This window comes from Arachis hypogaea, chromosome 7 (assembly GCF_003086295.3).
Source record: "Arachis hypogaea cultivar Tifrunner chromosome 7, arahy.Tifrunner.gnm2.J5K5, whole genome shotgun sequence".
NCBI classification, from domain to species: Eukaryota; Viridiplantae; Streptophyta; class Magnoliopsida; order Fabales; family Fabaceae; genus Arachis; species Arachis hypogaea.
The window spans coordinates 15,593,514-15,662,159 of NC_092042.1; the positions used below are offsets into that span (position 1 = coordinate 15,593,514).

The 68,646-nt window shown below is 35.1% G+C and overlaps 4 protein-coding genes and 1 non-coding gene across 7 annotated transcripts; 3 read left to right on the forward strand and 2 right to left on the reverse strand.

Annotated features, from left to right (window-relative positions):
- Window positions 1–26,688: 26,688 nt before the first annotated feature.
- LOC112702615 (helicase SEN1) lies at window positions 26,689–31,025 on the reverse strand. Its single transcript, XM_025753734.3, has 8 exons — window positions 30,847–31,025; window positions 30,585–30,718; window positions 29,892–30,482; window positions 28,237–29,520; window positions 27,798–28,122; window positions 27,439–27,697; window positions 27,120–27,356; window positions 26,689–27,023 (listed from the first exon to the last, which is right to left on the reverse strand). Exons 2-8 carry the CDS (start codon window positions 30,690–30,692, stop codon window positions 26,990–26,992), a joined length of 2,838 nt encoding a protein of 945 aa, XP_025609519.1. The 5' UTR covers window positions 30,693–30,718; window positions 30,847–31,025; the 3' UTR covers window positions 26,689–26,989.
- A 2,037-nt stretch (window positions 31,026–33,062) lies between these two features.
- LOC140174297 (uncharacterized) lies at window positions 33,063–34,715 on the forward strand. The gene is made up of 3 exons (XM_072198719.1): window positions 33,063–33,179; window positions 33,620–34,174; window positions 34,386–34,715. Exons 1-3 carry the CDS (start codon window positions 33,114–33,116, stop codon window positions 34,713–34,715), a joined length of 951 nt encoding a protein of 316 aa, XP_072054820.1. The 5' UTR covers window positions 33,063–33,113.
- LOC112701195 (probable helicase MAGATAMA 3) lies at window positions 34,386–38,238 on the forward strand. The gene is made up of 4 exons (XM_072199221.1): window positions 34,386–35,636; window positions 36,140–36,464; window positions 37,120–37,378; window positions 38,005–38,238. The coding sequence occupies exons 1-4, from the start codon at window positions 34,770–34,772 to the stop codon at window positions 38,114–38,116; spliced, it is 1,563 nt and encodes a 520-aa protein (XP_072055322.1). The 5' UTR covers window positions 34,386–34,769; the 3' UTR covers window positions 38,117–38,238.
- Window positions 38,239–38,385: 147 nt separating this feature from the next.
- Window positions 38,386–38,467, reverse strand: TRNAS-AGA (transfer RNA serine (anticodon AGA)). Its single transcript has one exon. It is a non-coding gene; the product is annotated as a tRNA-Ser (tRNA).
- Window positions 38,468–39,654: 1,187 nt separating this feature from the next.
- LOC112702616 (protein DJ-1 homolog D-like) lies at window positions 39,655–43,010 on the forward strand. Of its 3 annotated transcripts, none has more exons than XM_072199223.1 (5): window positions 39,655–39,833; window positions 40,090–40,206; window positions 41,021–41,461; window positions 41,908–42,270; window positions 42,624–43,010. In XM_072199223.1, exons 1-3 carry the CDS (start codon window positions 39,780–39,782, stop codon window positions 41,330–41,332), a joined length of 483 nt encoding a protein of 160 aa, XP_072055324.1. In that variant the 5' UTR covers window positions 39,655–39,779; the 3' UTR covers window positions 41,333–41,461; window positions 41,908–42,270; window positions 42,624–43,010. The 3 variants fall into 3 exon arrangements, with proteins under 3 accessions (XP_072055324.1, XP_072055325.1, XP_072055323.1); XM_072199224.1 differs by having other exon boundaries at window positions 41,021–41,345; XM_072199222.1 differs by lacking the exons at window positions 39,655–39,833; window positions 40,090–40,206 and having other exon boundaries at window positions 41,323–41,461.
- The last annotated feature ends 25,636 nt before the right edge of the window (window positions 43,011–68,646 follow it).

The window sequence follows — 68,646 nt, forward strand, 5'->3', positions numbered from 1 at the left end:
AGACCACCTGTCCCGAATAGAACCAGTGGAAGGGGCGTCCCTCCCTCTCACTGAAATTTCTGAAACCTTTCCGGATGAGCAATTACTAGCCGTCCAGGAAGTGCCATGGTTTGCAGACATTGCAAACTACAAGGCAGTGAGATTCATACCCAAAGAGTACAGTAAGGTGCAATCAAAGAAATTAATCACAGATGCAAAATACTATCTTTGGGATGAACCATATCTCTTTAAGAGATGTGCAGACGGAGTAATCCGTAGATGTGTGCCTAAAGAAGAAGCACAGAAGATCCTTTGGCATTGCCATGGATCACAGTATGGAGGACATTTTGGAAGTGAACGAACAGCCACAAGAGTCCTCCAGAGTGGCTTCTACTGGCCCACTCTCTACAAAGATTCCCGAGCATTTGTGCTTAACTGTGATAGTTGCCAGAGATCAGGCAACCTGCCTCACAGTTATGCTATGCCTCAACAAGGAATCTTGGAAATTGAGTTGTTTGATGTATGGGGTATTGACTTCATGGGACCTTTCCCACCATCATACTCAAACACCTATATTCTGGTGGCAGTGGATTATGTATCCAAATGGGTGGAGGCGATTGCAACACCCACTAATGACACTAAAACAGTGTTAAAATTCCTCCAGAAACATATCTTCAGCAGATTTGGTATCCCTAGAGTGTTAATCAGTGATGGGGGTACTCATTTCTGTAATAAGCAGCTCTACTCTGCTCTAGTACGTTACGGAGTCAACCACAGGGTGGCTACTCCATATCACCCACAAACTAATGGGCAGGCTGAAGTCTCAAATAGAGAACTTAAAAGAATCCTGGAACGGACTGTAATTAACCGTAGAAAGGATTGGGCAAGAAGCTTGGATGATGCTCTGTGGGCATACAGAACAGCATTCAAGACCCCTATAGGTACCTCTCCATACCAGCTTGTGTATGGAAAGGCATGTCACTTGCCAGTGGAACTGGAACACAAAGCCTATTGGGCAACCAGATTCCTGAACCTTGATGCCAAGTTAGCTGGAGAAAAACGATTACTACAGTTAAATGAGCTAGAGGAATTTAGACTCAATGCTTTCGAAAATGCAAAAATTTACAAAGAGAAAGCAAAAAGATGGCATGATAAGAAATTGTCATCCAGAGTCTTTGAGCCAGGACAGAAAGTTCTGCTATTTAATTCAAGGCTCAAATTATTCCCTGGGAAATTAAAATCCCGGTGGAGAGGTCCATATGTAATCACAAGTGTATCACCATATGGATACATAGAACTTCAGGATAGTGACTCTAACAAAAAGTTCATTGTCAATGGACAAAGAGTTAAACACTATCTTGAAGATAATTTCGAGCAAGAATGCTCAAGACTGAGATTACATTGAATATCAGTGTCAGTCCAGCTAATGACATTAAAGAAGCGCTTGCTGGGAGGCAACCCAGCCATTTACAAAGTTTATTTACTGATTAAATAAATTTTCTTTTCTTTACAGGTTTGAGTCCAAGTATCTTCAAAGGTGAATTAGTAATTGATTGAAGTCCCAAGAGTTACAGAGAAATTTGGAAGCTCACTGGCATGAAAAAGCCAGTAAGAAATACTTTGGGCGTTAAACGCCCAAAAGAAGCACCCACTGGGCGTTCAACGCCAGTAAGGGTAGCCTTCTGGGCGTTAAACGCCAAGAAGAAGCATCTTCTGGGCGTTAAACGCCAGAAAGATGCACCTTCTGGGCGTTTAACGCCAATCTGCTAGCATTCTGGGCGTTTAGAAAAATGCCCAGTAAAGAAGGACCTCCTGGCGTTCAACGCCAGGAAGAAGCACCACATGGGCGTTGAACGCCCAGGAGAAGCAACATTTGGGCGTTAAACGCCCAAACCATGCACCATGTGGGCGTTTAACGCCAGGATGGTGGGAGGAGGTACAATTTCGTTTTTTTTCTTTGTATTTTTTCAAAAATTTTATGTTTCAATTCATGATTTCTTGCATAAAGATATTTTAAATTATCACTTTCAATTCCAAAAGTTTTTATCCTAATTTCTAAAATCCAATGATTGCAAATTTTTTAGATTTATCTTAACCCAAAAGCCAAATGGCTTTCCAATTCAAGCCATCAGCTTTTCAAATTTGTTTCCAACACATCTTTAACTCCTTTTAAAAATCCTTTTTAAAAAAAAAAAACAAAATTAAATTTCAAAATTATCTTTTAAATTATGATTCATATCTTTTCCTTTTTAAAATTATATCTTTTTCCGATCATATCTTTTAAATTATATCTTTTATCTTATCTCTTTCTTAAATTTTTTTTTTTCGAAAATTACCCACCCCCCTCCCTATATCTTGTGTTCGGCGCCCTCCTCATCATCACCATTCCACATTGCTCTCCTCCTATCCCTCTTCTTTCTTCTCTTTTGCTTGGGGACAAGCAAAGCTCTAAGTTTGGTGTGTTTTACCGTGATCACAAAAACTATTGTGTCTCTTGATCATGGCTCCTAAAGGGAAACAAACCGCCCCAAGAGGAAAGAAAGAAAGCATTCCAAAGCCACTTTGGAACCAAGGGAAGTTCTTAACTAAAGAACATTCAGACCATTACTACAAGATAATGAGTCACAGATCTGTGATCCCGGAAGTCAGATTTGATCTGAAAGAAGATGAATATCCGGAGATCCAAGAGCAAATTCGAAACAGGAATTGGGAAATTTTGGCCAATCCTGAAACGAAAGTGGGGAAGAATATGGTTCAGGAATTCTATGCTAATCTATGGCAGACAGAAAGGCAAAGAATCATTGGAGCTGCTATCTTTGACCATAAGACAGTGGTCAGAGGAAAAATCATTCATACCAATGCTGACAGGATTAGGGAGATATTCAAGATCCCTCAACTGAAAGATGACCCAGACTCCTTTAATAGGAGAATGATGAGGGTCAATAAAGGGATGGATAAGATTCTGGAGGACATATGCATCCTTGGAGCCAAGTGGACTACCAGTACAACTGGCATCCCAGTCCAACTCAAAAGAGAAGATCTAAAACCAGTAGCCAGAGGCTGGCTGGACTTTATTTGTCGTTCCATCTTGCCCACCAGCAACCATTCTGAAGTTACCATCAAAAGAGCTGTCATGATTCACTGCATCATGTTGGGAAAAGAAGTGGAAGTCCATCAGCTGATCTCCTGTGAGCTATATAAAATAGCAAACAGGAATTCTAAGGACGCCAAATTGGCTTATCCAAGCCTAGTTTCTATGCTTTGCAAAGAGGCTGGAGTAAAGATGGGAATAACTGAATATATCCCAATTGAAAAGCCCATTACTGGAATATCAATGGTCAGGCAACAGCAACAAGAGGATCCTGTCAGAAGGAGAGCACAAGAAGCCCTCCCAGAACTGCCCCAATATGAATATTGGGAACAACTTGAGGCTTCTGTTTCCAGATTGCAAGAAGCCATGGATCAAATAAAGGAAGAACAGAATAATCAAGGTAGCATGATTTGCAAACTGCTCAAGGAACAAGAGGAGCAAGGGCGTGATCTAAGGGAGCTGAAGCGCAAAAAATTAATCCTTGAACCACACCCCAAAGAGTCAGAGGAGCATCCACTCCTCAAAACAACAGGTTGCTGAGTTCCAATTTCTCTGTTCCAACTTAGTAGAGATTATTCCTTTTATAAATTAACCTTAGAAGATATTTAGTAGTAATTAGGATGTCTATTTTGATTTTATTTCCAATTAAGTTATAATTTATTTTTCTCATCATCATTAGGCATGAATAAAATAATGGACTTTCTTTTAGAATAAAGAAGTAATTTATATTTTTCGAGTTCATCAATAAATAAAATTTTAATTAATTATATGTGGTGGCAATACTTTTTGTTCTCTGAATGAATGCTTGAACAGTGCATAATATGTACTTTGAATTTGATGGATATTGGCTCTTGAAAGGACAAAGAACACGAAAAATATTGTTGAGGATCTGAAAAATCATGAAATTGATTCTTGAAGCAAGAAAAAGCAGTTCAAAAAAAAAAAAAAGTGGCGAAAATTTTTAGCAAAGATCCAAGGCTTTGAGCATGAATGGATAGGAGGGCCCAAGGAAATAAAATCCAGGCCTAAGCGGCTAAAGAAAGCTGTCCCTAACCATGTGCTTGTGTCATGAAGGTCCAAGTGAAAAGCTTGAGACTGAATGGTTAAAGTCGTGATCCAAAGCTAAAGAGTGTGCTTAAGAGCTCTGGACACCACTGACTGGGGACTCTAGCAAAGCTGAGTCACAATCTGAAAAGGTTCACCCAGTTATGTGTCTGTGGCATTTATGTATCCGGTGGTAATACTGGAAGACAAAGTGCTTAGGGCCACAGCCAAGACTCAGAAAATAACTGTGTTCAAGAATCAACATACTACACTAGGAGAGTCAACAATACTATCTGAATTCTGAGTTCCTAAGGATGCCAATTATTCTGAAAATTTAAAGATACAGGGAGATGCCGAAACTGTTCAGAGACAAAAAGCTACAAGCCCCGCTCATCTAATAAGAATCTGAGCTTCATTTAAAACTTGAGAATATTATTACTTCTTTATTTCTGTTAGAACCTATTTTATTCATCTAGTTGCTTGAGGACAAGCAACAGTTTAAGTTTGGTGTTGTGATGAGCGGATATTTTATACGCTTTTTGGGGGTAATTTCATGTAGATTTTAGTATGTTTTAGTTAGTTTTTAGTAAAATAATATTAGTTTTTAGGCAAAAATCATATTTCTGGACTTTACTATGAGTTTGTGTGTTTTTCTGTGATTTCAGGTATTTTCTGGCTGAAATTGAGGGAGCTGAGCAAAAATCTGACTTAGGCTGAAAAAGGACTGCTGATGCTGTTGGATCCTGACCTCCCTGCACTCGAAATGGATTTTCTGGAGCTACAGGAGTCCAATTGGCGCGCTCTCAACGGCGTTGGAAAGTAGACATCCAGGGCTTTCCAGCAATATATAATAGTCCATACTTTGAGCGAGGATAGACGACGTAACTTGGCGTTGAACGCCAAGTTCATGCTGCTGTCTGGAGTTAAACGCCAGAAAAACGTCATGATCCGGAGTTGAACGCCCAAAACACGTCATAACCTGAAGTTTGACGCCAAGAAAGGCCTTTGCACGTAGAAAGCTTTAGTCTCAGCCCCAGCACACACCAAGTGGGCCCCAGAAGTGGATTTCTGCACCAATTATCTTAGTGTAGTCATTTTCTGTAAACCTAGGTTACTAGCTTACTATTTAAACAACTTTTACAGACATATCTTGTACCTCATGACATTTTCAGATCTGAATTACATACTTTGTGACGGCATGAGTCTCTAAACTCCATTATTGGGGGTGAGGAGCTCTGCAGCGTCTCGATGATTTAATACAATTCCTTTGTTTTCCATTCAAACACGCTTGTTCTTATCTAAGATGTTTATTCGCGCTTAACTGTGGAGAAGGTGATGATCCGTGACACTCATCACCTTCCTCAACCCATGAACGTGTGCCTGACAACCACCTCCGTTCTACATCAGATTGAATGAATATCTCTTAGATTCCCCAACAGAATCTTCGTGGTATAAGCCGGATTGATGGCAGCATTCATGAGAATCCGGAAAGTCTAAACCTTGTCTGTGGTATTCCGAGTAGGATTCCGGGATTGAATGACTGTGACGTGCTTCAAACTTTAACCTGCTGGGCGTTAGTGACAGACGCAAAAGAGTGATTCTATTCCAGTAGGAGCGGGAACCAACCGGTGATTAGCCGTACTGTGACAGAGTGCGTGAGCATAGTTTTCACTGCGAGGATGGGAAGTAGCCACTGACAACGGTGACACCCTACATAGAGCTTGCCATGGAAGGAACCTGCGTGTGAGAAGAGGATCTCAAGGAAGAGTTGAAGTCAAAGGACAAAGCATCTCCAAAACTCCAACATATTCCCCAGTACTGCAAATCAAAGTAACATTGTTCCCTCTTTTATCAATTCCAGTAATTTCACTTTTAATCCAAATAATCCTATTGACATCCTAACTAAGATTAATAAAATAAATATTGATTGCTTCAAACCAATAATCTCTGTGGATTCGACCCTTACTCACGTAAGGTATTACTTGGACGACCCAGTACACTTGCTGGTCAGTTGAACGGATTTGTGAGCTTCTCTAATCAGTTAGTTAAATTAGTTCTCCTTGGCACATGCCAAAGGAGCCATTAATTAAAGATCACAATTTCGTCCACCACCTTCTTTGGGCTTCTCTGGTGATTTGGCCAAACTCTTTGAGGAGAGGTCAGATAATCCTGACCTGAAGAGGTCAGTCAACTTGTCATCAATCAGCCCGAGTCATACAGCTCGACTCAGGGCATGAACAGTGCCCCTGCTTGAGCTCGGTCTTTCTTTCGAGGTCGTGTCTTTGCTAGACTTTGATACTTTTTGGGGAAGTCAAGCTTGAGCATTTGTTCTGTCGATCTGTTTTGTAGAGCTTCCATTTAGTGGCTTTGAATGTGGAACATTTTTTCTCACCCCTTTTTAATTGCAACACGCGTTTTGTGCTTCCTTGGGAACGTGCGAGAGTAAAGGTCATTAACTCTTTTGTCGTTTCCTTTGTTTCCCTCTTTTGTATCTAATTTTTGAATTTTCAAAGCTTCTTTCAGTTTTCTCTTCCCTTGCTCGCTGTAACTTCTTTTCTTCTCCTTACCTTTTCCGTTTTTGCATCTTCAAGTTTCCCTTTCCTTTTACTCGAAAGGTGATTTTGCTGGTGTCGTTTCGGTTGCTTGTTTTAATCTTCGATTAGTTTATCGTCTCCTTCTTCTCTGCAGGTTAGTTTTCTTTTCTTCTCTCTCTCTCTCTCTCTCTCTTTTTTACTTTCCACGCCGTTCTTTCCATGTTTGCATTGTTCTGATTTTGAAAAAGTTTTTATCTTGCTTGGGTTTATGTTGGAAAGTTTGAATCTTTCTGGTGTTTGTTGTGTCTGATCATCGTTGTAATGCGTGCTCTGAGGGTTTCTTCGATTTGCATGAATTGCCATTTTGTCTGAGAAGGATTTCGATCTTTTTCTATTTGTAGCTTGAAGTAGTAAACTGTTGATTTTTAAAAAAGGTTGGATCTTTGGTAATTTCTTTTGACGTTGATGGTTTGCTTGTTTTTGTACGGCATGGGTTCCTTTAGGTGTGATAAAATCTTTTTGCAAATAAATTATGGAAAAGATACTAACTTTGATGACTTTTTCGTGAATTGTGAGTTTCTTTGTGGAGTGTTGCTGTCTTTTGAGAGATGTCTGGGCATAGACTGTAGATTTTCCTCTTTTCCTGGGCTCTTATTTTGTTATTGCCTCCAAATGGTGCCCCTGGACCTTGCTGTAGGTCCTGGGGGCTTCCCTTTTTACTTCTTCTGATATTTATATGCTTTTGTCCGAGCTATCTCTATTTTTGTCCGAACTGTTTTCTTGGTTTGCCAGAGCTTGTTTGATTAGTAACCCATTTTTCCTTTTTCTCACTGTAGGACTAGTTGACCCATGTCTTCTCGCAAAAACATTGTCAAGACGTCCACCAAAGTTCCCGATGGCATGTCTGACTGGCTGGACTCCCTTATTTTGATGTGTTTCAGTGGTTAATTTTGAGTACTGCATGCAGCTTAGGAGACATCACAGCATTTGTAGTAGTAGAGATCAAGAGAAGAATTACGAGTTGGTAGCGCTTGACCCTGATGAGAGGGTTTGTTTTCCTTCTTCGATTCAGGGGGAACGTCCCTTCTTTTACACTTATAACTACTTTTTTAGCCAAATGAACATTACCATTCCTTTTACTTTCTTTGAGACCGATTTGTTGTGGTCCTGTAATGTAGCTCCATCCCAACTCCATCCGAACTTGTGGGGTTTCATAAAGATCTTTCAGTTGTTGTGTCAGGAATTAGATGTCCGACCTTCTCAAACTTTCTTTCTTTATCTTTTTGTCTTGACAAAACCTGGGATAGCTAAGAAGAAGGCCTCCTGGATTTCTTTCCGAGCCGCTCAGGGAAAGAAAGTTTTTTCTATGTATGATGAGTCCTTTAGGGATTTTAAGAACTATTTTTTCAAGGTCCGAGTTGTTGAAGGAGCTCGGCCTTCCTTCTTGGAGCAGAATAATAAGCATGCCTTCCCCTTAAGCTGGCAAAAGAATGTCGTAGTGTCTAGATATTCGTGGGACATGTTGGATGAGGTCGAGCAGGCCTTTGTGCATGTGTTGAAGGAGAATTAGGGGAAACCTCCCCATCTCAACACAAAGAAGTTTTTATGGAACCCCTCACTTCTCCGAGCTGAATTGGGTAGTTTGCCAATTTCTTTGCTGGATTTTTCTCTTTGTTTTATTATTTTGTTTTGTCAATCCATCCCTTTCTCATTTGCAATTTTGGTTTTTGCTGTGTTTTCAGAGATGGTAATGACTAATGATTCCATGAAGGCCTTTAAGAAGGCGAGGAAAGCGACCGCGGCCCGGGCTGTGGGGGAAGGTTCTTTTCAGGTTCCCCTTAAGAAGCCGACCTCGGGTGATCCTGGGCTGAGGAAGGTTATCCTTACTCCTTAGGTCTATGGTTAACAAAATTTTAATCCCAATATCAAAATCAAGATTTCTTATGATTTCGTACCACTAACCAGCAAGTGCACTGGGTCGTCCAAGTAATACCTTACGTGAGTAAGGGTTGATCCCACAGAGATTGTTGGTTTGAAGCAAGCTATGTTTATTTTATTATTCTTAGTTAGGATATCAATTATAATTATCAGTTTGAATTATTAGAAAAATAAAAGAGCGTGAAATAATTACTTGTTGTGCAGTAATGGAAAATATGTTGGAGTTTTGGAGATGCTTTGTCCTCTGAATTTCTGTAATGTAATATTCAACTCAATACCATAATGCAAGGTTCCTTCCATGGCAAGCTCTATGTAGGGTGTCGCCGTTGTCAATGGCTACTTCCCATCCTCTCAGTGAAAATGGTCCAAATGCTCTGTCACAGCATGGCTAATCAGCTGTTGGTTCTCGATCATGTCGGAATAGAATCCATTGATTCTTTTGCATTTGTCATCACGCCCAACACTCGCGAGTTTGAAGCTCGTCACAGCCATCCAATCCCAGAATCCTACTCGGAATACCACAGACAAGGTTTAGACTTTCCGGATTCTCATGAATGCTGCCATCAATCTGGCTTATACCACGAAGATTCTAATTAAGGAATCTAAGAGATACTCCTTCAATCTGATGTAGAACGGAGGTGGTTGTCAGATACACGTTCATGGAGTGAGGAAGGTGATGAATGTCACGGATCATCACCTTCTCCATAATTAAGCGCGAAGGAGCATCTTAGATAGGAACATGCATATTTGAATGGAAAAATATAAGCAATTGCATTAATTCATCGAGACGCTGCAGAGCTCCTCACCCCCCAACAATGGAGTTTAGAGACTCATGCCATCAAAGAGTATAAAATTTAGATCTAAAAATGTCATGAAGTCCCAAATAAGTCTCTAAAAGTTGTTTAAATACTAAACTAGTAACCTAGGTTTACAGAGAATGAGTAAACTAAGATAATTGGTGCAGAGATCCACTTCTGGGCCCCACTTGGTGTGTGCTGGGGCTGAGACTTAAGCCTATCACGTGCCTGGGCTGTTTCTAGAGTTGAAAGCCAGGTTGTAACGTGTTTTTGGCGTTGAACTCCAACTTGTAACCTGTTTCTGGCGCTGGACGCTAGACTGCAGCATGGAACTGGCGCTGAACGCCAGTTTACGTCATCTATCTTCACGCAAAGTATGAACTATTATCTATTGCTGGAAAGCCCTGGATTTCTACTTTCCAACCCAATTGAGAACGTGACAAACCCCATTTTGACGGTTTATCTTGTATTGATTTTAAGGGATTTTATAACCTTTTACCCACATTTATTCAATGAAATAGCATGGTTTTATAACTTCTACTTTAATTGTGCTTAAGAGTGAAAACATGCTTTTTAGGTCTTAAAATAGCTAAATCTAATTCACCTTGATTCCATTATATGCCTTGATATGTTTGTTAAGTGATTTAAGGTTTAGGAGGCAAAGATTGGATCAAGGGAATGAAGAAAAAGCATGTAAAGTTGGAGAACTCATGAAGAAATGAAAGAACCGGAAAGCTGTCAAGCCGACCTCTTCGTACTTAAACGACCATAACTTGAGCTACAGAGGTCCAAATGATGCGGTTCCAGTTGGGTTAGAAAGCTAACATCCGGGGCTTCGAAACGATATAAGATTTGCCATAGTTGCTACAAGTATGGTGGCGCGCACGCGCATAGTACGCGCACGCGCCGTTGCTGCCACCTAGTCCACTTGAAGCAAAACGTGGCCAGCGATTTTAGAAGCCTTGTGGGCCCAATCCAACTCATTTCTGATGCTATTTAACCCAAGGAGTGAAGAGGGAAACACATGTTAGTTACCATTAGTCATAGTTTAGTTTTAGAATTAGTAGAACTAGTTTCTAGAGAGAGAAGCTCTCACTTCTCTCTAGAATTAGGATTAGGATTAGGTTTAGTTCTTAGACCTAGATTTAGATTCATCTTCTTCTACTTCTATCTTCTCAATTCCTTGTAGTTACATTCATTCTTCTCCTACTCTTTTGGTGTAATCTCTTTTATGTTGTTCTTATATTTTGTTGTAGATCTAGTATTGTTCCTTCTACTTTCTTTCAATTCAATTCAAGGTAATTCATAATAATTGTGTTTCTTTTGATTGTTGTTGTTAGATTCTCTTCTTGTTGTCAATTTGCTTTGCTTTTCTTTTGTGCCTTCCAAGTGTTTGATGAAATGCTTGGTAGGATTTTAGTGTAGGTTTTGTTCCTCTTGGCCTAGGTAGAGTAATTAGTGACTCTTGAGTTATCTAATTCCTTTGTTGATTGATAATTAGAAGTTGCTAATTGATTTGAATGCCTTTAAAGCTAGTCTTTCCTTTGGGAGTTGATTAGGACTTGAGGAATCAAATTGATTCATCCACTTGACTTTCCTCCATGGTTAGAGGTTGACTAAGTGGGAGCAATGGACAATTTGCCATCACAATTGAGGAGGATAACTAGGATAGGACTTCTAGTTCTCATATCTTGCCAAGAGCTTTGCTAGTTGTTAGTTTATTTTCTTTGCCATTTATTTCTTGTCTAAAATCTTAAAAACCCCAAATATAACTCACAACCAATAACAAGACACTTTATTGTAAATCCTAGGGAGAACGACCCGAGGTTTAAATACTTCGGTTATTAATTTTAGGGGTTTGTACTTGTGACAAACAAATTTTTGTATGAAAGGATTATTGCTTGGTTTAGAAACTATACTTTACAACGAGATTTCATTAGTGAAATTCTAAACCATCAAAAATCCAATCGTCAAAATGGCGCCGTTGCCGGGGAGTTGCAATGGTGTTATGTTATTGGTTATTGTATATATGTGAATATTGTGAATATGTTTGCTTTTTGCTTCTTTGTTAATTTTTAGTTTGTTCTCTTTATTTGTTCCTATTTTTTGTTTTTGCCCTCTCCTATTATCATGAATTCTCACTTTGGCTATGAGTGTAGTTACAACTATGTTGTAGGTAATGAGAGCTTCAATGAGAATGTGTATCAAGAATGGGATAATCAAGGGTGGGAAGAGCCATATGCTTATGATCAATCCTCATGGCAACAACCCCCACCAATACACTATGAAGAAGAGCCATTCTATGATGCATATCAATCCAATGGCTATGGTGATTCACCTTGTGACTTTCAAGAACCACCACCATATGCCTATGAACCATATCCTCAAGATAACTCTCAATCATACTCACAAGCCCCTTCTTACCAACCACCTTCATATGACCCTAATCCATATCCACCCTACCAACAACCATATGAACCATATGAACCACATATAGAGCCACCACCACTCCAACATCAATATTTTCAAGAGCCACCTCCAATAAATGACAATTTTCAACCACAAGATGAATACTACTTTCCACCACAACCTCACATGGAAGAATATTCATTTCCATTGATCCAAGAGTCATATGATCCCTACCATGATATCCAAGCGGAACAAGAGTCAAGGGATCATCTCAAGGAAGCATTGGATCAATTTCAAGCAACCATGGAGTGTGTTGTCCAACAAGTGGAAAGAGTGGAAAACATAGAACTACCACAATTTTACCAAGAAGAACCACCTTCCAATTATGAACCCTTTCCCCAAAATGATGAACCCTTCCACCCATCCCAACCTCTAATGGATGAAACCCTTGGTGTTCTTGTTCAAGGGCAAGAAGAGATGAAAAGGAATGTGCAAAATTTCATGGCCGCCTTGGATGCGGTAACAAATCAATTAGCCTCCCAATGCTTGAACACTCAAGGAACTCCCATGGCTCAAGAAGAGCATAGCATGAAGGAGAGATTGGAAATTCCGGTGGGAAATGAAGGAAGTTGCTTTGTATTGAAACAATTGGAGGAAGCTTTAATTGTTGAAGACAAGGAAGAAGTGGTAGAAGACTTAGGAGATGCGGAGCCTCCATGGGAACATAGAGTTGAAGAAAACCCCCCCCCCCCAAGATGATTGAAATTGATGCTAGGGAGGAAGGTGCACACCTTCCAAGGCATACTCCATATGAAGACTTGGATGTGATAGAGCAAGAATTGAGTTCCCTTGGTGATGAAGATCATGCATCCAATCTTCTTGGTGAAGAATCCTTTGAATTTGAAGAACCTTCTCCCAATGAATTTGAAAGTGATGTGGAGGTAGATTTCTCTCAACCTCCCATTTATGACTTGAGTGATGGAGAAGAGTTAGATGAAGTTGATGAACAAAGGATTGAAAGTGAAAAAGTTTTTGAAAAGGTGGAGGCAATCAAGGAAGAAAACAAGGGAGTGGAGTTTACAAGCACATTGGAAATACCTCTCCCCAAGCCACCACCATCCACTCTCTCATTCAAGTGGGTAAATTCCTTATACTCAAGCTTTATTATTCCCCTTGAATATGGTTTGCTTGAAACGGATGGTCAACTTAGATATATTTGTGGCTTTAAGAGTAAAAAGGAGATAGTTAGTGGTTGGAAATTCCATCCTAGGTTCACCATGGTTACATGTCCAAAGCTTGATAGCAAAGGTTGGTGTATAACTAAAGTACATGGGTCTAGAAGGATGTTTGGTCACTTTGTTGAGAATTCACCTTGCTCACCACCCACATGGATTAATGATAATCAACTTGGAGATGGGTGTGAAGACAAAATATGGGATCCGAGAACACATGAGGATCAACATTGGGAGCCCATGGTTTGTGAAGAACTCCATCAAAGCTTGGAGATATTAATCTTGAATGATGGAGCTTATTGGAAGTCCAAGCATTGGTGGAAGTTTCAAGATGAGTACAAGCACAAGCCACCTTGAGAGGAGCTCCCCATAAGTCCAACTTAAGGACAATAAACAAAAGTGCTAGGTGGGAGGCACCCCACCATGGTAAAAATCTTTTCATTTTCTCTTTTGTAAATATTGGTAAGAATTAGTTTGATTTCATGTTTTAATTGGTTTGTTAAGTTTAGTTAGAAGTATAATATGATAAATAAGGTTCTAGGGCGTTTTGGTAGCTGTTTGGAGGATTGAAAGGCTTGGATTGGTGTAAGAACTTAGAAAAATATTTTTTGAAAAACAGAACACCATCCACGCGTGCGCGCACATAACGCGCACGCGCACCTGAGCATTTTTCGACCATCCACGCGGACGCGCACTGTACGCGTACGCGTGGATGCGAAATTTCACCTCCAGCCAAAAACCCGAGAGTTGGGCCTGCACCGTGCAAACATTGGGCCTGAGGCACAAGTCTATGCACGCGTGCGCGCACCTGGCGCGTACGCGCACATCATCTTAAATTCGCAATGCACGCGCACGCGCACTGTGCGCGCGCGCGTCGATTGCACGATCCACACTCCTGGTACTTTTACCCAAGAGTCATGCCAGACTTGGACCGACATTATGCCTCCGGCCTAACTCGATGCACGCGTGCGCGCACCTGGCGCGTACGCGTCCTTCAACCAATATGCCCATCGACGCGTAAACGTGCATGACGCGCACGCGTCGGTAAAAAAAAAAAAGAGTTTTTTTCTCCTCTTCCATTTTCTTTTGCTTATCACATTCGCATACTTCTACTCTTCCCATTTTCATTTAGTTTTTGTAGCATGTTTTCGTTTTTTTTCTAAGTCATTTTCATAATGATGTTGCATCTTCCCACTCAATTGTTGGGGATTCCTTGCATTATTTTGGTGCTTCTTGACTTGTTTGATGTTGTTGGGTAATGAAACTTTTAGATCAATGCTTCATCTTGAATGCTTCTTGTGTCTTTGTGCATTGATATGACCTCATATTGTCTTTCATGGCCCACTTCTTCTCATTTGAACTTGATGCTCAATATACTCTTCATGCTTTCACTTTACTCTTGCATCAAGTATAAGTTGATATGCCTTGCTTATATTGATTCCTCACTCACATGTTGTAGCTACCATGTGGTAGAGAATCATACTCTTATTTGGCATTAGCCTCCGCCTATGTTCTATTTACTTTGATATCTTTGTTGTAGGCTTAATTTTCTTTCTTTTTTCTCTCCTTTTAGGTTGGCCACCAAGGAGGAGAAAGGAAAGCTTTTAAATGGGGCAACAAACAAGTCATCCGCACAACCTTTTGAAGGAGCTCATCAATTGTAGCAACCCGTCCACCTTGCTCTTCTTTGCATGCACCGAGGACGGTGCAATCTTCAAGTGTGGGGAGGTCGTTCGACCGATCTCCATGGGTAACAATTTTCTTTTTCAACACCAATGTTAGTTAGTTATTGCATTTGCATGATAGGTTTCATGTTAGTTAGAATTTGTACATATTTTACTACCTTCTTCTTATTAGGACTACTTGGTTAGGATGATGATTTCTTTTCCAAGAAACTGTTTTAGGGCACCCTACCAATTTGAAAAAGAAAATTTGTGGAACTTGCTTGAAAGAATTTATTTTGGAACATGGTTTTTGAGCTAAGAACACAAGCAAGTGAGATTTGAGCCTAATAATGTGGTTACATCTTATAACCACTTATTTTTCCTTCTTGTGTGTATTATTCTCTTCCTATGATTGTGATCTTTGCTTTGTTTGAGTCTATATGTCCATTATTCTTTGTATTCATACATTTATATGATTGAGGCCATCATTTCATTAGCTCACTTACCCAAATGGCCTTACCTTTTATCTTCCATTGTTAGCCAAATTTGAGCCTACGATTAACCTACTTTGTTCTTAATTTAGCACATTACAAGCCTTAAAGCGAAAAACAATAAGTGTCCTTAATTTGGATCTTTGATTAGCTTAGGCTAGTGTGTGTGAGTATCATTCAAGTGTGGGAATCTTGGGACATTGGGGGAATAAAAGGGTAGTTTTGTATTATTATTGGAAATATTGGGAATTAGGTACATACTCATATATTGATCAAATGTAAAACCTTATACATTGAGGTTTTTGTATATAGAAAGAAAAAAAATGAGAAAAACAAAAGAAAAAGAAAAGAAAAATAATATGGAAAAGGAAAAGAAAAAAAATATAGAAGAAGAAAGAAATAAAAAGGGGACAAAATGCCCCAAAATAATGTGAAGCTCAATAAAGATCAATGCATAAGTGTTGTGAAATGAAAAGAAATTGCATGAGTATGTGAAAAAGTGAGAAATGGGTAGTTAAGTTAACTTTGAAATTGTATAGGATGTCATAGGTTAGGTGGGAAATTTAAGCTTATCAAAGATTCAAATTTCAAGCTCACTTGACCAAATATGCATCCTACCTTAACCCTAGCCCCATTACAACCTAAAGAAAAGACCTCATGATAATTGTATACATGCATGAAATAATTGTTGATTGTTAGATGAAAAACAAATTTTGGAAAGCATGATTAGGGGAGAATTGAGAGAATCAACCCCAAACACCGAGCGGCTAGAGTGCAAACACTCCCGGTGAGGGTTCGATGCTCAATTCCTTGATTCTCGGCTTTCATGAGCGTTCTTCTTGCAAGTCTATGTGAACTTCATATTTATACTTCAATTGGTAGGATTCATAAATTGTTATATGATCTTAAGCCCTACTTGTGCATGTATGTCTTGGAGAATGATTTATTCTTAACCAAGTAGGTAGAATCATTTTTGCATTTAGTTGCATGCATATAGTTTCTTTGCTTTGAATAAGTGTCATATCCCTTTGCTTTTTCTTGGTTTAAGCATGAGGACATGCTTGGTTTAAGTGTGGGGAGGTTGACAAACCCCATTTTGATGGTTTATCTTGTATTGATTTTAGGGGATTTTATAACCTTTTACCCACATTTATTCAATGAAATAGCATGGTTTTATAACTTCTACTTTAATTGTGCTTAAGAGTGAAAACATGCTTTTTAGGTCTTAAAATAGCTAAATCTAATTCACCTTGATTCCATTATATGCCTTGATATGTTTGTTAAGTGATTTAAGGTTTAGGAGGCAAAGATTGGATCAAGGGAATGAAGAAAAAGCATGTAAAGTTGGAGAACTCATGAAGAAATGAAAGAACCGGAAAGCTGTCAAGCCGACCTCTTCGTACTTAAACGACCATAACTTGAGCTACAGAGGTCCAAATGATGCGGTTCCAGTTGGGTTAGAAAGCTAACATCCGGGGCTTCGAAACGATATAAGATTTGCCATAGTTGCTACAAGTATGGTGGCGCGCACGCGCATAGTATGCGCACGCGCCGTTGCTGCCACCTAGTCCACTTGAAGCAAAACGTGGCCAGCGATTTTAGAAGCCTTGTGGGCCCAATCCAACTCATTTCTGATGCTATTTAACCCAAGGAGTGAAGAGGGAAACACATGTTAGTTACCATTAGTCATAGTTTAGTTTTAGAATTAGTAGAACTAGTTTCTAGAGAGAGAAGCTCTCACTTCTCTCTAGAATTAGGATTATGATTAGGTTTAGTTCTTAGACCTAGATTTAGATTCATCTTCTTCTACTTCTATCTTCTCAATTCCTTGTAGTTACATTCATTCTTCTCCTACTCTTTTGGTGTAATCTCTTTTATGTTGTTCTTATATTTTGTTGTAGATCTAGTATTGTTCCTTCTACTTTCTTTCAATTCAATTCAAGGTAATTCATAATAATTGTGTTTCTTTTGATTGTTGTTGTTAGATTCTCTTCTTGTTGTCAATTTGCTTTGCTTTTCTTTTGTGCCTTCCAAGTGTTTGATGAAATGCTTGGTAGGATTTTAGTGTAGGTTTTGTTCCTCTTGGCCTAGGTAGAGTAATTAGTGACTCTTGAGTTATCTAATTCCTTTGTTGATTGATAATTAGAAGTTGCTAATTGATTTGAATGCCTTTAAAGCTAGTCTTTCCTTTGGGAGTTGATTAGGACTTGAGGAATCAAATTGATTCATCCACTTGACTTTCCTCCATGGTTAGAGGTTGACTAAGTGGGAGCAATGGACAATTTGCCATCACAATTGAGGAGGATAACTAGGATAGGACTTCTAGTTCTCATATCTTGCCAAGAGCTTTGCTAGTTGTTAGTTTATTTTCTTTGCCATTTATTTCTTGTCTAAAATCTTAAAAACCCCAAATATAACTCACAACCAATAACAAGACACTTTATTGTAAATCCTAGGGAGAACGACCCGAGGTTTAAATACTTCGGTTTATAAATTTAGGGGTTTGTTTTAGTGACAAACACTTTTTGTACGAAAGGATTATTGTTTGATTTAGAGACTATACTTTACAACGAGATTTCATTAGTGAATTTCTAAACCGTCAAAAATCTAATCGTCAGAACGCGCCAATTGGACTTCTGTAGCTCTAAAAAATCCATTCCAAGTGCAGGGAGGTCAGAATCCAACAGCATCAGCAGTCCTTTTTCAGCCTAAATCAGATTTTTGCTCAGCTCCCTGAATTTCAGCCAGAAAATACATGAAATCACAGAAAAACACACAAACTCATAGTAAAGTCTAGAAATATAATTTTTGCTTAAAAACTAATAAAATTCTATTAAAAACTAATAAAAATATGCTAAAATCTATATGAAATTACCCCCAAAAAGCGTATAAAATATCCGCTCATCAGTCTATTTGGTTGATCATCCCCAATCAACTTATGGTGCTACCTCTTACCTATTGCCGGCCCTCCACCAAAAAGACAGAAGGCTGTTGAACCCTTTGATTTGGATGCCCCCGACTTTGATGCTGTGGGGTTTGTTGACAATCAAATCACTCCTTATAGCTGACTTCTTATGGATGATGTGTCCATTCTTCACCATCTGGATTTCATTACCCGAAGTAGTGTTAAGATGACACATAGGAGTAGCCTTATTCCGGACCGCTCAAGAGAGCTATGTCCGAACTTATGGCGAGTTGCTGGAGGCTAGGGAGAGATTAGCGTCTGGTCAAGCTTATTATACTGAGCTCCAGGGCCATCTCGTGGGCAGTGTGACTGCTGCCTATGAGAATTTGAAGGCTTAGGTTCGAGTTCTTGCTCTCGAGCTCGACCTGACTCTCTTCAGTTTGGACAATATTGTGGAGAATGGTAAGATCGTCCCTGCGCCATCAGCCAAAGCTTCTGTTGCCCTGACTTCTCCAACTCCTACAGTTGAGGTCGGCCATCCCGAGTCAGACTCTGATGTTCAGATCCTGAACCGGCCGGATGGAACCGTTGATACTGTCCCGCTCGCAACTCGTCCTCCTTCATCCTAAGATGCCGCCACTGGAGAGTCTTTGAATCTTTTGTAGTTTCTGATTTGTTTTTGTATCTTTATGGCCCGGCTTGTAGGTCTTTGAACTCTATTTTTTGTAACTTGGAATGGTTTGACTTCTCCTGACGCTTGGTTGATTTTCATGGCAACTTTAAAAAACAAATACTTTTGGGCTCTTTAAGGTCTGCCTTCTGATCTTTTATTGTAGTATCTTTCTTTGCTATGTTGATTTGCACTTTTTGGCACTTCAATATGAAGCTATCCGACATCTTTTTGATTGCCTTCGTATTTATTTATTTCCTGCTTTAGTCAAAGTGACCTTTGAGGCAAGCATTGTTCGATTATTCTTTTAGTATTCTCATAGAATACTTGTAAACTTATTTTGGTGAGGTTGTGGCTTTTTGAGTTGAACTGTGTCCCTTCTAGCGCACGCCTTCTATTGGTCGACTTCTCTTGTCGATCCTTCTTGAGTTATTTCTAGTAATCCATTTTTAGTCAGGGCTGGCCAGTCCTCTTGCTATGGATTACTTTTTATAACTTTGTCGCTTTGATTGGTTGGTCCGACTTCTTCATGTCGGTCCATCCTAAATTATTTTTAGCAATCCATTTTTATGGGTTACTTTTTATAACTTTTTGTCGCTTTGGTCGATTGATCCGACTTTCTTCATGTCGGTCCGTTTGAAGTTATTTTTAGTAATCCATTTTTATGGGTTACTTTTTATAACTTTTTGTCGCTTTGGTTGATTGCTTAGTCTTCTTCATGTCGGTCCGTTCGAAGTTATTTTTAGTATAACTTTTTGTCACTTTTTCATCTTGCCAATTTTGAAGAAATTGGGCGGTGAGTTTGGGTCTCACTTTGCCGATCTTTGTCGAAATTCAGACGATGAGTTCGGTTTTCATCATGGTCGGGTGGTGAATTTGGTTGTCACCTTGCCAACCTGTAGCTTTGTAATCGGGCAATGAATTTTCGCGTTCAGATTTAATGCGTCTTGGTAGAGAAATTTTGTAGAGAATCTGAAAAGTTTTATTCAAGTAGAAAGTAGACATATAGGCATACGAAATATATACATGTGGGTGTTTATCCTTCTAAGTCAGGCCATTTTGCGGATCTTGGCTTGGTGCCTCGTTGAAAAACCTTTTCAGGAAAAAGAGTGCTCCTTGACCAAAGATTTTTTATTATCTTCTAACTATAATACCTTCTTAGGTTGTAGCCGTGCCATGACCTTGGTAGCTCTCGCCCCTCGAGTTCAGATACCCTATAGTAGCCTTTTTCCAGTACCTCTGTGACTTGGTAGAGTCCTTTCCAGTTAACTGCTCGATTCCCCTCTCCTGGTCGACTTGTTCTGATATAATTTCGGATTAGGATGAGGTCGTTGTTGGCAAAACTTCGCTGTACTACCCTCCGATTTATCTTGAGGCCATTCAACATTTTAACGCCTCCTCCCTGATCCGAGCTCTTTCCCAAATTTCTGGAAGTAGATCGAGCTCTTCCTTTTGAAGTTGAGAGTTAGCCTCTTCACTGTAGAAGATCGTTCTTGGGGATCCTTCTTTGATTTCCACTTGGATCATTGCCTCCATTTTGTAAGCCAGTCGGAAGGGTGATTCCCTCATCGTGGAGTGTGAAGTTGTCCGATATGCCCATAGGACTTGTGGGAGCTTTTTAGCCCAGGCTCCTTTTGCGTCCTGTAGTCTCCGTTTTAACCTGGCTAGTATGACTTTGTTGGCAGCTTCTGCTTGTCCATTAGCCTAGGGGTGTTCTATGGATGTTAATTGGTGCTTTATTTTCAAGTCGGCTACCAACTTCCTGAAACCTGCGTCTGTGAATTGAGTGCCATTGTCTGTGGTGATGGAGTGAGGAACCCCAAACCTTGTGACAATGTTCCTATATAAGAATTTCCGACTTCTTTGAGCAGTGGCATTAGCTAAGGGCTCTGCCTCAATCCATTTTGTGAAGTAATCGACCCCTACAATGAGGAACTTAACTTGTCCTAACCCTTGGGGAAAGAGTCCCAGGAGGTCGAGTCCCCATTTTGCGAACGGCTAAGGTGATGTTACGCTAATGAGCTCCTATGGTGGGGTGATGTGGAAGTTTGCATGTTTCTGACATGGTAGACATGTCTTTACGAAGTCTGTTGCTTCCTTTTGCAAAGTTGGCCAAAAGAATCCGGCTCGGAGTACTTTTTTGGAGAGAGCTCGTGCTTCAAGATGGTTGCCACATATGCCTCTGTGTATTTCTTCCAAGACCTCTTTTATGTTGGAGGTCGGCACACATTTTAATAGGGGTGTTGAGATCCCTCTCTTGTATAGGATGTTGTTTATCATGGTGTAGTACTGTGCCTCTCGTCTTAGCCTTTTTGCCTCCTTCTTATCTGTAGGGAGTTTCTCTGATTTAAGGTAGTTGATTATGGGGGTCATCCATCCCTGATCCTGACCTGATATGGCTAGGACCTTTTCTTCCCCCGAGATTGATGGACTCTGTAAAATTTCCTAGATGAGGCTTCAATTATTGCCCCCTGGTTTGGTGCTGGCTAATTTTGAGAGTGCGTCAGCTCGAGCATTCTGTTTCTGAGGTATGTGGCAGACCTCATATTCCCCGAGTTGTCCAAGCTGTTCACTGGTTTTGTCCAGGTACTTTTTCATGGTGGGGTCTTTAGCTTGGTATCTCCCTGTTATTTGTGAGGTGACTACTTGTGAATCGCTGAAGATGATGAGTTTTTGAATTCCAACCTCCTTAGCCAGCCTCAAACCAGCTAGTAACGCCTCGTATTCAGCTTGATTATCCGAAGCAGGGAATTCAAATTTTAAGGAGAGTTCGATTTAGGTTCCCTGATCGCTTTCTAAGATCACGCCTACACCACTCCCGGTTTTGTTTGAAGAACCGTCTACGTAGAGATTCCATTTTGTAGGGGGTTCCCGGGGTGTCAGTGTACTCAGCAATAAAATCGGCCAAATACTGAGACTTGATGGCCGTCCGAGCTTCATATTGAAGACCAAACTCAGATAGCTTGACTGCCCACTGTAGAATTCTCCCCGCTAAATCTGTCTTCTGTAGAATGCCTTTTATGGGCTGGTTGGTCCGGACCTTGATGGTATGAGCTTGAAAATATGGGCAAAGTCGTCGGGAGGTGAGAATGAGAGTGTAGGCAAATTTTTCTATCTTTTGATAGTTCAATTCGGCCCCTTGTAGGGCTTTGCTGATGAAGTACATGGCTTGTTGCCCACTTTCGTCTTCTTTGACTAGTGCTGAGGCTATTGCCTGATTTCCTACCACGAGGTATAATACGAGTGGTTCTCCTACTCGTGGTCGAGTTAGAATAGGTGGCTGTCCCAGGAACCTTTTGAAATCCTAGAAAGCCTGCTCGCACTTCATTGTCCATTCAAACCTCTTTCCCTTTCTTAAAGTGGCGTAGAAGGGGAGAGATCTTATGGCCGATCAGGCTAGAAATCTGGACAAGGCTGCCAGTCTCCCATTGAGTTGTTGTACCTCTTTGACACAGGTCGGACTCTTCATGTCAAGTATGGCTCGGCATTTATCTGGGTTTGCCTCAATTCCTCGTTGTGTTAGCAGAAAACCCAGAAATTTGCCAGCTTCTACCGCAAATGTACACTTTGCAGGGTTGAGTCACATGTCATGCTTTTCTTATTGTGTCGAACACTTGGGCGAGGTCGGACAGTAATGACTCCTCACTTTATGTTTTTACCAACATGTCGTTCACATATACCTCCATGAGTTTCCCGATATGGTCTGCGAAAACCTTGTTCATTAATCTTTGGTAGGTAGCTTCTGCGTTTTTAAGTCTGAATGGCATGACCACATAACAGTAATTTGCTTTTGGGGTTAGGAATGAGGTTTTTTCTTGATCAGGTGGATACATTGGGATTTGATTATATCCCGAATAAGCATCCATGAAAGATAGGTACTTGTATCCAGAAGAAGCATCCACTAGAGTGGCTATGCTTGGGAGTGGATAGGATCCTTTGGGTAGGCTTTATTGAGGTCAGTGTAATCAGTGCACATCCGCCATTTCCCATTTGACTTTTTCACCAAGACAACGTTGGCTAGCCATAGTGGGTACTTGACTTCTCTTATGAATTATGCCTCCAATAGAGCTTGTACCTGTTCTTCCACAGCCTGAGATCTCTCTGGTCTGAGCTTCCTATGCTTCTGCTGTACTGGTCGAGATCCTGGATATACTGCCAGTTTGTGGTACAATAGTTTGGGATCTAAGCCCGGCATGTCTGCGGCCTTCCATGTAAAGAGGTCGGCGTTATCCCTTAGGGACTGTATCAGAGACTTCTTCATGTCTCCTTCTAGGGTTGCCCCAATATTTGTTGTTTTGTCTGGGGTATCTCCGATCTGGACTTTCTCTATCTCGCCTTCAGGCTGTGGACGAAGTTCTTCCCGACCTCGAACTTTTCCGAGTTCGATAGTGTTGATTTTTTCTCCTCTGCCTCTGAGGTTCAGACTTTCGTTGTAACAGCGTCGCACAATTTTCTAGTCCCATTTTATCATGGTGATCCCTTCTGGAGTTGGGAACTTCATGCATAGATGTGGAGTTAAAACTATTGCAGCCAGCTGATTCAGTGTTGTCTAACCTATCAAGGTATTGTAGGCTGAGCTTATGTCGACTACGTTGTAGTCTATGTTGAGTGTCCTTGATCGGGTTCCCTTTCCAAAGGTTGTGTGCAAGGAGATATATCCAAGTGGTTGGATTGGAGTGTCTATTAGTCCAAACAAGCTGTCCGGATATGCTCTGAGCTCTTTTTCTTGTAGACCGAGCTTGTCGAAGGCAAATTTAAACAAGATATCCGCTGAGCTTCCTTGGTCCACCAGTGTGCTGTGGAGATTAGCGTTAGCCAATATGATTGTAATGACAATGGGATCATCGTGTCCCGGGATGATGCCAGTCGCATCTTCTTGAGTAAAAGTAATAGTAAGGAGGTCGAGTGATCCTTCTCCTCCCTCAATATGATATACTTCTTTGAGGTGCCTTTTGCGAGATGATTTCGAGATCCCTCCTCCTGCGAATCCTCCATTTATCATGTGAACGTGCTTTTCCGGGGTGTGAGGTGGTCATTCAGCTCGACCGACCTCTTCGTCCCGTCTTCTTTTCCTGGGTTCGTCCATTTCATTGGCTAAGTACCGATCTAGTCGTCCCTCTTTTACCAATTTTTCTATGACATTTTTTAAGTTGAAGCACTCGTTGGTAGGATGTCCATAGATTCAGTGGTATTCACAGTATTCCGTCCGATTCCCCCTCTCTTGCTTTTAATTGGGTGAGGTGGTGGAATCTTCTCAATGTGGCGCACTTCTCGGTAGACTTCTACGAGAGACACCCAAAGAGGTGTGTAATTGTGGTATTGTTTGAGCTTCTCTCCGCGTTGATCTTCTTTTTTCTTAGACTCTTTATCCTTATCTCGGGAGGAGTAAGAGAATCCGGGCTTTGAGGTCTCTCCTAGCCGAGAATTTTTTTTCCATGTTGATATGCTTCTCTACCCATTCTTGCACTTCATTTAAAGATGTTGGGTGTTTCTTTGATATGGAGTGACTGAAGGGTCCTTCTCGTAGGCTATTAATGAGACCCATGATGGCTGCCTCTGTTGGTAGGCTTTGTATGTCCAGGCATACTTTGTTGAATCTTTTCATGTAGTTGCGAAGACTCTCCCGATCTCCTTGCTTGATCCCTAATAGGCTCGGGGTGTGTTTGGCTTTGTCTCTCTGGATAGAGAATCTGGCGAGGAATTTCTTGGCTAAGTTGTCAAAACTTGTGATGGATCTAGGGGGCAAACTGTCGAACCACTTAATTACCATATTTGTTAGAGTAGTTGGGAAGGCTTTTCATCGAATAGCGTCCGAGGCGTCGGTGAGATCCATTCTGCTTCTGAAGTTGCTAAGATGATGGCTTGGATCGAAGGTATTGTCGTATGGGGTCATGTCGGAAGCTTTAAAATCCTTTGGAACCTTAGCTTTCATGATTTCTTTAGTGAAGGGAGCTTGATCTTTTTGGGAGTTGTCATCGTGACCGATTTGAGTGGTTTTGGTTTTTAGATCAGCCTCAAGCTTTAGGAGCTTATCCTCTAGTTTCCGGCGTCGCCTAGTTTCTCTTCGAAGGTCCCTCTCGGCTTCTCGTTGATGCTCGGCTTCTTTTTCGAGTTGTTGGAGACGATTTTGTTGAGCTTGTAGTGCTACCATGATTTTTGTATTTGGCGAATTCTTGTCTTTATTTGGTTGAGATGTATCTTTTGGTGTGGAGTCCGCATTCTTATGTGACATCTTGTTTTCTAGATCGGAATCGTGGTCATTGTCAAGGTTATCCGCCATGAAGATGGGATGACTTCCAGGGTCCCCGGCAATGGCGCCAATGTTCCGAGGGTTTCCTGAAACCGTAGGTCGATCTCGGACGAGATCTGCGATGGTGGCCGAAGCTGTCGTATTCGACTTGTTGGATCTAGCGGAGCTGCTGATCCTTCGTCACCGGAGGGTGGTGGTACCTACAAGAGACTCCGATGCTTAAGTTAGCACGTGCTTTAGGCAGGTTTCTAGTAGAATCAGAGTATGAGTACCTGGGTGCTCCAGTGTATTTATAATAGCGTGGAGTGACCTTTCTGGAGATAAGATAGATATCTTATCTTATCTTTGAGTGAAGTCATCTTATCTTTAAGGGGAACCACCTTTATCTTTCTAGACTTTAGCTGCCCTTAGATTTGGGCTGGGTTCCTTCGTTTGGGCCTTCTTTGGGCTTCTCTGGTGATTTGGTCGAGCTCTTTGAGAAGAGGTCAGATAATTCTGACCTAAAGAGGTCGGTCAACTTGTCGTCAATCAGTCCGGGTCATACAGCTCGACCCAGGGCATGAACAGGTAACAAGAGGAAAGAGGTGGTTGAACTTTATCTACTGTAAATCAATGGCCTACAATGTTACTTGGAGCCAAAGTACTCTTTCAAGGGTTTGGATTTGGGATTATCATTGAGCAAATCAATTTCTGCTGTTCTGCCCTCTTCGGTCAAACAAAGGATCCGATTTGAAATCCCTAATTTAGGGGTTGATTGAAGAAAGAGAAGGAAGGATCTCTGCTAGCCCAAGGTCCAAGAAGTTGACTTTGAAGAAACCCTAACTGTGGCTCTGATGAAGATACAAAAAGGAAAATGAATCACGTTAGAGCTGAAGGAAAGAGAACCCGAATTAGAGAGAAGAGAAAAATCGAACAAAAAGAGTTTGAAGTCTTGGAAGCATTGCACCTAACTAAAAGGAGCACTCCACTAAGATGAAGAATAACGTTCTGAGTTCAGAAGTTAGGTTCAACATAAAGAGTCAAGGCTGTGAATCATCATCTCCTTCATGTTTTACTGTTTGTATTTTTTTTCAATGTATATCTTTTTTGTATTCTGTCTAAGGAAAAAGTCAAGAAAGAGAGGCATTGAGAAAAAGGCATTGAGTGAAAAAGGCTGAGAGAAACACTTGAGAGAAAAGCTAAGAGTGATTTCATATTTTTTTTTTGTTGTATTTCTATTTTGTATCAAGTACCTGAGAGGTATCCCTTGCTAAGTTGGGTAAGCACTTGTGTGTCTTGTTTAAGTTGTTACATTACCAAATCAAGTTTATGTTGAAGTTTGGTGTCTCAGATAGGATTACGTTGAGTTCTAGAGAATTGATGTATGTAATATTTAAAAGATAGTGAAAATTCCACCAACGTTGGTAGAGATTGGATGTAATTTGCATTGCAGATGACAACTAAATTGTATGAGACAAAACTAAATTGTCTCCCACTTAATTCGTTGCGCAAACAAATGCCAAATTTAATTTCTGATTTTAAAGTTTAATCAATCAAAGTTAAAAAAGACTATAAATTCAACATCCATTCTCTAAGTCTTCTAAACCTTCAATAACTAAATATTTTCAGTAATTAGGTCTATTGTGGGCACCTAAATTTTACTCAAGTAGGTATCTCTTTTATGTAGATAAATTAAATAAGTAAATTACATACCCAATTAGCCAAATGTATTAAGTATCCAAAGGAAGACAGACATGAAACATATTACAAATAAATATTAAAAGTTAAAATTAAGTTTCTTATCACACAACACAGTTTCTACTTTCTTGGCACCAAAGAACAACAGGTTTATAGTTTATATGTAAACCACACTATCCCGTCTGAACATTAATTGAAGAAAACACCAATTGATACGATTAATAAGTTCAAAAGAATTAAATATACAAGTTCAAAAGAAGCTAAGCTCCTTGATGATGTTGCATCCATCAGGTCCATCATAAACCGAATTAACACTTCCTTGGTCTGTTCCATGAAGATTTTCTGAAAATTTATACAAGAATATTAGATCCTCAAAAGTCAAAAGTGAAAAATCATACAAAACTGTACACAAATTAAGCTAAGCAACAAACATTTTACCTTGAATATGAACCACCAAATTCTGACTTACTCCCTAGGCTTAGTTTCTTAAATGTTGATGCAGATTCTTCAAGAAGTTCAATCTCAAACAATGCATCATCAATTACTTGACCCAATTTCTTGTCTTCACTAGCATTGTGAAAACAGTTTCTTTTCTTAGCATCAAGAACCAGTTTACTCCATATAGACTCACTATTAAACAATGTTGAACCATTTCCAACAATCCAAAGGCAATATCTACAAAAATCAAACAATAAATTTTAATCAGCTTATGCATATTCTCATTTATAAATTAAGGTGGTAGTTTAGTTTAACATACCTAGCTCTTGTCAATGCCACATTTGTTCTTTGTCTGTTGGAAAGAAAACCAATTTTTCCAGCACCATTTGCTCTAACTGTTGATATTATGATAATGTCTTCTTCGCCGCCTTGAAAGCCATCGACGGAACGAACACTTAAACTGAAATCAGGATCAGAAACTGAAGTGTAATTCTTAACTTTCTCTTGAATTTCATAAACTTGAGCATTGTAAGGAGATATGATTCCTATGCTAGTTTTCTTCTTTGTCCTCACAAACTCTGCCAAAAAAAAAGAAGAAAATTGTTACACTACTAAGAACACACATAAAAATTAGGTGACATAGTTAATTACACAAGAAAAGTGAGAAAACATAGCAACCTTTATGGAGGTTTCCAACAATCTCAGAAATAACAGCAGCTTCAACAGTGTTTTTTGTACTATGTCCAAGACCAATTTGTTCTCTGCCTTTAGCTACATTTATGAATGAATAAGAGCCATAGATTTCTCCTTCAAGGATTTTTTTATTATAGCTTAAATTACTCAAAATTGGAGCATCAGAAAGCTTTCCTTCATAGAACTCTTCACTTGGAAATAAGCTAATTGAAGGACTCATCCTATACTGAATATTCAGCATGTGCTTCTCATTTCCTAAAATCACCAACCTTTCAAACAAGCTTCTTCCGAATTCTGTCTTCTCAGCAATCTATAAGATTTTAATCAATTTAAAAAACATTAGACACATAAAAAATTATCAAGATTCAATAAACAACAATTAAGATCACAAAAGTACTAACTATTTAGAAACAATGCTCAGTACCTTGCTTTTAACCAAGGCCGGAAGTTGTTTCTCGTCGCCGATTAAGACACAATGCCTAAGGCCTGGGAGCTGTAACGGTACGGTTGACTCGCATTCTTTAAGCTGGGCTGCTTCATCAACTACCAGAAATTTCAGTTGTGTCATTCCTTTTGTGAACAACTTTACAGAACTTGATGCTGTACAGAAAATCAGACAAGCATTCGACAAGCAAAATTTCTCAATTCCATGCTTGTCATTAGTCCCTGGAATGAAAACTGATTGAGAAAGTGAAGTTAGTATTCCAACACATAATTCTCTTTCCAGGCTTGGCCACCCCAAGTAGTCAAGAATTTCTTTTTCTTCATTTTCTTCTTCATCATCATCATCACTATAATTCAGAGTTTTCCTGTACGGAACATGATTCAAGGAACTTTCAAGGGATCTAAGCAAACCAAAGGCTCTAGTCATTCTCCTCACATCACTGATCTGAATAAAAGATGTTGGCATGTGTGTGTACAAAGTCTGCATACAGAACTCGAGTTTTCCTTTCAATTCCCTGTATTTCTTCTTCACAAATTGATCAAATGTCATTATGCTTTCAATGAGAGAATGATACTTTTCTGCAATGTCACTGTATTTCATGTTCACAAATTCCTTCAATGTTTTAGAATCACCAAAGAGCCAGTTCCTTATTGTGTATAGGCTATACTGGAATTCAACAGTGCTGTTTTCTTGCTTCACAAAATCTTTGAATGGCATTAGGCCCTCCGCTTTCTGATACAATTTATATAGCTTCTTAGGTTCCTTAATCAGTTGAATCATTGATTCAATGCTATGTTTCCAACCACCTAGTGGAGCAAAACACTTAACAAGATTATTCACACGATTTTCGAGAAAGATATCTTTAAGGCCAAGATAACTATCAACCTTCATTCTAGAACTATTGCCAAATAGCACTATGTCGCCAAAACCATATGATTCATGCTCAAGTGAATCCTTAACAAGGCTATGCAGCCGCGACGCAACCGCCATCACTGCTGTGTTAGTTGGAGCACATGTCAATGTCCTGACTCTAAGCTTCAAAAGGGAAAACAAGATACAAGCCACAGTCTTGGTTTTCCCAGTCCCAGGAGGTCCCCATACAAGGTTAATGGTGCTGTTATGGTGACATTTTGTCATGCTCACACAGCTTGAGACTGCATCTTCTTGTGATTCATTGAGATTCTGAGACTGAATCATATTTCCTATGCTTGAAGTGCCAATAACGTTTATTTCTGAGGGGCATATTTGACATTTTCTTCCAATCTAAGAACAATAAAGAAAAAATCTAACATGTTATTACCTCAGTGTTTTGAGCAATTAAGGGAATGACAGCCTTAGAAGCATTCAGATTATGATAAATTTAAAACAGTTCCGTATCATGCACTAGATTTATGTAATGTATTAAGTTACACCTAGTGAATCATAGAATCTCTAGATACATCAAATACTCATTTGCATAAATCTGTATTTACAAAGTAATTCACCATCAAACCAATGTTAAAAAATGATATACAATAAACTATAAACATAACCTAAATACACAACCTCAATATATATATATATATATATATATATATATATATATATATATATATATATATATATATATATATATATATATATATTTCCCTTACCTTTGTGTCAGGTCTTAGCACCTTTTCAATAATGCTCATGTCTGCATCCTCTAGCTGTGAATTCAATGCCTTCCATATCCTAACATTTGTTAGAATGTTCATAAGATGCACAGCATAAAGCTTCTTAACACCACCACTTCTGTCATATTCATTCTTAGTCTCCATGAGCTTGGAGGACAAAATTGGAATTACATTGTCATATGCACGTTTTGGCCTAACAACATAACCAATATGGTAGAAGTTTTTGGGGCTGTTTAAATCATCTATGCATTTTGGTCTAATAGGAGTAAAAGCAATAACATCTCCTAACATAGGCTCATATGATTTTCCAATTTCACCACCTTCTTCCACATCATCTTTATCTACATCATCATTATCACTAGTGTTCACCAATGTTAAGAGATAGAACAAATTCTTAGAAGGTTTGAAGAACTCTGTGTCCATTTCGACAGTCTTGATTTCGCAGAATCGAGCTCTAGACACTCCTTTCAATCCTGAACACATGTCACTGCGTGTCTCTTCAATCAATGAAGGAATGAATGAGTTCATGTATTCTTTCACAGAATTGAATGTCTCTGGAATCTTACCAACCTGTTAAAAACAGAGTTTCTTAAACTCATTTCTTAGCTTCACCAACATGAAAACAAAAACAGATTATTTATAAAAAAAGAAGACAGAAAAGACTAAAATAACCTTATGCTTGTAAAGATTGTCATTTAGAACATCTTTGAGGTTCCAAGAGAATACAATATCCAACAAACTGGATTCATCATCATGATCCTCCCTACTAGTCTTTGACATCCTTTGCTAATTGATGAAGATCAAATCTGAATGAATTTCAAATAATAGCAGGAAACCATTAATATTCTCTGATAGATATGGTGAAACTATTCATCACTTGTATATGTTAATGTTAAATATACACTTTATGGAAGCCAGAATGAAGAATACTTACTAAAATGAATGTGGCTGTTGTAGACTTGTTGCCGTTAATGAATGTAAAAGTAAAACTTCAAGTGCTTAGTTGAAAATTAAACGTTCTTAGAATATATATATATATATATATATATATATATATATATATATATATATATATATAGAGAGAGAGAGAGAGAGAGAGAGAGAGAGACCTCAGCTTCATGCAATGATGCAATCAACAAATTATTTAGAAAAAAAGCTCACAACTTAGTAGAACCTTCTTTCCTAAGGCATCTCTTCTCCTTATATGAGTATTTATTTAGAAAAAAAATTAAAACTAATATTTTTCAATCAATATTTAGTCAATTTTATTAGTTTTTTTAGATTCTATTTTCAATGTTATTAAAATAAAAAGTAATGCTAGTTAACTACTTTTCTCGATGAAAATCAACAAATTTTTTTTAGAATTATTTCGTTCATCTTAAATTTTATATTTTAAATTATAAACATGTAATTCTAAATTTTAAATTACAAACATAAATTCTAATATTAATAAATATTGGTTATTTGAAAGTTAATTTTTTATATTTTTTAAAATTATAGAGGTGAATTGTTATTTTTATCTCATATTTTACTTTTGAATTTAAAGTTTAAAAGTGTCCTATGTTGCAGAAAGAGAAAAAAAAAATGCCTTTCACTATTTTTATTTTTAGTCATCTGCTTACCCTCTAAGTTTCTTTGCTTTCTCTCTCTTTTTGATACACATTCAATCATTCATATTTCCACCAGTGAAAGAAACTAAACAACAGTGCATGAGAAAGAGACCAGCCTAAATAACTTGCAATTGACTTGGCGTCAACCTTTGCTACTTTTTCATCTTTGTGTTAGGAGTGACCAACGCATTTCACTACATGTAATAACGAATACTTTTGAATTTGGATCCTCTAAATTTTAAATTTGTACTTTAGAGGGTAAAATGTGATCTTCTACCCTTAAATTGTTTCTCTCTCATATTTATTTTTGGTCTCACCTATAAAATAAATGGTGTATCTCTCTAAAGTGAAATTCAAACTTTAGAGAATCCAAATTCAATACTTTTAAATTGAGGTAACGAGAGAAAACCAAATTTATGAGTTAACCTAGCATCTCACCACTCAAATTTTGAAGTTTTGAAAGCAATGCATCTACACTACAAAAAGCATTCTGCTAAGATAAAGGCAACAACAGCAAATTCTAAAATCTGATTATTTTTATAGCTTTTAACTTGTTTTATTTCTTCTCTTTCATATTTTTTTATTGAATATTCTGATTTTTTAGTTTTATCTTTTTTTTTCAATTAATAAAAAAAGGCATAAATGTAAGGATTTAGAAAAAATCATTAAAAAAAGACAAAGAAAATTAATTTGGAGAAAAGCTAAAGATTATCTCAATCTCTTTTGTAATTATTTTGAGAAATTTTTTTGTTAAGTTGGGTGAGTGCTTAATGTTGAGAGGCTAAGAAGTGAATTTAGCCAAATTAAATTTGGTTAGAAGTTTAGTTTGTCCCGGATAGGAATAGGAAGAATTCTAGAAAATTGATAATTGTAATTATTGAAAAGATAGTAGAAATTTTATCATATTATGGTGAAGACTGAAGACTGGATATACTACATTGTATAAGATGATTGAACCAAAATATATAGCTGGGTTCTTTTCTCTATTCTATTCTATTTTCTATTCATTCATTATGAGACAAAAATAAATTGTTTCATGCATAATTAATTTCGTAGACACAGTAAATCTAAAGTTGCAGAAATTGTTTTACTGCTTAAATTTTAAAGCATAAAAAAAAAGCCTTAAATTTAAACTCCCTTTCTCTAAATTATTGAAAATCTTTAAATTTATATGTATAAACTATAGTAAATATAAATAGAAATTATGTATTTTATGTATGCGAATCTTTGTAAATGTGGTGTAAACTATTACGTTTTAAATATCGACTCAAAATAATAATATCTATTAATCATATAATATTATTATTTTTTTTATTTGGCTTTTTTCAATGTCCCGGTCAAACAGAACAAAGACTAATTAGTTTCGTTTAATGTTACCTTTTTGTTCCTATTTACTACAGCTAATTATTCTTCACTACTATATACTAATGTGGTTTGAAGTTTTGTAGTGTGGACGGTTCTGTTTCCTTCAGTTATTGTGACTGGCTGACTGCTATATATACGTCAACAAAATAAAGAAAAAAAAAATTGTGACTCGTATTCTTTATTTGTGTCATTTAGAATTCAGAGAGAAAAGAAAAAAGGATCAAGGATGTTGGATATTATGTTCTCATGGACTCTCCATGATGTTCTCAACCACAAGCTCTACAGAGACAAGGTCTTTTTTTTATTATTATTGTTTTATGTTCAATATTCTTTAGCCTTTGATATTCTTATATTATTCTTTTTATTTATCCTAGTAAGTTTTCTGTTTTTGTTCTGTTTTTAAATTTTTAACAGAGTGAGGAAACAAAATGTAGAATTGAAAGAGTGCTGTTCTTCATACGTACAAAGTTGCTTGTGTATTTTTAATCACAAATTTGCAAACTAATTGTATTCTTAATTTCAACTTCTCTTCAAAAAGATTAATACAAGCATTGCTTTTCTGCTATAAGTAGATAATGAAATTTCTTAGCAAGATGGGAAGCACTATAACTTTGTAATGTAATAGTTATAGTTATATATTATGCCTCAAATGATGTTAATCTTATTATCTATATTGGTTGCACTTTCTATACCATTTTGATCTTCTAGGAGATACAATGTTTTTCTTCACAGGTTCAGAAGATTCCACTCTCATTCTCCTCAACAAAAGAGTACTTGAACTCATTTATTTTCCCACTGATTGAGGAAACTCACAGTGATCTGTGCTCAGGAATAGAAGGTGTTTCTCAAGCTCCATTTTGTGAGGTCATGACGATTCAAAGGTCCAAGGACTTCAAACCTCCCAAGGACTTGTTCTATAAAATGAGAGTAAAGAAGGTCACTGAAGAAGTTCAAAATGTTGGGAAATATGAACCTGAATTTGGAGACATTGTTGCTTTCACAGATGTTAGACCAAAAGGGATATATGACTTGAACAGGCCAAAAATGCAATACCATATTGCTTATATTTGTGGATCAGAAGATGAATTTCCTGATGAGATTGAAGTACTTTCATCTAAATGCTTGGATATGGATTCTGTACTTACCGGGAATATTAACAAAACAGAAAAGCTCTATGTTGTATATCTGTTGAACATGGCCACAAATATTCGCATTTGGCGAGCACTGAATGTTGATGAAAAGATAAACATTATTGAAAAAGTTCTGCAGCATGAGCCTAATTCAAATGTAAGTTAAGTGTTATTTGAAAAGCATAATTGAGGCTAGTTGCAAACTTTTTTGTACCAATAACTAATTGAACACTGATGGAAACATTTTCTACATGAGACTCATTTTATAGATGTTCATGCATTGTTCTCTGATTTTGATATGCTGTTACTTTTGTTGAATATATTTGATTTCTTATTTTTATCTCCAATGGTTATACCATATTTTACAGATTAAAGAAGTCTGTCAGATTTTTTGCTGTTCTGGAGAAAACATGACTGAGTCTCCAGCTCAATCTTCAGCACAAAGCATAATCCGTGCTCAGAATCTGAATGAATCTCAAAGAGATTCTGTTCTAAGCTGTGTTGCTATGAGCAAATGCCATTACAGTCATAATGTTAAACTTATATGGGGCCCCCCGGGAACCGGCAAAACAAACACTGTTGCTTGCTTGTTATATTCATTGCTCCGGTCGAAGATCAGAACATTGACATGTGCTCCAACTAATAATGCAGTGTTGACCTTGGCGTCTCGCCTGCATAGTTTGTTTAAGCAGTCATAGAAGTTTGATACTTATGGCCTTGGTAACATTTTGCTATTTGGCAACAAAAACAGAATGAAAGTGGACAATTTTCCCGGTCTTGAAGATGTGTTTCTTGATTATAGAGTGGAAGAGCTTTTAAAGTGTTTTATGCCATTAACCGGGTGGAAACATCACTTGGAACTTATGATCAAGTTACTGAAGAACCCCAATCAACAATATAGGTGTGAACTGAATGATAAGGAGGATCTAATGTCATTGGAAGAATTTGCTAAGAAAAGTAACAGCAATGTAAAACGTGCATATTCTTCATACAAGAGAAAAGTGAAAAGTTCTAACCTTTTGACATTTGAGCAATTTGTTGAGAAGAAATTCAATGGGGTTGTAGAATCTTACAATTTGTATGTTGAAGATAAAAAGATGAGTGCTGCTGGTATGACAATGGAGCAATTTGTGAAGCAAAGGTTCAGTTACATTGGAGGTAGGCTCAATTTGTTCATGAAAGCCTTGTATACTCACCTACCAACATCTATGATTTCATTCAAAGTGGTAAAGAAAATGTTCATTGCTCTGGATTTGTTGAAATCTTTGGAAACTTTGCTACGGAATTCCAAGTTCAAACAAGACTTTCATCAATGTGAAGATGGAAAAAGCCTACAAAGCATACTAAGTTCACTATCACGTTCAATTTCGCTTCCTTGGATCACAAGCAAAGTTGGCATTTCAATGTTTTGCATTGAGAAAGCATGCTTAGTATTTTGTACTGCATCAAGTTCTTCTAAACTGCATACTCAAGAAGGGGAAAAGTTCCGGTTTGTAGTTATTGATGAAGCAGCACAGCTGAGAGAATGTGAATCAGCAATTCCATTGCAACTTCCTGGTCTTCAACATGCTGTTCTAATAGGTGATGAAAGACAGCTTCCTGCATTGGTTAAAAGCAAGGTACTTTGGTTGCTCAAGCACTAAAATATAGGGAAAAATAGTTGTTTACTTGATTACCATATATGAAATTAGGTCACAAAAATGTGAGTTTGGTTTAGATTCTGAAATCTTTTAAAGAAAACTTTCTGGTAGTGGAGTCCATGTTGCAGACTTAAGCGAATTGAATTAGACCCCTTGTCCTTGGATTATGAATGTGTCTATTCCACCGTATCAATAAAAAAAAAGGGCCATTCGATGCACAAGCATCACGCGTTAACGCAGGATCTGGGAAAGGGTCATACCTAAAAGGGTTATAATGTACACAGCTTAACCTGATAATTATATCGGTGGTTGTTTCCATGGTTTGAACCCGTGTTTAAAACACCCTAACCAAGTAGTTTTGCTTGTTTAATCTTTTTAAATATTCTAGTAGATACTCCTACTTTGGTTTAGTAACTTAGTTGTTTTGAATTTTGTTTATTATTGAAGATCATTATCTAATATGTTAATTGATCAAATTTTAGATAGCTGAGAAGGCTGAATTTGGAAGAAGTTTGTTTGAGAGATTGGTATTGTTGGGAAAAGAGAGGCACATGCTTAATATTCAGTATAGGATGCATCCATCAATTAGCAAATTCCCAAGTGAAGAGTTCTATAATAAGCAACTTGCTGATGCATCCATTGTCAAATCAACAAGCTATAATAAGCAATTCCTTAAAGGGAAAATGTATGGCTCCTACTCTTTCATCAACATATCAAGGGGTAAAGAGCAGTCTAATCATGATCATAGTTTGAAGAACATTGCTGAGGCTGCTGCTGTCTCACAGATTATTCAAAGCCTTAGAAAAGGTTAGTTTATCTTTCTCTTCATTTGTAATTAAGCTTGAATATCCTTTAGTCCCTATAAATATAGGTCATTTTAATTTTAGTCTCTATAAAACTTTTGCCATGATCTTGGTACCTCTTTTTTCTTAAACTGTGTTTAGTCTTACCATGTCATTAGAAATTATAGATATTTTAAAGAAAAATAACAAGAGTTCAAACTCATCTTTTTATTTATCTTCTTAATTTTTAAATAAAAAAGTTTTGATTTTTTTATTTTTTTCATATTTTCGAAAAATATGATAATTATTTGAATTTTTACTCATTTATGTATTAGGAGGATAATTAAAGTAGTGTTTGAAAGAGAGACAGAGACTGAGAGACTAAGACTGAGAGACTAAGACCGAGAGCGAGACAAAGATTAAAATAAGTCTTAATATTGTGTTTAGTGTAATGTGGGAGACAGAAAATGAAATAAGAATGAAGCTCTAATTTAATTTACACAAAGAGTGAAGTTGAATTTAATTAATTAAAATAGGGGTGTTTTTAGTAAAAAATGTTATTAAAGTTTTAGTATATATATATATATATATATATATATATATATATATATATATATATATATATATATATATATATATATATATATATATGATATTATTTCTGTTCCCTCTCTTGCCAGAATGTTTGACAAGAAGAAAGAAAGTTAGCATAGGAATCATATCTCCATACAATGGTCAAGTACATGAAATCCAGAAGACCATAAAGCAATATATTTCAGACAGTGATCCTAACTTCTCTGTGAGTGTTCGTTCTGTTGATGATTTTCAAGGTGGTGAAGAAGACATAATTATAATATCAACTGTGAGATCCAATGGTGTTGGAAATATTGGTTTTCTTTCAAATAGACAAAGAACAAATGTGGCATTGACAAGGGCTAGGTATGCTACTTATATAAAATTTGTTTATTTGGTGATATTTTATTTAATTACTTTTACTGTTAGTATACATAGTTTAATTTTGATACACTGTTTTTACGCAGTTGTGAAATTACATTCTTTTTTTTTATAACCATTCATGCAATTGATGTAAAACATTGTTGTTTTTGCTAACATTTTTTGTTTAATGATTGAATCTACGTGTAAAATTGTTTTATACTGACAATGTGTCGAAATTAAATTCTATTATATAACTAAAAATATCATTAGAAGTTCAAAATATAGGATTAATTAAGTGCATTTTTGTAATTTAAGATTTCATACTCTAAAAAAAAATATACCTACTTTGAATCCATTATATATTATAGATCAATTATGCTAACGTATACACCAAAATCAGCCACTAAAGTCAGTCACAAGTATAAAATACATGTTGGAATATAAATACACATTGAAAATAAATTAAACCACATATATATTTATACACAAATATATTGGTAGTTGAATTTAGTGGCTAATTTTGGTGTACGAATACCATTTTTGATTGTCAATATATGTTATGATCATGCTCTAAATGGTGAGATTTAGTTCTTTTTTATTGAAAAACTTTGGTTTGGTTTTATGCACAGATATTGCCTTTGGATATTAGGAAATGCATCAACTTTGATGAACCGTAACAGTGTATGGAGGGAACTGGTTCTTGATGCTAAGGAAAGAAAATGCTTCCACAATGCTTATTAGGATGAGAAACTGGCTCAGGCCATTGAGAATTCCTTGTGGGACCTTGACCTTGATTCACTGGAGGCACCATTCAAGAAACTTAGTTTGTGGGACAATTCTAATACGGCTTCTACTTCCTTTAGGTATGTGGAATCTTATAACTTGCTAACTTTATATGTATGTTCATTTGAATATAAATTAATGTATATCATTATAGGTTAGTTTCCAACATGGGCTCATATGAAATTGAATCATTACTACTTATGCCTGGAAAAAACAGAGAGTAAAAACGTGAACGGCAGGATTCGAACCTGCGCGGGCAGAGCCCACATGATTTCTAGTCATGCCCGATAACCACTCCGGCACGTCCACTTTCTTGCTACCTTTTTATAAACTATCATATTTAATAGCCTATTTTACTTTCACCATCTTTTGATATATTAAAACAATAATGTAATGGAAAACATGGATTAATAATGGCGATCAAAACGTGAAACAAAATGGAAACGTGGATTAGTGCTTATTTTTTATATGAAAAATGGAAAACATGGATTAGGTCCTGTAAACTTTAAATTTTGGCATAAAATACCTGTTATTATCAAATTAAAAATATTATGTGTACATCAAAAATTAATTATTATATATTTGTGTATAAATATATATATTATGTAACTCGTTTTTAATATGTATTTTGTATTATAATATATATTCTATACAAACAACTGATTTCATGATTATTTTTTGCGTATATTTATATGTGTTTAACATAATATTTTAATAAATTAATCAACTACTAAAATAATCAGAATTTTTGCAACAAAATAATTAAATTTTTTTATGAACACAAAAATGAACTACTAAATTCTTAGCCACCACTGTAAATTTTTTTACTTTTTTAGTTTTTATTCATATTTTGATTACAATGTTAATCTATTTGATTATATTATTTAAAAAAAAGGTTTTTACCATTCTAAAATTACAAATGCCACTCCCATTTAACTATATTTTCATTAATTACTAAAATACATTCTATTATCCCTTATTTCTCTAATTCTCTTTGCACCCACTAATGCAACCCGGGGTTTTTCAAGAAGCTTATTGACATTAATAATTTTGGAGTAACATACATTATCATCCTCTTATTTTTGAAAGTTGATTATAAAAGTGAAAATGAGTCATTCCATATTCTTAGATAAGTTAATAATTTTTTTACTGATTTTAGCTCATTAAATATTGGATTATTCAAAGAATATTCAGTATATTAAATTAGTGATTTAATTATTTTTAAGAAACAAAATTTTTTACTTGAGAAATGTTAACTATATATAGGCTCTGATCATGTTCTCAGAACACAAAAGCACAAAAGCAAAGATAATAAAAGAACGGAAAAATCTAGGGGCAGCAATTTTATTGTATTTTGGCCAACATGTAATCAACAGAGAAAGGTGAACCATTGGATGAAATCTCACACTAATCTTACACCATCAAATCATTATTGATGGTTAGTTGTTGGCTGCCAATCACAAATGTTGCTTGCCCCTAGCATTGACCATAAAAGCACCATTCTTTGTACTAATTCTTATCAGTTGTACTAATTCTTTTGGCTTTATGTGATTGTGTTTGTTACGGACAACCTTGGATCAACAAAAGCACCATTCTCTGATTCTGATTCCCTGCAACTACAATGGCTCCCAAAAGGGTTCTTCTAATTGCTGGTGACTTTGCTGAGGACTATGAGGTACATCTTCATCTCCTTTCTCTCTTCAATTCCTTATATATAGTAGTAGTAACCTCTCTTTAAACTCAGAAATTGAGTCTTAAAGTCTTAACTACTTCTTATTCATAATTATAAGTATATACTATGATTTAAGATTTATGATTTTGTAACATAGTATGCACATCAATGTGAAGTTGTCAACTTCAGTTTTTCTCTTAGTGTAACAAAAGTTTGATGTTGAAAATGATGGTACTACTTGAAACTTTTACTATTGTAGGCCATGGTTCCATTTCAAGCACTGCAAGGCTATGGTGTCGCCGTCAACGCCGTTTGTCCTGGACGGAAGGCCGGTGATTTCTGTGTAACCGCCACTGAACAGATGGCTGGTCATCAGGTCTCTCTGCCATGCTAAAATTCATTTCAATTCTTGATCCTTGAATTTTCTAATGGGTTTGGTTTTTGTTATTGAGCATACCATGCTAAAGTTTGTTTTGTTACTGAGCATTGCATGCTAAACTTTTCTTCTTTCTTGGCACTTGAATTTTTCTGGGTTTTTTTTTTATTTTCAACATTGGTGCTTAACTTTTTATTTCTTGGTTTTGTATGCTAAATTTTCATGTTGGCACTTGAACTTGTCTGGGTTTAGTTTATTATTATTGAATATTGCATGCAAAAGTTTCCATCTTAGTGCTTGATTTGTTTCCCCTTTTTGTACTAGATTATTATTTTCTTGACTTTGCCATTGAGTTTTACAAGCTAGGGGTATGTATGGTTTGTATCTTCATTTTTTTTTCATTTTCAGTATTTTCTAATTTTAGAATTTTTTGGAGAAAAAAGGTGAATTGTTGAAAGAGAAAATTTTTTAAGATCAACCATTTTTAGTATTTTTTGTATAAATATTAAATTATCTTTAACAAATTTTGAAAAATATGAGTACAAAACTGTATTGATTCATGTATGTAAATTTTGAAAAATATAAATACAAATTATATTCTTCTTATGTGTAAAACTCTTGTAAATATAAATATAAGTACAAATTATTACTAACAAGAAATAATAATATTTATTAGTCTTGTAGCATTGTTCTTATTAAAAACTATACAATTTTGTTTTCTTTTTAACTTTTTTTTTTCACCACATAAAAACGCAAACCAAATGGCCCTGAAGTTTTGATCTTTGATGTTGATATTGATGTCCTTGGCACTCAGACTTACTCAGAAACACGCGGTCACAATTTCACTCTGAATGCAACATTTGATGAGGTTGAAGGCTCAAACTATGATGCATTGGTGTTACCTGGTGGCAGAGCACCAGAGTATCTTACTCAGAATGTGCGCGTGGTGGAGTTGGTGAGGGAGTTCAGCACTTCAGGGAAGCCTATTGCTACCTATTGTCACAGCCAGGTGCTTCTTGCAGCCGCCGACGCGCTCAAGAACCGCCAGATCACTGCATATGCTCCTGTTGGACCTACATTGATAGCTGCTGGTGCTAATTGGGTTGAACCTCAAAGCTTGGAATAATTTGTGGTGGATGGTAATATCATTTCTTCTGTTTGTTATCTTGCACATGCACAAAGCATTCATCATTTGGTTAAGGCTATGGGAGGGACTATAACTGCTACCGCCAAGAGAATCCTCCTCCTTTGTGGGGTATGTTTTCACTTGTTTTTTTTTATTATTGTTTATGTTGCTAATGGTAGAAAATTAATATGTAAACTGTCTTTTCGGTTCTTAACCATTTATTCGAAAGACAAAGTAGCTGTCTAACCATTCAAGTAACTAGTCTAGACAGTCCTTGACACATCAACCGTTTACAAGATTGCTTAGACCAATTACTTAAATGATTGAGAATTGATTAAGATTTTCAAATTATGGAAAACTGCTTTTTTCATTGTGTATTTTGGTCAAGGATCGAGAAAGACATTTACTCAAAATTAATTCATGTTTTCAGGGTACATGTTTGAGTAGCAAGTGTGAGGGGTTAGTCACATAAAAAAAATAAGAGTACATAAGATGAAAGACCTATAAGTTTATGCTGCTTAGAGTGGAAGATTATTAGTACACAATGACATGCATGTCCTTAAATTAAAATTCAGGATTACATGGAGGATTATGAAGTGATGGTTCCCTTTGAAGCCCTTAGAGCTTTAGGATGCCATGTTGATGCTGTTTGCCCCAAGAAGAAATCTGGTGACACCTGCCCAACTGCTATTCATGATTTTGAAGGTTATCAACATTTCACTGAGAAGCCAGGGCATGACTTTGTTCTGAATGCTACCTTCGGCGACGTGGATGCTTCCGGCTACGACGCGCTTGTCATTCCCGGAGGTAGAGCCGCCGAGTATTTGGCCTTGAATGAGACTATCATCTCTTGGGTGAAGCATTTTGTTGAAAGCAATAAGCCAATTGCTGCAATCAGCTATGGACAACAGATTTTGGTTGCTGCTAATGTCCTCAAGGTATTATTCATGTATTTATACATAAATACATGATAGTTAATTTAGTGACCGATTTTTTGTGCAACTTTTAAAATATTGCATATATGCCTAGCAAAAAGCACTTGACACATTATTCACTTGCTTACGGATATTGTATATTTTGTTGAAAATACCCCAAACAATTTAAACTACGTATTTATTCTCTAAATTCATTAATCCAAATCAGTATCACATTAATTAGTGTTTAATTTCTCTGAACTCTTGTTTTATCTGCAAGTATCAAGTGACATAACTGACGTGCATTACAATATGATGAGTATATGATATTTTATTTATTATATGGTGACATATTTCACTTCTTGTTGTAATAATAGGGAAGGAAAGTAACTGCATACCCTGCAATGAAGCTTAATATGGTATTAGCAGGAGCAACATGGATTGAACCAAATCCCATTACACTTTGCATCACTGATGGAAACTTAATTACTGGTGCTTCATGGCTAAGTCACCCTCACTTCATTTCTCACCTCATGGCATTACTTGGTATTAGTGTTTCTTTCTAGTTTAGTAGTTTGCAACGGAATCTATAATAATAAAGTATTCTTGCATGTTAGCCAAATAAGCCTTAGCTCAAGTGCCATTAGGTCCTCCACTATATGTAACCAAATAAAAAGAGAAAATAAAAATGCTTTTTATACATTTCTGTGTGCAATTTCTTTTTCCCACTAATGGAATATGAGAAATGATTTTTCGTTCACCAAGTTTTCGTATGAAGAGTTGATATCAATTTTTAGTGGGTGGATAGCGGTGGATATTATTGTGGTGACTAAAGTTGTTAGGTAATTTTGGTAATATTTAAAAATATTTTTTAATTTGAAAAATAAAAGTTAAAAGTGTTGCAAAAACATAAAAAAATATATTATCTTAATTTTATATTACTTAAAAAAAAGTATTGCCAAAATTATATAGTCACAATAACTATTATAATAATGATCATCTTAAATTTTACCTTTTATTGCGTGAGGATTTTGATGTAGTTCTTACTACACTTTAATTCTTGATGTCCGTTTATAAATTATATTTAGTATTTATAAACAAAGGGTTAACCTCCACTTTAATTCTTGAGATTGATTAGTTGTATTGGTTTAGTTTTTGATTTTTTAATTGTTACATTTTAGTTATATAGATTGATATATTTTCTGTCATTAAAACTCAACACTGTTAGTAACGTGACTCAAGCCTTGTTATGCTAGATATATTAAAATGACATTGTACGCGTTTTAGCGCTTGAGGGTTTGAACAATTAGTATTGTTCAAAAGGGAGGAGCGTAACATTTTAGTATTGTTTAAACCCTCAAACGATGTTATTTAGTGCCTTTTTTAGTGTCAAAATGCATACGATGTCATTTTAATATATCTAGCGTAATAAGCTTTGAGCCACATCACTAACAACGTTAAGCTCTGATGATAGAAAATATACAAAAGACTATATTGGTGTACTTTTTTAAATTTGAAAGACTGAATTGTAACAACTAAAAAGTTAGAGACTAAATCAATACAACTTACTAATCTCAGAGACCAAAATAGAGTTTAACTCACAAAAATTGTGTGCGCAAATAATATCATTGATTGCTAAGTATTTTGTATAAAAACAATGAAGTATACTCTTCATTAATAATACGGGTCCAACTTGTTTGACAAGAAAGTAGGTAGAATGTCCATTAGTTTAGATGTCGGGAAGAGTATACAACCTATAACCTTATCTAAACCTAACTCTATTTTTATGTCGTCCACCCTTCTTCTCCCACTCTCCTTCACGCCGTTCATCCTCTCTTTCATCTCTCGCTCCAATAACATTGTTGCACTGCCCCCAATCAGTGCTGATCACTCTCCATCGCAGCAAGAAGCTACATCTCTTCTCGTCGAAGGTGACGACTCCAACCCCTACGATAGGAGCTCCGGAGCACCATTACTATGCCGTGCAGCCCGTTCCCGCCCCTGAACCGGTGCTGAACATTCTCCCGCAGCCGCAAGGAGCTGCATCCCCCTTGCCGAACTAAACAGCATTGCGGCAGCGCGAGGAGAGATGCTACGTGCACGGAGAGTCGCCCGTGCTAGAGCGAACACAATTGGATGCAGAGGAAAACGATGCAGCGGAGAGAGCAGTTGGGGAAAGACGACATGGCAAGCAGCAGTCAGTTTACGTTAAGGGGCACTCGGAATACCAGAGGGATGATACGGTGTCGCTAGAGGAGAAGTTGCTCTACGGGTTGGTTTTTTAACTAGCACGTGTAATATTAATTTTTCAAAATTTCAAAAATAAAACAACAGTTCTGCTAGGTAGATAACAGAGATTGTGAACAATGGGCTGCACTCTCGGCCCATAGAAAGACAAAAAAAAAGTCCATCACAAATTACCTTCTCAAAAATTCTACTTTCACCTTTTACATTTTAACCATCCACCTTCTAACCCTTTTATCGTCTCATACCCTCTCACAAACCCTCATTACGCCATTGTTCCCTCCCTACCAGACAACCTCAGCGCCGTTGAGCTTCTTCTTCATCAAGAACGTCGGTTTAGAATGAAAATAACCATGCACAAACCTAGTAAAATGAACATCAAGCAAATTTTATTGTATCTACTTAAATCCAATCTAAATTAAATAAGCATCCACCTTAGAATAAAAATATCTATCCACATACCTAGTAAAATAAACATCCAGCAAATTTTATTGTATCTATTTAAATCCAATCCAGATGTTTATTTTTCCTGCAAACATGATGTTTTTTTCATGCAAATGGAATATTTATTCTTAATGCGAATCACATCCAGAAAAGGGAAAGAAGAATAAGAAGAGGAGGAGGAGGAGGAGAACCACGACTGCAGAGGGAGCACCACCCAAGAATCGCGAGATAGCTGCAATGGCGCATGAAAAACGCGTGCGACGGGATGAACATATTGATGGCTCCATCGATGGTTCATTTTTCAATGACTTTTTCCGGGAACTATGGGGCCTCGGAATGACAAACCGGCACGACGCAGCAACAACTCTATGAGAGGGCAACGCGACACCGCAGTAACGCCACCAGCAAAGAGTGGCGTGAAAACAATGACAGCAGTGGATGAGTGGGTGGGTGGGAGGCGCATGCGCTGGAGAGGGAGACGCGTTGGGCTGACCGGCGGAAGTGGAGGCATGTCGGGCTAAGCGGCGGAGGGGAAGACCGTCGGCATGAACGACGATGTGAGTGGAGGAGAAAAAGGAGTGTTGAGATAGAATGGGAACGTGATGTGATGGTATATTAAAAGGAGGTTATATTAGACAACCCTAATAAAGTAATTTTAAAATTTGTTCAAATTGACTGAACAAAATAGTTGATTTCCTATATTTTATTCGAAACTAACATATTAGGAGCTTATGTTTTGGTTTCCCAAATATTTCGGCCTTCCTGTTGCAGCATCTATTCCTGTCTATCATATGCAGGTATCTTTCTTTCTAAATTGGGTTTGTGATAAATTGTCTTCTATGATGAAATAATTCTTTTGGAAAAGTCAAGTTGATGGTAGAGGTCTTTCTCTTGTTAATTGGAGGACCGTGGTCACTCCAAAGAAATTTGGTGGCTTGGGTGCTAAAGATCCTGCATATGTTAATATATCTTTACTTGGTAAATTGATTTGGCAACTTTTTCATTGTCAGGACAAGCCTTGGGTTGCTCTATTGAGGGCGAAGTATCTGAGAAATGCGGGAGTTTTAGATGGCCCTGTCCCTTGCAACACTTCTCATGTTTGGAAGAGTATCTCAAAGGCTTTTGGTGCTCTTAAGGATGCCTTCTCTTGGTGCGTTGGGTCACTTGATCAATCTTTTTTGTTTGACAATTGGAGTATTGAGGGCCCAATTGCTCAAGATGTCCCTTTTGTACATATATCTGACTCTGATTTAACTATTAGAGACGTTTGAAAAGATGGTCAATGGAATCTCCACGATGTTTTCTCTAACATTCCAGAAAATGTCAAACAGCGTTTGAATGCTTATGATCCGGATTTGAATGCTTAAGAGAGTTCGAGTTGGTCATGGGGTGTGGCATCTTCTAGACTCTACTAAGCTAGGAGTGGATACAGTTGGCTAGCCAAAAGAAAGTTTTATTGGAATGAGCGTGATAACTGGTTGTGGGTATGGCGAATGCATATTCCTGAGAAGTACAAGTTCTTGATTTGGCTCAGTCTTCATAATGCTATTTCTTTGGCAGAGTTTCGTTTGGGTCGTGACTTAGCTTTATCTAGCACTTGTCATCAGTGTTAGAATGGTTCCAAATCCATTCTTCATTGTCTTCGAGAGTGCCCTGGTGCCAAAGAGGTCTGAAACCTTTTAGGCCTGTATTCAGATAACTCAGATTTACGTGATTGGCTCTATAAAAATGCAAGGAGTGGAGATATTTTTCTTTTTTTTTTCGACCATCTGATGGATTTGGAGAAGTAGGAATCATGACTTATTTAATACAGATGACTCTTGGAGTGCTAGTAAAGTGGTGAGTTTGATTCGTAATTCAATAAGGGAGTTCCACACTATTTTCGCTATGCATCAATCTTTATCTCTTCCTTCGCTTTGTTTGCATTGGATTCCACCTCCAGCTCATTTTGTTAAATTGAATTATGATGCTAGTTGTTTTGCTTCTTTTGGCTATGTTGGTTTTGGTTGTATCATTCGAAATTCTGATGGATGTTGGTTGAAAGGTTGCACTGAAAAAGTCGAAGTGTGCAGTGTTCTTTTTGTTGAACTGTATGCGATTTGAAAAGGTTTACTTCTAGTTTGGAATAGTGGATTTTGTGAGGTTATTTGTGAAACAGACTGTTTAGAAGCTTTTTTCTTGATAAACCAAAGAATGCTTGGTAAGGATATCTTGAGATTTGGTAAAGCATAAGAGATCATGAATTAGAATTGGAGAGTCTCTATTTTTTTAATTCAGAGGAATGCAAATAGTTTTGTGTAGCTAAAGCAACTGCTTCTGGCGCGAATATTCACTCGAATTGGAGTCAACTATGAAGTGAGTTTCAACATCTAATAGATTTAGATATATGAATCTAGCCAATTAATTTAATTTTGTCTTTTTTTTAGCCAAAAAAAAAAAACATTTCGGCCTTCCCACATTATGATCGATTTAAGATTTTCATCTCTTTATTATATATCTTCAATCATTTGATTTTCCAGCTCAACTTCCAATTCTTGTTCTTGGATAAGGCTAAGGAATAAAATGTTTCCATAATCTTCGTTAAGGCTCAGAACTATACACTTCCACTAATAAACTCCATTGAAGTCTTCTTTCCACGCCAACTAACACTTACATCTATAGATAGAGACAATCACAAGTAGTCCACGTGTACAAATCCAAAAAGAGATTTTTTTTTCAGTGGAAAGTTATAACTAATATTTTTTAAAAAAAAAAGGTATATATTGCCCACCGACCACCGTAATAATGTTTTTAAGAGCATATGCTAATGTTATTGTTACAGAAAATTTTAAAGTTTTTTATTAATACATAGCAAAAATATTAAAAACTTAAACTTTATATATTTTTCATTAAAAAAATTTCATTGATAACTAAACTCTTTAAAAGATTTATTTTTCATTCTAAAAGGTAACGAAATATAGTCTTCATATTAAAAAGTATTTGCACCTCAACCGTCCAAAAATCTCACCTTGCCTTGCAAATAAGAAATACGTGCATGTAGAAACATTTAGTGTATATTCAAAAAATGGTTATCATTGTTAATTACTTATTTTATTATAAAATTTAAAACATATTTTGCATTTTTAAATATATTATAAGGTAGAAATTTAGATACAGTTAATTTTATGTAAAATTGATAGCTGAAAACCGTTAGATGACAATTTAGTCAAACTTGTCAAATTATTTAACGACTCGATCAACTATCAACTTTATATGAAGTTAACTGCACCTGAATTTTCGTCTGTATTATAATTTTTACCATTAAAATATAGATTTTTCGGCACTTATTGAGAATATACAAGTAAAAATATTTTATGAAAACACAAAATTTTTTTAAGCTTTTGATGATATTAACCGAACTCTAAAATAAAATTCTAAGAAAAACCTAACTTTCATGCATTGTTATTGACTTATTGTAAAGAAATTTTATACCAAAATTTACACCGTTCCTTGCAAAATAAGAAAAATATGTGCATGTGGAAATATATTTAACGTATATTCTAAAAATAATTATAATTATTACTTATTTTTATTATAGAATTTAAAAAATTAAAAAACATTGTAATTGTTTTCTAAACATACATTATTATTAAAATATAGAGTTTTGGGGGGCACTTACACAGGTAAAAATATTTTAGACACACAAAAAGTAGACACAAAAAAAATACAAGTGAAAATATTTTATGAATTTTTTATTTTAAAATTTTTAATTATATTAACCGAATTCTAAAATATATTTTAAGAAAATTTAATTTTGAAGTATTTTTTATTGTAATTTTTTCATATATAATATATATCTAATTATGTATTATTGTGTCAATAAAAATAAGTATTTATTATTTTAATCATTTAATTAATAATTATTTCAAAAAATTATATAATTAATAAATTATTTTGTAAATTATAAATTGAGAGAGAGAGAGAGAGAGAGAGAGAGAGAGAGAGAGAGAGAGAGAGAGAGAGAGAGAGAGAGAGAGAGAGAGAGAGAGAGAGAGAGAGAGAGAGAGAGAGAGAGAGAGAGAGAGAGAGAGAGAGAGAGAGAGAGAGAGAGAGAGATTTGTAATCCCGAATACTACTATTTAGTAGATCATTATTGAACTATGCAGTACTCATGCATCATTACATTGGAATTTGATCTTTCTCATATTTGCAACTTTTCAAAAGAGATAAAGGAATAAAGGATGATATCATGATACATGACAATAAAATCAACTCAACCCAAAAAAAAAAAAAAAAGAAAGAAATTGATGTCCCCTGCATGGGGCAACCCATTATAATAAGGATTGTAATAAGTTCTAATTTTCAAGGGACCAGGTGTGCATTCAAAATATAAATCACTTAATGAAGGATGCAAAGTTGTTATCTTGTCTCAAAATTATTTGATGGCCTTAGCAATTCATTTCACATAGGTTCCGAGTAAGCATCTGAGGTTGTTCCTTTTTTCGATGCGATCTAAGGTTGTTCTGCTCATAGAATAAGGATAAAAAAATATGCACAAATAATAGAATATAATATTAAAAGTGTAACATATTATATATATATACACACATTTTTCTCTCTATACTTTTATTTTATTCTATTTTATTTTACATTTAGTTTGAATATTAGAGAAAACATGATAAATTTCCAATACTAATCAAAGTGCCTAAAAAGGTTAATAAAGCAACAACCAGAATAGAAAGGAAAAATAGCGGCGGCTGAAAAAATCGTTGCAAATATTGTGAAAATAAAATGGTTGATCGTAATTAACGGTTATAATTTCAATGTGAAATCATTATTTAGAGGGATTACAAATCGCCATTAAACTACGTCCAATTTTTAAGTCATATAGATTGTGCGGCAGTTCACAAACACCATAATTTTCAACCGTCGCAAATACACTATTTAGAGGTAATTATTCAAGCCATTGTAAAACCGTCATACAATTATTTTGCCATGCATATAACATGAATAACTAGTCCTTGAAAGATTACTCGTTTTTTAAATTGGTTCTCGAAAGAATTTTTTAATCAAATTCGTCCTGTAAAAATTTTAAATTAGTCATGTTAATCCTTTCGTCACTGTCTTTGTTGATGGTGTCAAAATTTATTAATATGACACGTTAAGTGATAGCACAACACACACCTAAGAGTTTTAATTGACTATTAAGATAATAAGTTTATGAAATTAAATCAAATCAAAAGCTAAATGAGGAAAAACTTGAGGTATTGAAATTTCTCAATTTGAAATTGATTTTGATCTAATTTCATAAATTAATCATGTTAATAGTCAATTCGAATTATTAGATATGTGTTGTGATGTTACTTAATGTACCATATCAACAAATTCTGACGTCGTTAGTAATGAAAGTGATAGAAGAACTAATATGACTACTTTAAAATATTTTAAAAGACGAATTTGATTAAAAAATTTTCAAGGATCAGTTTAAAAAATGAATGATTTTTCAAAGACTAATTTGACCATTTATTTCATATAACTAAAACAACATTGATAAAGTGTCACTAAACAATTTAGTAACGGTTCAAAACTGCCATTAAACCAGAAAATATCGCCATATCTGCTAGCTCTGTTGTAGGGAATGTATGTTAAGTAGGGATGTATATATAATATGTATACGCCACTATTTTCTTTTTTATATATGCTTTACTATAGGAACTCAATGATATCTTTGGTTGATAAACACCAAAAATTAAAGGCATAAAGAAAAAACCAAGTGAAGAAATATGGAAATAAAAAAGTGAGATCAGTTATTTATACTATCAAGAGTATTTATCCCTTTTTTTCATAAATATATAATAGTTATTGTTTTGGCAATATATCTAGACAAAAATGACAAGCTGACAACTATTTGTGAAAATATAAAATAATAAAATAAATGTCAAATCAGACTTAAATGATAAGTGATTAAATTTTGGTAACGGCACTAAACATGGTCAAACCCTAAAATAATTTGACTTAGAGATATCTGGCATAATGTTATATATATAAAATCTCTCCTATATCAACTTAAATTAGTAAATATATACAAATATAAATAATTTTACATTTCAGTATTTCACCAAAGATGTTTGATCTATATTATTTATAGAATTAATATTTAAAGTGGTCCCTGAACTTGTAGTTGAATTTTAAAGTGGTTTTTAAAATTAATAATTACTCAAATTTATCTCCAAAATTGTATTAAAAAATTCATAGTAATCTCTAAAACATTTTTTGTCATAACTGAGGTGGACTGATTTCTACTATATTGACAAACCTCCCCTCCAAAATGACGTCGTTTTGGATATATATATATAAAGAAAAACCCTAATAGCCTTCAAACCCCTCCCCTAAACTTAGTCTCGTCGCCCCTCTGTCTCCCCAAACCCCTCTTCTTTGTCGCTGCCTTTGGCCAGTCACTGTCTCGGCACCGTGTCATTCGTCCTCTCCCTAACCTAGTTTCTCATACTCACAGCACTCAAACACGGCAGACACAGAGCTCAAAGCCTCAATCTTTTTGTCGTTGCCTCTCGTCGGCCTCCATCTTATCACTATGCTACTCACCGACCTCTTTGCCTCCCTCTTCTTTTTTCTGGTCCGGTTTTCTCCCTCTACGTGCAACAGTCAAGATGAGTTTTAAGTATTTAATCATTATTGTTTAATATTTTGGGTAATTGTTGCTGCTGATTATGTTTTAATGTAGTTATAATGGTTTATTTTTTGTTATTTTTTATTCTGTAATTGATGCTAATTTTTTTCTAATTGTTGTTATTTTCGTGAGTGTTACTGTTTAGATTGATGATGCTTGCTGATTAGATTTATTGATCTTTTCTTATTGTTACTGGATTTTTTTTTGTGATCTTTTGTCATTACCATAACCCTAAAACAACAATTTTTAATCTTTTCTGATGATGTTGTTGCTGATAATTAGACTTGGAAGAGTAAAAGTAGAGAATGGAATTGAAAAAGAAGAAGATAATTTGAGATTAAGATATTTAACTTAACAATAAAGACCAAATTGAATTAAAAATTTATATCTGTCACATAATATATAGTCATTATTGTTGTTTCCTGTGGTATTCCCCTGACACATGTCATCACTTATTTTGCGAATATTCGTCATAATATATAGGGACAACTGTTGTTAATTCAGGAACAAATTTAGAATAATTTTAAGTTTAAAAACGAATTAAAAATTCAATTATAAGTTTAGGAACCATTTTAAAATTTAACTCTTATTTATATGATGTAATTTAAAAAGTAGTTTGAAAGCAAATTATTAAGACTTGCTTAGAGAATCTCAAATTTGCCCATAATAACAAATATTTTCTTATGATCACAATATTTCTCACTTTGGATACACGATTAGTAATTAAGAAATACAAAATTAAGAATTATTTATCAAAATATCCTTAATCAATTTATAACATAAATATTTCATTATTTATCATTCTTAATATTATATACATGTGGTAAATGTGAAAAATAATGCTTAAATATAGTGAATAAAAAATTTCTAAATGATATATATTTGTGTAAATGGAACAAAATAATATATTTATATAGATATAATTTTTCATAGCATATTCTAACATTTTTCCAGAAGATACGGTGCTTTAATTTTCCTGAAGGAGAGTATAGTACGGTAATCAAGGCTAAAAGAATAATAAAATTTAGAAGTTGGGTATGTAGATTAGAGTCTTGAGTTAAAAAAAAATAAACCGGGTTAGTCTAGTAGTTACCTTATTAGTTTGTTTAAGTAAATATTAAAAATTTAAATTTTACTTTATACATGCAGTAATTCATTAACTAGTGACAAATTTTTAAATAGAGTTTCGACCTACGACGTATTAATTTTTGACCTACCAGAATAAAAGATATTGTGAGAAAAAAAAAAGATTAGAGTCTTGAGTGTTAGTAAAAGGCCTCTCTTTGGAGGCTTCAAAGTTGAGTAAGTAGGGTAAGTTGGTACAAAGACTTCTCATCACATCGAACTCTTCGGTGCATGTTGCATGTTCGGGGAAAATGGACCAAGAACCATAATTAAATTTTACACTGAGTGTGACATTAACAATTATTATAAGTAACATTTTCGGTTGTAGTAAACAGAAGAAAAGTGGAAAAAAATAATTCCTCTCACGATAGGACATTTTCTATTATTTTAATTTTATGTTCTTTTTCCTTTGATTCCGTCATTACCTTAAATTAACACAAAAGGGGGATAAATGAAATAAGACAGGACATTTAAAAAGTACAAGAACTCAATTAGTTTGGTTTATGCAATGGGAAACATTGGAACAACGTCAAAACAAATAGAGTAATAAAGATACTAAGAAACACACTACTAATTAATTAGTTGACCAACATTATCAATGTAATGTAATCATGTCTCACATATGCACGACAACTTTAATGGTTACCATGCTTGCTCCTGTAATTTTCCACTCTCCGGTAACTTCGAAGGTAAATTAAAATAACATTCACTTTATCTTTATTTTATTTTACTTTTTTCTTTCCTGAAAATTGCGACTAAAGTCAAACTTTGATGACTTGGCTAAAGGCATCTTTAAATGAGGAGAAAGAAATGAAGAGGAAGGAAAGAAGTTTAGGGAATTTTTCATTTCTTAGATATATTTGGAAGTTTTGATGATGAAAGGAAAATAAAAAAGAAAGAAAGAAAGAGAGAGATTATTTATCATAGGAGCTACTCATATAAAGATGTTTAAAATGTCTTTTTTTAAAGATATTTTTCAGTAATTAAAATTTAACATATATAATCGATTAAATTATGTTATTTTTGTTAAAATTAGACTAGACAAATTGATTTAACCGAAAAAATGGTGAATCAAATCTTGAATTGGTCTAAATTAATATTATTTTTTTTATAAAAAATGACTACAATATACTTATTATAGAAAATGATTAAAATACTCTTATTATATATATATATATATATATATATTTAAAATTCTAAATCCTAACCCTACGATAGAAAAATAAAAGACTAAAATTTAGGATTCTCAAAATTAATATATATAATAAAAATATTTTAGTCATTTTCTATAATAGGGTACTGTAGTTATTTTCTATAAAAAAAATAATATTAATTTAGACTAGTTCAAGATTTGATTTACCATTTTTCGGTCAAATCAATTTGTCTAGCCTAATTTTGACAAAAATAACACGATTTAATCGATTATATGTGTTAAATTTTAATTATTAAAAAACATCTTTATATAAAGACGTTTTCAGCGTCTTTATCTAAGTGGCTCTCATTTATCATTTATCTATTATCTATTACTATCACATATATAATAGAAATTGGGAAGAATTTGATGCATAAAATGTTAGAATTTTTATTCTAATTGTAGTCCAATTTGTTAATATAGAAATTAGTTTGGGTGATGTTGTAATTATTCATTATTATATTGACAGTTGGTCTGTTCTTTGATGGAAAAAATACGACTGTTCATCATAAATTTTATAAAGTTTGGGTCTCCAATTCTGATCACAAGAAAAAAAATACACATTGATTCCATCTGGCTCTCTTTGATTCAAGAATTGGAAGTTTCAAATTAAATCAAAGAATTTATTGGCAATGGCTGGAGATACGTAAATTACTGGTTTTATAAAATATCTAACATGTGGATCAGAGCAAAATTGTCTCTACCTTGCCATTTCAAAATTTAATTACTGTGCATTATTTTGATAAATTATTTTCAAAAGAAGAAAGTATAGTATGAATTTTGAAATAAGTAAGAAAAACTATTGAAATTAAAGTTGACGTACCATAAAAAGGGGAAATAATAAATAATATTCCCAAAAAGAATCTTTTAAATTTGTGTCGTGATTGTTCTTCATAATAGTATAATTTTTCATGATTCTCATAAGTTTTCTTATTCTTGAATATAAAAAAAAAAGAAGAAAAGAAGAAAGGAAAGACGGTGGAAGAGAGAAGACAGAATCGACGAATTTCGTTATATAATATTAAATATTTTCTACTTTTTCGTTGAAGTTGTTCGGTTTCAAAATTTAAATTTTATTATAGAAATTCAAATTTTGGTTGGAGTGAGGTTTGAACTTGGATCTTCTAAATAATGGCAAAATAGTTAATCACTAGATCATCTTCACTTTTTGATATTAATCATGTTATTGAATTTATTTATTTAATGTTTATATTTGCATGCAATATAAATTCTTCCACTGCATATCATATTATGATTAATATATGATTTATTGAGGAGTATCCACAGCATCCTTAATAATAATTATATTTAAAGAGATCACATAAATATTAATATGATATATTTGTAATTATTGTGAATTATATAATAAACTTACCCACAAGAATTTATTATGTTATTCACATATAATTAGATTGAAATAGAAAATATTTCTTACTTCTTAATTAGCCTACAGGTATTAAGAAGCATTATTTTATTTTCTAGTTTCAATACTTTAGTTAGTATAGTGAATATTATGTGTGTTAAAATCTTTGTTCATAGGTAGATTTTAATGACACTATGATTCGTATTTATTTTGATATGACTTGCATTGGCATGTATTATCATATGTTATGAATTTTGATGTGCCTATTTAAAGTTGAGTAATATTAGCATGATTTATTATTTGCAGCAGTAATGATATCTGAAACTGTATCTGAAGTTTATTTGTTAAGTGGTGACAACTATAAAGAATGGAAAGATAATATTCTCTTTCACTTAGAGTGTGCAGACCTTGACTATGCTCTTCGTAAGAAAGAGCCTCCGACACCTACTGATGCTAGTTCTCAAGTCGAGGTAGCATTATACGAACGGTGGGAGAAATCCAACCGTTTAAGTATGATGTTCATTAAGTCTTGTATTTCAACTAGTATCCGAGGTTCAATTCATGATTGGAGGAATGTCAATGATTATATGAAGGCTATTGATGAACAGTTTGAGTCTTCTAGTAAGGCACATGCAAGCACCCTAATGGCACAATTGTCATCTATGAGGCTTACCGGCGTAAGAGATGTGCGTGAACACATCATGAAGTTGAGAGACATTGTAGCACAACTGAAAGCTTTAGAGGTTGAGATCTCTTGACTCATTTCTAGTGCATCTTATTCTGAATTCTCTTTCTGTCCAGTACGGACCATTTAAAGTTTCTTATAACACACATAAGAAAAAATGGTCCATTAACGAATTACTGGTGATGTGTGTGCAAGAGGAAGGAAGGCTAATTCAGGAATTTGGTGAAAGTGCACTATTAGTGACAAATGAGGGTGGTAAAAAGCAAGCTCATAAGAAGAAAGGAAAGGGTATTGTATCCCATCCTATGAAGAAAGAAGGTGCACAGTGTTTCTTTTGTAAAAAGAAAGGACACATGAAGAAGGAGTGCCCAAAATTTAAAGTTTGGCTTGAAAAGAAAGGTACTAACCTTTGTGATCTTATTCCTTCAGTGTGTTTTGAATCTAATTTTGTTGAAATATGTCATGACACTTGGTGGATTGATTCTGGTGCTAAAATTCATATTTCAAATACCATGCAGGGTTTCATAAGGAAAAGGAAACCGATAGGAAGTGAACTAAGCATCTATATGGACAATCGGATGCGTTCACGTGTGGAAGCTATTGGAACATTTAGACTTGTATTAAGTACCGGTTGTATTTTAGATTTAGAAAAAACTTTTTTATATTCCAGATTTTTCTAAAAATTTTATTTCTTTATCTAAGCTTGTAAAACAAGGATTATGTATAAATTTTTATGATGATTCTGTTAACATTATTAAAAATTCTGGTATTATTGGACATGGTACTTTAATTGGTGATTTATTTAAATTCCATTTAGCTAATAATGTTCCATCTAGTCTTATGATTATGCATGGTAATGGTATGAATGAAAAATTCTCCATGTTGTGGCACCGAAGGTTGGGACACATCTCCATTGAGAGAATGAAGAAATTAGTAAGTGATGGGGTTCTTGAACCTCTAGACTTTACTGATTTTAATACTTGTGTGAATTGCATAAAGGAAAAGCAAACCAAAAGGTCTCAAAAAGGTGCTAAGAGGAGTTCTGACATATTAGAAATAATTCACACTAACATATGTTGTCCTGATATGTCCTTAAGTGGTCAGAAATACTTCATCTCCTTTATTGATGATTATTCACGATATATGTATCTGTATATACTTCATAATAAATATGAGGCATTGGACACTCTTAAAGTTTATAAAATTGAAGTAGAGAAACAATGCGGAAAGAAAATTAAGATCGTGAGATCAGATAGAGGTAGAGAATTCTATGGGAGATATACTGAAAGTGGGCAAGCACCTGGTCCATTTGTAAAGTATCTTCAAGAGCATGGTATTGTGGCACAATACACCATGCCTAGCACACCAGATCAAAATGGTGTAGCTAAAAGAAGAAATAAGACTTTGCTGGATATGGTGAGGAGTATGCTTAGCAACTCCAATCTTCTTTTATCCTTGTGGAGTGAAGCCCTTAAGACAGCTGTGTATATATTAAATAGAGTTCCAACAAAGGCAGTTTCTAAAATGCCATTTGAGCTATGGAAAGGTTGAAAACCTAGTTTAAATCATATACGCATTTGGGGTTGTCCTGCTGAAGTTTGGGTTTATAATCCACAAGAAAGGAGGTTGGACCCAAGGACGATAAGTGCCTATTTTATCGGCTATGCAGAAAAGTCTAAGGGTTACAGATTTTATTGTCCCTCCCATTCAAGTAAAATAGTTGAATCTAGAAATGCAAGATTTTTAGAGCATGATGTGAAAAGTGAGAGAAATCATCCTCTTAAAATTGTTGAGAATGATAATGTTTGTCAAACCTCTCCATGTACAAGAGTGATTGTTCAATACAATGCCCATACAGATAGGGTCAATGTAGAACAACCTATTACTAATGTTCCACATCATGAAGATAATGTTCAAGTAGATCATATGGTGGATGATCAAACTCTTCATAATGAAAATGTTATTCAAGAACATATTGCTCAAGAGCAATTTCAAGAAGAGGGAGAACCTGTTATGTCACTACCTTTACAAGAGGTTGATGATGCAACATTAAGAAGATCTACAAGAATTAGAAAGCCTGCAATTTCTAGTGACTATGTATTGTATCTTGCTGAGTCTGACTATGATGTTTGTGATGAAAATGACCCAACGACGTTTTCACAAGCAATAAAAAGTCATAATTCCAATTTATAGCTAGATGCTATGAAGGATTAAATGAATTCTATGGCGAATAATCAAGTTTGGGATCTTGTAGAATTGCCTGATGGGGAAAAGGTCATTGGCTGTAAATGAGTCTTTATAACCAAGAAGGATTCATCAGGCAATATTGAGCGCTACAAGGCTCGACTTGTTGCCAAAGGATTTACTCAAAGGGAAGGAGTTGACTACAGGAAAACTTTTTCTCCTGTTTCAAAGAAAGACTCTTTTCGCATCATTATGAAATTGGTAGCAAACTTTGACATGGAATTGCATCAAATGGATGTGAAAACGACATTCCTTAATGGAGATTTGGAAGAAGAGGTCTATATGAGACAACCCGAAGGGTTTATCTCAAGTGTTGGTAAGGAGTTAGTTTGCAAGCTTAAGAGAGCAATGTATGGTCTTAAGCAGGCTTCTCGACAGTGGTATTTGAAGTTTCACAATGTGATTTCTTCATTTGGGTTCATTGAAAATATTTCTGATCAATGTATATATCACAAGGTTAGTGGGAGCAAGATCATATTTCTCATCTTATATGTAGATGATATTTTGCTTGCAACAAATGATTTAGGGTTGTTACATGAAGTGAAACAATTTCTCTCTAGACATTTTGATATGAAAGATATGGGTGATGCATCTTATGTCATTGGCATAAAGATTCATAGAGATAAACATAAAGGAATTTTAGGTTTATCTCAAGAATCCTATATTAATAAAGTTCTTGAGAGATTTAAAATGCAAAATTATTCACCAAGTGTTGCACCTACTGTGAAAGGTGACAAATTCTGCTTAGATCAATGTCCCAAAAATGAACTTGAAAAGAAATAGATGCAAAATATTCCTTATGCTTCAGCCATTAGAAGCCTAATGTATGCTCAGGTTTGTACAAGACTTGACATTGCTTTTGCTGTTAGCATGTTAGAAAGATAGCAAAGTAATCTAGGAATTATCCATTGGAGAGCTACAAAGAAGGTCTTAAGGTACCTTCAAGGTACCAAGGACTTCATGCTTACATATAGACGAACCGACAATTTGAAAATTGTTGGATACTCAGATTCAGACTTGGCGGGATATGTTGATTCTAGGAAGTCAACGTCAGGATACATCTTTATGCTTGCTGATGGAGCAGTATCTTGGAAGAGTGCAAAACAATCACTTGTAGCCACTTCTACCATGGAAGCCGAGTTTATTGCTTGTTTTGAGGCTACATCACAAGGTGTTTGGTTAAAGAATTTTATCTCTGGGCTTAAGATTATGGATTGTATCTCTAGGCCATTGAGAATATATTGTGACAATTCAGCTGGTGTATTTATGGCTAAGAATAATAGAAGTAGTAGTCGAAGTAAGCACATCGATATTAAGTACTTAGCCATTAAAGACCGAGTTAGGTCTAATGAGGTACAGATAGAGCATATTAGTACTAAACAGATGATAGCTGATCCTTTGACAAAAGGCATGCCACCAGGATTGTTCAAGGATCATGTTACTAGTATGAGTTTATGTTCTGTAACGTCACTTATATGACTTATGTTATATTATATGACATATTTGGATATGAAATTCCTATTATTGTTTGTTTCTCATTTGGTCGGTATATATGCGCATACATGATTGAGAATGACAAATAAAATTCAGTGAATGACCTAGAATAAGCATTGGGCTTATTCCTACAGAAATATCACATAAAAAGTTTATTCAATTAGGAGATGTTACATTGTAATACATAGAAGATAATACTCGATTAATGAGAACCTACCACTATGATTCGTGTAATTTGTCTTGACTGTTTAAGCATAGTATGTAATTACAAACTATACGTAACAAATATTAGACCAAGTGGGAGAATGTTAGAATTTTTATTTTAATTGTGGTCCAATTTGTTAATATAGAAATTAGTTTAGGTGGTGTTGTAATTATTCATTATTATATTGATAGTTGGTCTGTTTTTTTATGGAAAGAACACGACTGTTCATCATAAACTTTATAAAGTTTGGGTCCCCAATTCTGATCACAAGAAAAAAAATACACCTTGATTCCATATGACTCTCTGTGATTCAAGAATTGAAAGATCTAAATTAAATCAAAGAATTTATTAAAAATAGCTGGAAGTACGTAAATTACTGATTTTATAAAATATCTAACATAAAATATTCTTGTGAAAATATCTTCTACTATATATAATTTATAAAATAAGTTTTATTAATTTCAAATGTTGAATACGTAGCTTTTTAGTTTTTTTTTTTTAAGATAAGTAAGAATGTACCTCCACCACCTAAACAATGAAAAAATAATAAAAGTTCAAAATCAATACAAAGTTAAAACATACTAAAGATTCTAAACCAAAAGACTTAACCAACACCTATATTTCTAAACATCATCCACACCAAGAGAATATAACTCTTCCAATATAAAGATCATCCAAAATAATACTTACGTAGTTACGTGTCCATTTTCAAGCCAAACTAAACATGATCAGACAAAATAAACTGTTCCTAAATACCCACATATAATCAACTATAATCAACAACAAATTAAAGGACTCTATCACAAAAATCACAAAAAAAAAAATTTACTATCTTAACGAAAATCAAATTTATTATTATTATTATTATTATTATTATTATTATTATTATTATTATTATTATTATTATTGCATTAATAGGCATTTTAATACCCTAGTAATAATAACTGATAGTTATTTTTAAAAAATGAGTTTTGCTAAAAGGTTATTAGTGTAGACAATAATATTAATGTTTCTTTTACACATTAATTTATTTATGGAAAAATAAAATAAAATATAATTTTAACACAATACAATATTTAAAGAAGTATAATGTAAAACTAATTAATAGTTCTCGTCAAAATTCAATCCCTACATCACTCCAAAAGGAAAGAAACCCAAAACCATCATCGGTTTAAGAAAAAGAGAGATTGGAATTAGGGTGTAGATTTGAATTTTGTAAAATTTTTTAAGAGGTATTTATATTTTTTAAAAGTATAAATATTTTATTTTTTGTTTATTAATAAATTAAAAAGAGCTTGTACTTGCACTTACAGTTTTTAAAAAATAAATATGCTTTTAAAAGTACTTAAGGTGAAGATAATTTGTACTTATCAAAACTAAAAAATCTAATATAATTTATATATTAATTAATATCTAAATTTAATTTTTATATTAATATCTATTATAGTATTTTTAAATTTTAAAATTTATTTTTTCAACGTATTTGTTATTTGTGTTTATTACAAATTATTTTTAATTTAGTTTACCAAATATAAATATTATAATTTTTAAAAAATTAACTTTTATAAGTAACTTCTGAAAAATAAAAATTTTATCAAACTAAACTTTAATATGCTTGAAAAAAAAAGTGCCTTTTAAAAAATATATCTCACATTTTTTTAAAAAACAATACTATTTGTCAATTTTATTTTTTATCTTTTTTCACACCTTTCATTTTTCAAATATATTTTTAATATTTAATTATCCAATTTTAATCCACCATGTGTTTCAAATTAACATGTAGATTTTGTACATCCTCTTAACAACAATACATAGGGATGAGCAAGGATAGCAGGTACCCGATTATCTGTCCAAACCCAAACCGAACTAATACTGGGTCCGATCCAAACCAAACCAATGCCTCTCTCTAGTAATTGGTTCGGATAATGATTCTGGGGTTGCGAAATCCGAACCAATCCGTGAACCCGACCATATATTAATTAAATAAAAAAATTCATAATATATATATATAATGTGTGTGTCTTTTAATGATTTTGAGTTTCTCACCCAATAACCCTAACACTAGCAGCAGTTTCCTCACCCTATGGAGTAAACCCCAGCAGAACTTTCTCAAACCTACCTTACCTGTAAGTGATACTGTTGTTGGAAGCACTTCTTCTCTAAGTGCAGCCACTCCCACTATATTTAATGTGTTTAGATTTTAATATATTTGGTGTTTAACATTTTGAATTATTTTTATTGATTTTACATATTTATTATACTTAAAAAATTTTAAGATAAAAATCTTGTTTTTTTTTTTATGAATTCCTGTTTCATCATGTATCCAATTACCCGAACCAAACCAATCCGTTCTTAATCGGTTTGGTTTAATTTGGGTACATACACAAAAAAACGTAAATTCGAACCAATTATAATTCAATTGGTTCGGTTTTAATTTCACCCTAAATCCGAACCAACCCAACCCGTGCGCACCCCTAATAATACAATTACACAATGGTCCAATATCGTAGCGAGATGGATGGCGGTTCTAAAATGTGAGGAGGGAGAGTAACAACATTGGTGGCAAAGTTGTGATGATGCACTGCCAGCGATAGAGGTAGTAATCTAGTTAACTATTTTATCTATTTATATAGAATAAAACTTTACCCTGGCCTATGATGAATTACACATATGATAATTCACTCTATCACTAACATAAAAGACTATTGCGGCCACTAACCAATTAATCTATTATACAAATTTGCCGTTTCTATTAGTCTTTCCATGAATTCTTAACGGAAGAATTTTACGTGTCAAAGAACAAATTGGAAGGAATAATTTGACCTCTGTCATGTCATTAAAACATTTGAATTTTAGGGAGAGAATGTTTAGTATATCATCTTCTCTCATTTTGAGAATAATTTTCAAATCCTAACTCTCTCCCACCTCAAGAAATTAATAATCATGCGCTCGAAGCAATCTTTAACTACGAATCACAGTTCATGGAAGTGGAGTGAGCGATCGACGAGTTCTGCAGAAGGTAAAAGCGAGACTTTGGCTATAGGGAGGAAAAAGAAGTTTGAAAACACTAGCTAGCTGCAATTGTTGGAAATATGCTATTCTCTTGGACTCTGGAACAAAACAAAACTCAAGTATATTTTTCTTTAGTTATAATTATTTTAAGTTAGGCCTCCTTCTTTTATCTTTTATATTATAAATTTTTTGGCTCTCTAAGGTTTTGTTTAGTTTGTGTATGTACTAAGACGTAGACATGAGACATCGACACTTGAGATATAGATATAAAATATTTGTATTTGTGTATGATGTTTGGATATAAATATAATAGACATGACTGTAGTGTCTAATATTATGTTTGGTTAAGAACACTACATAATTAAAAATGACCATTTTATCCTCATAATCTAAATTGAAAATTCAATAATTTTAAGGGAAAAAATATACTAAAACCCTAAATTGACTCAAGGGCATCACCCCTACCCGCCTCCACCCGAAAATCTCCCTTCTCCCTAGTTGGCCTCCTCCTTCTTCGCCATTCTGTGCGGTCCCCTTCTTCGTCGTCTTCTTCTTCGTTGTCTTCTTCGTCTTCGTCTTAATTGTTGCGAGTGTGTTTCAGTTAACCAGAGGGTATGGGTGATAAATGGTTCTAAATCCGCCGGGTTGACCCGCATAACCCGCCAAAAGGCGGGTCGGGCTAGAAATTTGAGACTGTCATACTTAAAAAGTCTGCCTAACCTACACTGCTTAAGCCATAGAATTTGGCGGGGCGGGACAGACTTTTCCGGCAGGCCTAGTTCTTTTTTTGGCTAGGGGCGTTTGTGCAAAAAATTTGATTTATGATTATGTTTATTACATATTTATAATTATAAAGACTTTAATGTTTGTGAATTTAGAAATTATAATTTTTTTATATCTTTAAAAATTATAAATTTATTGAAATGGTTGTGAAATTATATACATTAAACATTTAACGGTAAAAAAAGAGAGAGATTTGGCCTGCCAGTTTGCCATTAAGCAGGACGGGGGTAAGATTTTAGGACTGCCTCCGTAGGTAGGACGGGGCGGGCTTTTCCGTTTGCCATCCCTACTAGAGGGTGTTCATAGAGCATTACTCATCGATAAAAAGCGCCGTGTGTTGAATTACTGTCGAGGTACTCTGGAGGTGCCCCTCTATTTCTTTATAACTCTACAAAGAGAAGACTCACTCTCCCTGATAAACCCAATTTTTAGGGTTTATCTTGTGTTGAATTTAGAGTATTTTGCTAACCATTTCTCACATTTAGCCAATGAATTAGCATGATTTTGTGATCTCTCTCTTATTTATGCTTAATTGCAAAAATATGCTTTCTAGGCCTTTAATTTGATCATTTTAATTCTCTTTTGATTCCATAAGGTGCCTTGATGTGTTTGCTAGTAATCTCAGGATGAAATAGGCTTGGAATGGATCAAAGGAGCAAGGAAGGAAGCATGCAAATGGAGAGAAGCATAAATAGCCAAAGAATTGATCCCGGCCAAGGACGCGCACGCGCACCAGGCACTCGCGCACACCTCATGAAATCGGCCAGGGATGCATACGCGTACCGTGCGCGTACGCGTCGAAGTGCACACGTGATTCTTTTAGTGCAACTCATGCCTGGCAATTTTAAAGGGTTTCTGAACCCATTTGGAGCGGGAATTTTGGCAATTTTAAAGAGTTTCTGAACCATTTTGATGAAATGCATGGAAGGATGTTAGAGTAGAATTTTATATTCTTGGCTTGGGAAGGTAACTTAGGAACTCTTGAGTTACTAATGTCCAAGTGATTGATAGTTGATAGCCATTGACTATAGCCTTCATTAATTCAACTAGTGAAAATCTAGGATTTATGGACTTGGATTGATATAACTCACTTGACTTTCTTTTGCTACTTGTTAAAGGATGACTAAGTGGGATTAATTCTTGCAACTATCATAATTGTGGCTAGTGATAATGATAGAGACCCTTGACAACCAAACCTTGCCAAGACCATTTTGTTAATAGAATTTCATTACCATTTACTATTCATATTTCTCATTCAAACCCCAAAATAAACAAGTTCATAACCAATAACAAGAACACTATCCTGCGAGTCCTTTGAGAGACGACCCGAGGTTTAAATACTTCGGTTTATAGATTTTAGGGGTTTGTACTTGTGACAAACAAATTTTTGTATGAAAGGATTATTGTTGGTTTAGAGACTATACTTTACAACGAGATTTTATTAGTGAAATTCTAAACCGTCAAAAATCTAATCATCACTCCCATTCACCACTCGCCCTGTTTGGCCCACCATTTTGCAGTAATTAGATTCGGTATTTGTTATTGTTTGTGTTGTGTGCGAATTAGTGAGAAAGTTATACGTGATCTTATCTACTCTTCATGTTTAATACTTACTGAATTTTAAATCACGGTGATGCTTTAATCATTGCAGCAGTTACAAGCAAGATACGAAGATGGCTGTATTTTGGGGGACTAGGGTTTTGGAGATTGTGAAGAAACATGATTCTGGAGGCCTCGTTTGTAAGAGAAAAAGCCTCTAAATTTTCTCATTAATATCTCAAAATTTTTAAATTTAGAAAAGACAAAAGCTTAAAATTCATATCTAATGCAGTTTAAAGTTCAAACTCATAAATCCTTTTGGTAAAGGTGAAATGAACCTAAACTATGTGCTTTTCATAAAATAATACGTTCAAAAATTGCTTTCCGCTCATACAATATAAATAGTTTCTTTACTCTTTGAAAATACAAAAAGGCAACCAAACCATGTTAAATATTTTTGAGTTATTGGTTGAATCTCTATAGGCACTCCTCATACCAACCCTTACAATAGTTAGATAGTAGTTCCAAATATTAACTAAACAATAACAAATCCCACGAGTTACATGGATTAACTTCCAAAGTATAAATAAAATTAACCTAATTTGCTCATCATCCCACTTTAATCCCCAAAACAAAATTCAGCATTCACAATATCTCTATTTCCTTATTTGATTCACAACCTAACAATATTAGTTGTTCCTTTATTCACACACCAATATTTTTTTTCAAAACAAAATATTAAAATTCATGGTAATAGAAGGGAAGACAAAAGTTGAGAACTTGAGATAATAATAGAGAAAATTCCAAATGAAAATTTAATGAAAATAAGAAAGGTGAGTCAATGCAAACGATCACTAGTCTCACAAGCTATAAACATAAGACTTCCAAAAAGACTATTGCCATAAACAGCATCAACTATTAAATCAATTTTCTAAAAAAAGAAAGGAATAGAATAATTTCAAACCTTCAGTGGAGCTTTCAAAAAGAGGAAGGATAAAGAAGTTCTACAAAAATAGCCGGTAATGAAAAAGCACTACAAAAATTTCTAACTTGTTAAGATTTGTCAAAAGTAGAAGAAAAAGTCTGGAATTTGAACATTTTAATAAGGGTAAAATAGTTCAAAAAAATTAAGATCAATGTCCATCACTCTTCGTCCGTGTCTCATCATTTCGTTGAGACATGAAATATGTGTATATTGTGTATATCTGTGTGTAAGCGTGTCTTTTATTTTTGTGTCTCACAAATCAAACAAGAGACACATTCCATTATGTCTATGTCTTGGCCTGACATTCATACAAACCAAACAAAGTGTAATAGTGAGAGAGTAAAACTAACAAGGGGTTAATTGGGACATATAATTTCCTATCCATCTATTAAGGAGAGTCATAAACCTCTAACAATTCACTAGTGAGACAATTCAACCAAAATAAGTCAGTGACCATATCCATTATAACCATACAATTCAAAGCATTATTTTTGAGATATGATACCTGATGCTGGTTATCTTGTCTTAGTTGTTGTTGTTTTGCTTGGTTGGCATTTATACTAATCCTTTTAAGTGTCTTCACTGAATCTTTGAAGTTAACAAAGTCTATATCTAACTTAGAAAACATATGTACTTTGCCATCAATGTAATTAAAGAACATCATCCTCATCTCCTTCAAACCATCCTCCATGATAAAAAATCGACACAATTTCATAAGATATCTGCAGCAAAAAAATACTCAAACTGACTTAACATAATTTTTGCAGCAACAACAACTCATACTTGGAAAATTATTTAAAAAATAATTAATTTACACTTACTACTTACTACTAACTAATCAAGATTCTAGTATTAACTAATCAATACTATATTACTAACTAATTTAATTTAGTAATTTTTGTGACCTAAATGTTGCTGAACAGACAATACCCAAAAAAATTTAGTCCGTTATTAAAAGTTAGAACAAATTAACCATTAAAATTCACATGTAATAGAAACCAAGACAATGCAATACAAGAGTACAAGTTCAATCACATGGAACACAAAATTAATCACATGGAAATAGAACTTACCATCGCTAGTGTCTCTGTGCACTGCAATACCACTGCCAAGTAAGCATCGTCACTTTTCCATCATGTCTTTAGTCACTGTCTCCATCTTCGTGGCGATGCTATAATCCAAGCATGCTTTGCTTATGATTTTTCGTAATTGTGAGTGAGAAGAGAAGAGAAAAGTGAAAAAATTTTGTGCTTGGAAGAGAGGTTAACATTCACAAGTTGAAACAAACCATTTCATCTTTGTCCACAAAATACATGTATTTTAATGCGTGCACAGGAGATAATGTGTCCTGTCAAATGATATATTGATATTTTGACAATAAACTATACACATAGAATTCTTTCATTAAGAATTCACAAAGAAACTAACAGAGGAAGCAAATTGTCTAAGAGATCAATTGGTTCAGAGCTACAATAACATTTTATTTTTGTAAGGAGGCAGATTGTTATATATATAAATTATCACACTAAAATGGGGTTTTACTCATTTGTATATGATGAAAAAAGATGGATGGACATAATTGTAATTTTGATGACACAACTCTCTCTCTCACCCTCTTTCTCTTCTTTGTGCGTACTTGCCTAGTTGGGATGAAATTTTTGGAGAGAACTCATGTACTATTTTATTTTATAATATTCTAACTTTTTTAATTAATTTTTTCTCATTTTTTCTTTTTTTTTATATTCTTTTCAACTAAATAAGGCCTAAATGACAGAGTTAGCAAGACTTAATTCTGTATAAGTGCATATGGACTTTTTTTTTTGTTAACAAACAAGGCCTAGGCCTAAAGAACAGAAAAAATTACAAGGTTAGAATTTTTTAGGATACAAGCACTCCATTTTGATCATCAGATATCTAATACACTAATCCAGGAGAGGTGTATCTAAAAACATAAAACCTATATTTAGTTTTAAACTCTCCTTTGCCAACCAATTGGCACAACTATTTCCTTCTCTGAATATATGCTGGATCCTAATCTCCCAAGGTCTATTTTTGAGTTGTAGGATATCACGAAGGAGAAGGTTATGAGTCGTCCATTCTTCTTCCACTCTTTTGATACATTCATAAGCTTCTTTGGAGTCTGTTTCAATTATCATTCTTCTCATACCTAGGTCCCAGGCCATCTTCATGCCATGAAAAACTCCCCATAGCTCCATTGTTGCATCCCCTCTCTCTTTTGTCCTAACTATGAATCCTCTTATCCATTCTCCCTTGAGATTTCTTAGCAACCTACCACATCCTACTTCTTCTTGTTCTTGCTTCACTGCCCCATCAACATTGAGTTTTACCCATCCTTGTTCGGGTGGCTTCCACTTTACAAGTTCAATGTACCAGCGTTCATTAGATACAAGCTTTTAT

Excerpts from the sequence above, each read along its gene's own strand:
- LOC140174297 (XM_072198719.1), top strand. The coding sequence starts at position 33,114 with ATGTTGGATATTATGTTCTCATGGACTCTCCATGATGTTCTCAACCAC. Across the intron at positions 33,180-33,619 it reads ACAAGCTCTACAGAGACAAG|GTTCAGAAGATTCCACTCTC; the intron begins GTCTTTTTTTTA and ends TTTTCTTCACAG. Across the intron at positions 34,175-34,385 it reads AGCATGAGCCTAATTCAAAT|ATTAAAGAAGTCTGTCAGAT; the intron begins GTAAGTTAAGTG and ends CATATTTTACAG.
- LOC112702615 (XM_025753734.3), bottom strand. The coding sequence starts at position 30,692 with ATGTCAAAGACTAGTAGGGAGGATCATGATGATGAATCCAGTTTGTTG. Across the intron at positions 28,123-28,236 it reads CGGCCTTGGTTAAAAGCAAG|ATTGCTGAGAAGACAGAATT; the intron begins GTACTGAGCATT and ends AAAATCTTATAG. Across the intron at positions 27,024-27,119 it reads TTTGGTGGTTCATATTCAAG|AAAATCTTCATGGAACAGAC; the intron begins GTAAAATGTTTG and ends ATAAATTTTCAG.
- LOC112701195 (XM_072199221.1), top strand. The coding sequence starts at position 34,770 with ATGAAAGTGGACAATTTTCCCGGTCTTGAAGATGTGTTTCTTGATTAT. Across the intron at positions 35,637-36,139 it reads CTGCATTGGTTAAAAGCAAG|ATAGCTGAGAAGGCTGAATT; the intron begins GTACTTTGGTTG and ends ATCAAATTTTAG. Across the intron at positions 37,379-38,004 it reads GTGGCATTGACAAGGGCTAG|ATATTGCCTTTGGATATTAG; the intron begins GTATGCTACTTA and ends TTTTATGCACAG.
- LOC112702616 (XM_072199222.1), top strand. The coding sequence starts at position 41,411 with ATGGGAGGGACTATAACTGCTACCGCCAAGAGAATCCTCCTCCTTTGT. Across the intron at positions 41,462-41,907 it reads GAATCCTCCTCCTTTGTGGG|GATTACATGGAGGATTATGA; the intron begins GTATGTTTTCAC and ends ATTAAAATTCAG. Across the intron at positions 42,271-42,623 it reads TTGCTGCTAATGTCCTCAAG|GGAAGGAAAGTAACTGCATA; the intron begins GTATTATTCATG and ends TTGTAATAATAG.